At 39.1% G+C, this 72,089-nt stretch overlaps 1 long non-coding RNA gene across 1 annotated transcript; it reads left to right on the top strand.

The window, feature by feature from the left end:
- The first annotated feature begins 34,368 nt into the window (after positions 1-34,368).
- Positions 34,369-44,232, top strand: LOC122456288. Its single transcript, XR_006275109.1, has 3 exons — positions 34,369-34,520; positions 40,612-40,723; positions 42,284-44,232. It is a non-coding gene; the product is annotated as an uncharacterized LOC122456288 (long non-coding RNA).
- Positions 44,233-72,089: the final 27,857 nt, after the last annotated feature.

Below are 72,089 nucleotides of genomic sequence, written 5' to 3'. Positions count from 1 at the left end.
AAAATTCTTAGCTTAAAAAAATAGTCACTGTCCCAGCTCTGCCCCCCAGTAGTTCTTAACATGATTGTGCCTGTTTCAAGGAGTTATGAAGAGAGCGTCTCCCCACCTCCTCTACTGATTTCCATTCCTGATAGCATTAAGGCTCTCTGCTGGTTTAATAAAGCAGTGGGTACAGCTCAACACCTTCACTGGACTCTCACAAAACCTTCCATCATGTTCTTTAATCATTTATTATTAACACAATATAAAATGCTGCTAAAAAATAAAACTCAGTCATCTTTTCAGCATGGCCTGGCATTTTCTTGTTTATCTTACCAAATACTGAACTTTACAGAAAGTTGAGGACTCGTTACAAACCTGATAGTGATTAGCATTTCTGAGTATGATTAAAATACTAGGTTGTTATATGAAAATGCCCATTGATACTGTACTCCAATAAAGAATCTATAGTTATTTCCAGGACATTTATTTAAAAAAAACAAAACACCCCCAAACAAAAAATGTAAAGCTTGTAAATAATTTGTACTCTCTTGAACAGCACCCAAAATATTTGGAGGTGGTGATAAAGAAAACAATTGCTTACACAGTCTGAATTAATGTTGCTCCTCGGTTGATTACCAAGCTAGCCCACTACTGCAAAAAGGATGTGCTAAACAAAAGTGCTGGTAAGAGATGGCTTTTTAGTACCTGGCTTGAGTCACATGACATTGGTGAGGCTTGTAACAGGTCATATGGCAGGAATCAGTATCCAGTGTCTGTCACAACTTTAATTTTTTTCTGTTCCTGACTTGTATGTTTTAAATTTAATCTGTTTATTTGAGGTACATATATGGGATATTTCCGTGCCTCACCATCTTTAATATATTGCTTCTAACAGCACCATCTTATGGGTCGTAGGGAAATACATTTTACAGATGGCGAAGTGAGGCACAAAAAGATAGTGACTTGCCCACAGCTACACAAGAAGTCTGGGGCAGGGAACTGAACCCATGTTTTTCAAGTCTCGGGCTAGCATCCTAACTATTGGAAAATCCTGCCTCTAAATTTATGACCATAGTTCACAACCTGCCAGGCTTAAATATGATATGCAATGTGGAGAAAGATCCTAACTGAAGAACACCAAAAATTATTCATAAAGAAGCTTAAAATGCTATGAAATTCATTCCTTTAATGTAAACAATTCTTACTATAACCTTTGTTTTATGTTTCCGCATTTCTGAGGTAAATAACTTTCAACAATAAATAGAATGGACGTTAAACTTGTGTAGACATTTGTAGGGAAATATGGCATTGAAATGAAGGAGAGTTGAGAATAATGTTTTTTAATGTGGCAGATATTGAGCTGTCATATAATAATCTAAGAATGTAGCTAGGTAAGAATTTTATAAACCCTATATGCAACCTGGTCAGTGACTAGAACATTCTGTCGCACACGTGAAAGACAAGTGGGCGGGGGGAAGCTATTGATTTTGAAGATCCTATTTCATGTCTCCAGGAAAGTTGTAAACCTTGTTTTCCCAGGCCAGGAACTTGGAAATCAAAAAACAATAAACTGTTAAAAAGTCTTTCTCAGAAGAAGGATATAGGGTGTGTGGGGAGTAATTGTCAAAGGGATCAAAAGGGCTAAGCAGCTTTTAATGGAGAATCTCCCTGAAGCAGTGTGTATGAGTTAAGAGAATAGGCTATGCCAGCCAGATCCTAGAGGTCTTGGGGTGGGCGGGTGAGATTTCTGCAGGAAGCTTAGACATACCAGGATACTTAGTGGAAGATTAATAGCTACCTGATAAGATAGATATGCATATAGCTTATTTTCTTTTAAGATCTGTTTTCTCTTAATTGCATATGCTCTAAATAAATAATACTTTGCTTTAAGGAGGCTGTTTGGTTTCTGTTAACACTGTCATTGCTTCGGGGGGGGGGGGGGAAGGGGAGGGAACAACATTGAAGATCCTGGACATAAGTCAGACATGCTGAGATATAGTCCAGTGTGGAATTGAGCTAGGGCTTAGTTTAAAAGTGGGAGAATCATGTGATTCCATCTCAAGAAAGGTGGAGATATGTAGTCTGAGACCTGAGTGAGGGTGCACTCAGAGACCTGGAGAGGTCAGAGGTGCCATTAGCTCAATAACTGTGACACTTAATGTCACATTAATGTATTTAAAAAAAATACAGACATACAGATAAAAGAATCAATATAATATAATTTAACTCTCTCTCTCTCTCCCTCTCTCTCTCTCTCTCTCTCTCTCTCTCAATTATAAACTCATGCCAGAACTCTCCCAGGAAAGTTTTGAGACTAAGGAGAACATTAATTGAATTTGATTAACTCACTTCTTGCAGCACACAGCTGGAAAACATTTCTCTGAAATTCTAGATGAGAAAGGGCAGAAAGTGATGAAAATAATAGCTACAAGGTATTTTTGTTCTGAAGCTTCAAAGTCCACCTATTGAGTTTTTATTACTGTAGTGCATGTTAGAGTTTCGATTTTGTCAGGCTTTTTTTGTCTCCTTATTAAGAAGTAAAGAACATCCCTAATGTAAGAGTCCGAGCCTACAGATTCTTAGGCACACATTTAGCTTAACTCACAAGTGCAATCCAGTTGGGACTTGTATGGGAGCAAATTTACTCATGTGTATGTGTTCACAAGATCAGTTCCTTAATTTACTGTGTGCTGAGATTTGGCACAGTGGAGCTTAAACCCAGGGGAATTATTTTTCTAACATAGATATGTTTGGTTCAAGTGGTGCAAAACAACAACCTTTTTCAGTTTCATCTAGAGGGATTTTTGTTATGTTTAGATTTAAGAAACCCTCAATCTTGTATCTACAAGATTTAATTATTTAAAGATGAATTTTCATTAAATGAGCAACTGAGGTGCTGGCTTTAGCAACCTGCATGAAACTTGGAGGGAGTAACACATCTTGCAGGAGGGGAAGAATTTGGCACCAGGAAGCCTGTCTGTGTGCACATGGCTTGAATGTTAGCTGCTGTTGCTTAATCTCTGTACATATTTTTCTTAATAAAGAGCAAGTTTAGCTTTACACACATGGGGGTTTCTAATGTTATTACCCAACACAGTACATGAACATGGCACTGCCTAAGCTAATATTTAAGGTGATTAAGGGGAGAGGGCACAGTGAGCAGAACTATAATACCACTGCCTACACACTGGGCCCTGATCCAGTGTCCATTCAATTTACTTCAGTTGGTGTTGGATCAGGCCCTGATACACAAGTGAGCCAGTGTTTCCATTAGTATTGCACACCCCAAAGGGGACTTTCTGAGCAAGGTGGGAACATAACCAATGTGCCACCCTCACCTTACACAGCAGCTAGCACTAGCTACTACTACTTCTCTCATAAAGGTTTATAGTATTACTGACTTTGAGATAAAAAGTCATGAGTCAGACACTCTTGAGATCAAAATTCATGGGTTGGACTCTCCAAAAACATGAGATTTTTTTTTTAAAGATTATATTCTGTGTTTTCGTCTGTCTTTTGATTTTTGAACTCCCCTGTCCATCCCGTGTGTGCGCGCGTGCGCATCACAATTAGTGTTGCCCACTCTCCCAAATTTATTGGGTAAGATGATTTTTGGCCCCTCCTCACCACCACATCTTCCCATCCCTGATCAGCAATTATTATGTTCCCACTCAGTCCCTATCAGTTCAGACCCCTGCATAGGTTTCCAGCCCCCCTCAGTTTAGCCCCATTATCAATTCAGTCCCCTCATCAGTCCCCATCCCCTCAGTGTATTCCTCCCCACACCACGCCTCATCAGTTCATCCCTCCAGTCCCCATCAATTTAGCCTCTCATCAGCCCCCTGGCAACCTCATCTCTGATCTTCTGGGGATCTTCACCCTCCTCTTCCCTTTCCCAGGCTGGGTACTGCAGGGGGGAGATGGGGTGGAGCAGAGTTACTCTTCAGTCTATTTCTCACAGAGGGGAGGGGAGAGCTGAGCTGCACTGGTCTGCTGGGCTCTTCACTGCCCCCTCCCCTCCTGAAAGAACAGTGAGCGAAGGGGATGAGGGACTGGAGTTGTGCTTAGCAGCTGGGCTCTGTGTGGGGGCTGAAGCTTCTTGCGTCATTGCAAGATGATCTCCCGCAAACTCTGAATCCTGTCACTCATGGAAGAAACAGCAAGAGTTGGTAGTACTGGGTTTAGCGAGTGCCCTACTCAATGTGCTTATCCCAGCCCCGAGGAGGTATTCTGCTGTCTAGAGACAAATTGTCTCCTTCCAGATTGCTGCAACGTTGAAGGAGCTGTCCACTATGTGTATCTGTAACTCTCAGATCTAAAATATGGCCCTTTAAGGTTTTCTTAGCACTTAACTCCTCTCTGCGCCCTGGGCCTGTAATCCCTTTCTTACATTTGACATACTCCCGTGTTGATATGGACCTAGTACATGCTTCATTAGCATTTTGACCGTTTTTTAAAAATTAAGATTTTAAGCTTTGGCTCTTCTGGTGTTAAATTTTTCTAGTGTTGACAGAATGGAATCCATGTTACTGATCTTTCTTTCTCAAAGTCCGGGCTAATTTGCCTATTGCCTGAATAGAATACAGATACTGTAACCACTCAACTGCTGAGGCTGGCAGTTTATCTCTAGCGTCAGGCCACTGCACTCTTTCCTGCTAGGGTAAGGTGGCAGCAGAGGTGATGACTGGGTAACTTCTTTGAGTAGCCAGACAGTCTTGCTAGTTTCATTTACCTGAATAATTATGAGGTAGCCCAGGAAATAGCTGCTTATTGCTAGCTGTAATGTCATTCTTTCCAAATGTAGAGCAAGTCACCAGTAAACCCTTTCTCTTTGACTAAGTCTCTCTTTGAAATAATTTTCTTAGGTGTATAGGTTATACCGACATAAGCCAACAAACTGTACATGGAGGCAGATTATTATAACAATAATACTCTGTTCTTGAGATATTAGGAAATAAGTCTCAAATGTAAATGTATTAGGCTAATGGTATGTTAAGAGTGGGCATTTATCATCATAATGTATTTGAGTTATCTTCCTGAAAAGCAGGCTATAAAAGGGATTTTACATTAATTCAGCATAGATATATTCCTGGAGAAGAAACAGTGCAAGGTAATATTTACAATGGTATATAATGCAGATTATACTGGACATCAAAAGAGGGTTGGGGATGATCTGTTGCTAAAGAATACAGATCCTGGTAGGTTACTTTCAACTGTGACATTCCATAAGCCCCCAAATGTTTGCTTTCTCTGAAACACTTTAAATACATTATTCTGTATCAAAAGCCTCTGATTGCAATTTTTATCCTCTTTCTACATCTCTCCTCCTTTGTATTTGTTTCTTAGTGGCTATGCCCACAAGGATAGCCAGAGGTAAGAGCAAAGCAAATGCCACGGCCGGCTTCCCTAAAGCCTGCACCAGCTCAGTGATGCACATTTGTTTTAATTTCCTTGCTGTAGTTTTCCATGGTCCCCCTCAAGTTCATATGCTTCACTAAGCAATCCTGAGACTCCCTGTTAATTATTGTACAGTAGTTGCACTTGTTGGCCGTTTCAAAAAGAGGGTGGTTTTCACTGAAGATATAAAGGAATGAGTTTCACTGTTGCAAGACTCATCTTGTATCAGTTCTGGGCATCTATGCTGTGACTTTCATTATTGTAATTCCATTGGTGTAGTTCCACCAGTGCAAAAAACCCCAGTTTCCACTAACCATGGGGATCCAGTTTTGAGCATGTGAGAAAGGTGGTAGTTTTTGCATTGAAATCCATGAAATGTTTTCAGTTTCATATAGCTCTGAGGCAAAACAAGGTGAAACTTTTCTTTTGCAACAGTTTCAGGTTGTGTGTGCATGTGTATTGGGAGGGGAATTTAAGTAGACTGAAAACATGTATGCAATTTTTGTGACACCTCATTAAAGTGAAACCACCAAGTCCCATACAGCTCTACTGATGCTCCCATTGGACTCTTCAGGTGTGATGCCCCAATTCTCAAAATCCACAGGGGGTGTGACATTAACATCTGTAATTAATCAGATTTCACTAATTGCTCTGTCTCCCAAGTGACACAGCTGCCTGGCAACTAAAGAGGTGCCATCTGGCAAATAGGTGAAATTGTCACTTCTTGCCATAGAGTTCTACCTTTGCTCTGGCAACCTGAGCTGTGTAAGTGTGTTTACAACTGTGCCAGGGGGACTGCACTGCAGGGACAGCTTTGTTAATACTTCCCAGCATGCACCTATGGCCGCCTCAGATGCATGCCCATAATTCTCCCTTCACCTTGAAAAATTGGGGATCCCCTCCTTGGCTTCCTATTGAGAAATATAAAAGTCTCCCTTTCAGATGATGATCTTTCTTCCCTGTGGTATCATAGATTTTTAAGGCCAGGAAGGATCATTGTGATAACCTAGTCTGACCTCCTGCATAACACAGGCCATAGGACTTCCCAGAATTTGTTCATGCTTCAAATCTAATCACTGTGCTAGACCTAAAGCATATATTTTAGGAAAACATCTAATCTTGATTTAAAACTTCACAGTGATGCAGAATCTACTCTCTTTGGCAAGTTGTTCCCATGGTTAATTACCCTCATTGTTCTGAGCCTTATTTCTAGTCTGACTTTGTTTAGCTGCAGACTCCAGCCACTGGATCTTCTTATATCTTTGTCTGACAGATTGAAGATCCATCTGTGTCACTACGTCCCATATTCTTCATAGAGAAATGGTTATGATATGATTATGGCATAACTAAGATGTATTTTATGAAAGATGGGTCATGTGAGATCATTGGAAAGGTTATGATTTACTGAATATGATTATCCTGTTTGTATGCATGTATCATTTTTGTATATGGTGTAGGAATATTTTCTATGCATCTATTACAAATGTGTTTACACCTGGGAAATGCCCACTAGACAGAATGTAATCAGTCTGGATGGCCAGTTGGGCAAGGCCATTAGCGAATGCCATAGATCTTTGAAGATGCTAATTTCCCACCTTCCTGGGAAGTCTTTGTGGGGATGCTGCAAACAGCCTCTGAGTTATGGCTGCAGGGGCACGTGACCAAGTCACCTGGTACTGGACTCCATGATGATATTAGTGTCTTTGCACTGACCAGGGGTGGGAATCGCACTGACCAGGGGAGACAAAGGATTCCCACCATATGCAAAAACTATTTAAGGCAGGGGAGTGACATCATCATGGTTAGCTCTCCCTGCCCAAGAAAGAGGATGACTGGAAACACCTGAGAGCAAAAAGACTGAACTAGGGGAGAAGGGCTGCGCCCAGGCAAGAGGGTTGTCTGGCCTGTGAAAGTAATATCTGGAGTTTTAAGCTGCAGCAAATGCAGCTTGCCTTCAAGAACCTCTGCAATCAACCTAAAACAACATTTAGGGTAAGAATTTGCTACTTTTTTAACCAGTTTCTTTAGTATATTAAGCTTAGATTGTGTGTTCATTAATTTGCTATGTACAGTAATCTGCTTTGATCTGTTTGCTATCCCTTATCATTTAAAATCTCTTTTATAGTTAATAAACTTGTTTTTGTTTTGTCTAAACCCAGTGTGTCTGAAAATGATAACTTGGGACAGAAAGCTGTGTATATTCCCCTTCATATTGAGGGAGGGGGTGAATTTCATGAGCTTACGGTATACAGTGCAGTAAAGTGCAGTCTGAAGCCTGGGGAAGGGCTTGACAGGCTGCATAGCAGTACAGTGTAAAGGGAACCCAGGCTGGTGGGTAAGACAGGCTCAGTGGTACCCCAGTTCCAAGTGGCACCCGGGGGAGGGGAAACCCATCACACCATCTATTACCAAATTTCTGTTACCCATGTAAGTATTTATATACTTGATTAAAGCACCCCCTCACTGTCTTTCATAAATTAAATGGATTGACCTCCTTGAGGCTCTCACTGGAAGGGATGCTTTCTAATTGTTTTCTCATTCTTGTGGCTCTTTGCTGCACTTTGTCAACATCCATCCATCTAGACTCATTATTCCAGTAGTGGTCCCACCAATGTCAAACACAGTGCTAATATAATCTCTCTACTTCTACTGAAGATTCCCCTTTTTATGCATCCAAGGATGGCTTTAGCCATCTAAGCCACAGCATTGGCTGGGAGCTCATGTTCTGCTGATTATCCACCATGACCACCCAAGTCTTTTTTTAGAGTTACCTCATGGGAAGAGGTAAGCATAGCCTACATTCTTTGTTCCTTACATTTGGTCTCATTAAAATGCATATTGTGTGCTTGTGTCTACCAAGTGGTGCAGATCTTTGTATCAGTAACATGTCCTCTTTGTTATTTATCACTCCCACAATCTTTGTCATCTGTAAACTGTATCAGTAATGTTTTTATATTTTCTTCCAGGTCATTGATTAAAAATATTAAATAGCACAGGGCCAAGAACTGATTCCTGCAGAACTCCATTAAAACACACCCACTCTGATGATTTCCCATTTACAATTACACTTTGAAACATATCAGTTAGCCAGATATTAGTTACACCTTAGTTACTGTTGAAATGGAAGTATTCCATCATCATGATGATCTGATATGAATACGTTAACTGGATTTTTCCCAAATACAGAACAGAAATATTTATTGAAATTTCTAATTTTCTGCATTATTAATGACAATTCTACCATTTTTATCCAGTAATATACCAATACTATAGTTACAGTGCCTTTTTTTTCCTGATACACTTAAAAACTTCTTATTATCTTTAACTCTGGTGGTCAAACATTTTCCCTGTGTTCTTTTGCTTCCCTTATCAATTTTGCACAGTTTCTAGTTTTTCATTTATATTTATCTCACTGTCCCCTTTTTTCCATGTTACATTTTTTTTTTAAATTGCAGCTTTCAGTTTTTCCCCTAAGCAAGGCTTTTTTTTTTTTTTTAAAAAAAAACCAGTGTAGCCTTCTTTTTCCATTACATTGAGCATCCTGACCTTCTCCTTCTCCCTAACATACTATATTTGTGGAAATCAGCCCAAAGTCATTACACATCCTACTTTTGCACAGGGCTCTGGAAATCCTAAGGCAGTTTTGTAAGCAGCTGAAGAGCAGCATCTCTTTTGATTTGTAGCGGGTGAAGGGAAAAAGGATAAAATAACAACAAAATAATAACATATACTGCACAGCAGGCCAATTTTAAATTCAGCCGATAATTCCATCATGGATTTCTAGTCCTTCTACAACCCAGGCAAGCTTCACTCTCACAGTTATGGCATCACCATATTACCCTTTAAAGGAATTATAATCTTGTAAATTAGAGTTGCCTCTTGGTTGTTCTATATTGAATAGGTGTTGGCCTTAGAGAAATGATTCTTTTACAGTTTTGGAGAAGACAAACTGCCTTTGCTCTAGCTCTTTTTCCTTGCAGTGGTATTTTGAAGATCTATGTGAAATTCAAGGAACCTTTACTTTGGCTTCAGCTATTTCTTTGTATCCTTTGAGCTTTTTTTATTTTGAATTTCAAATTCAAACAAATCCATACTTCAAAGCAAAACTCATTTTGAAACCACTGTTTCTGTTGACTTCACATCAGAACTATGGGAAACTGCAAGTTTCTCCTGATTTCAACATAAATTCATAAATTGATCAAAGATCATTTGAAAAGTTTGTGAATTTTAGGGAATGCTTTGATGAATTTTGGCCTAGGTTCCAGTTTGTAATGAAACCATGTTGTTTGGAGACTAATTGTGAAATGTCATACTAGTGTTTTGTCAAAGAGGAGGATACAGCAAATTGCAGTCCAGCCTTGATCATTGAATTAAGCTTTCTGTTACGTTGTAGTGAGGTACCTTGCTGTAAACTCCAGTCTAATGTGATTCAAGAAGAGAATCCTGTAAGTCATGTGGGCACAGATTTCCAACAGTGCAGTTTTTCATGCAACTAACTTGCCTGCATGCCACATTCCTGTCCACCCCGGGGGGATGTGCTCACACACTGGCTTTTGTGCACATGAAAGTCAGGTATGTGTAAACCGCACTCTTGGAAATCTGGGCTTTAAACATATTTCACCACCATGGCTGGAAAAACAAAGACCAGCTGTAAAACTATTGTTGACCAGAATAAAACAATTAAGAGAAATGGAACAACTTATTGCCTATATTAAATTAACAATAGAATTGATTGCAGACAGGTATGCCACATGGGATGAACTGTTTTTAAAAAATTATAGGTAGAACTTTACAAGAATAATGGTTATAGGTACTGTAACACATATCGTACAATCTCGGCTCAGCTTTATTCCTTGATCTTTTGTGATTCTTACCCTCTCTTTTAATGCTTATGTTTAAAAAAAATTGCACTATCAATAGTTATTTGTCTTTAAAAAAAAGTTAATAACTAAACAAAACAAGAACAAAAACTGGGCCATAATTATTTTCCAGTACTGCTTGTGCATGCCTCTTCCCAGCTGCTAAGTATGAAAATGCAAGAAACAAGAACTCATTGGAGAGGCGATGCTCAGGAACACCAAGAGAGCCAATACTTGAGCATTTTAGGCCCAATCCGTTAAGCACTGTGCATGTGGATTCCCACAGAAGTGGATGGGAGCACAGGGTGTTCCTTGATTTTTTTTTTTAAATAAACACTTTTTAATAAAAGAGATTGGAGAAATTTCACCCAATGTGGCCAAACAATGGGTGGAAAATGTCAAAGGGAATCATTTTAAAGTTTTTGGTCCAAGGTCTTTGTCAATTCGGAAGGGGACAGGAGAGAGTGCAAGTTAATGTTAAGTGAACCCTTCATCTATCTGTAGAAGAAGGTGCAAACTCAGATGGAGAAGAGATGCTCTATCTCTTTCCTCCAGCTCTTTCCTCCTTTCACTATCCTACCATAACTTGACATCTCCCCCTGTTTTTCACACTGGAATGTGCCAGATTATTTTTATTTCCACAGCCCCAAGCTTTTTGTCCACTGCTCACCCGGGGAACAAAGGAACCTCTTTGCCAGTGAGGTGATATTCAGTTGAGAATTTAGGGTTGGGATTAAGTTACCTTTTCTTTCTTTCCTATTTGTATGAGAACACAATAGAGTTGGACTTCAGAGAACACTGACAAAGGCACTAGAGAAACATCCTAAGTTTATAATACAGGGCAATGTATTACTGTTGCAAAACCAAGATATCAGTGTTCTTAACTTCTGACCTCCCCAACCTTCCTCAGAGACACCAAAGAATGAATGGATGTGCCGTAGGATTTATTTTTATACGTTAAGGATTTTAAATAAAAGGGAAGGAATAAAGTTAGCACAGGGTCTCGGGCAGCATGTGAAAGACAAAATGAGAAGGGACTGATTAGTTACTTTGTTCACGCTGTGTAGTCATCAGAATGACAAATGATCAAAGGAGGTAAAAGGCAGTACATATGGTGCTTTAAGACTCATCTGCACACACAGACACTGCTGTTTCCAGTATGAGTTACAGCATCAGAAACTCCACATAATTGCTGGCTGAGTCTGTCATTCTGCCATGAATATGAAGGGGTATTCTTGTGTCTATGTAACAAGGAGGTGGTAGACAGGAAGCTTCAACAGACAAAAAGGCAGAGGAGAAAGCAGTAAAATTTACCCCAGGGAGAAGCTAGAGTCTTGTATATCTAGTTTTCTTCACTGAAGCAACAACATATCTTGTGGGCTGCTGGGAGAACAGAAGATCAAACAATTCTTCCATATCCACCAGATGTGTGAGAGGGGATTGAGACTTCAGCAGTACTGGTGCAGGCTCTTTGCATGCTAGCTTCTCCCTCTTTGCTCCCTTGTAAAAGGAACTAACATTATATAATGTACTGTAGATAGTTCATGGTTATTAACATGTATTAGTCAAAAGAATTTAGAGAGTATTTTGGACAAATAAAGTAAAAGCTGGAAAAATGGTTTTGTGCAATTCTTTCAATGGGGAGTCAGACACCATTTTTTCACTGTTCATGCCCTGCTACTTAAGCAACATAGAGGAGTGATAAGATGCACTGATGTTTAGAGTAGCAGAGCCTAAAACTAAGTGCTTCCTTGCTTTTGTTAGCTTTAAATTGGACTCACGGTATCATAAGGTAAATCATGATACTGAGGTAAATCACTGCAGCTTCAGTGGAGTTAAAAATGAATTACACCCACTGAAGATGTGGCTCTTAAAGCCCTTGCTCTGAGATATGGTGCTGAACCTTATTTTAGCATAGACTTTTTTAAAAAATGTAATCTTGTTCTTATGTCAGTTGCCTCTCCTGCTAGACCACACCCTCTCCATATCCCTCTGTGTTAAACCACGAATACATTGTATGCAAACCAAGTAATTTCCGCTATTATAATTTATGTACAATAGAATTCTTCAAATCCAAAGGTCACCAAACAGACATGTCAAATGACTTCAGCTCATTAATCACGACAGCGTACCAGTGGCTCTCTTCTCTATTAGAATAACATTTCTTTGCACTTTAAGGCAAGCCATCATTATAATACAGAAGAAGGACAACAAAGTGTGAAAGACTTTTTTAATGAGACTTCATAACTACTCATAGTGGGACTCCTCATCCTCCTTGCTCTTGAAAGAGCTGTCTGACAATGCATTAGAAAGATTTTACCTGATGAAGAGACCCAGGGAGAGAGTTTCACAGGGAAAACTGTCAATGAGCTTGCAGAGAGCTACATAAACCTGGCTGCCCTGTTGGCTGAGCTGTCAGTCTTCAAAAGAATACAGGGAGAAAAGTTTTAATTGTGCTCACCACACAGATGACATTTTATGCTGGATCACTGTCATTTGTGGTTCTTAACTCACTTATAGGCAGAAGGCAGGAACCACAGGATCTCAAGTGGACTCTGCACTTAATAAGGACCATCTTTACAGCTTAATACTAATAAATTATTGAGAAAATAAACTCTTCATTAGTCTCTAATGCTAACTTGCATGCATAGTGTTCCTGCTGTTAGACTAATATTATTTCAATCCTTTTACCTTGGATACACCAAACAGAAGGGAGCATTTCAAATACTGCCGGCTTGAGACAACTAATTTAAATCTCTTTTAATAAAAATTTTTAAGGGACATTAATATATTTTAGTATTTTTCTTATTTGAGGGAAATAATGAAACTGCAAAAATGGCTTATAAGCTTTTGTGAATATTCATTTTAATTAAATTTTTCTCTTTTTTTTTCCCCTCAGGAGAGTGGTGACTCTTAGTGGCTCATCACCAATTTTCTTGTTAACGCTGGAAACTTCATTGAATTATTAGTAGGGCTGTGCAAAAGTGAGCCCAAAATGTTCATGGCAGTTTAGTCAAAAGTGCCTCAGTGGTTTTTTTTCCTCATGATTGCATACCGCTGAAATTTTACTTTTTCCACACAAATTTGGGCGAAGATTACTTTTCACTTCCATACACATGAACATGCCAGAAAAAAGCCACCAACCCGCTAAGAACTCACCTTTTGCTTGAAATTTTGAGTGGAAGCTATTTATGTTTTGTGCATGAAAAAGGCACCTCTCTGTTACTCTGGATGCCCTTTATAATAGTAAAAGTAACAACGCAGCCAAAACAAAACCAGCAACAAAGCCCCTGAAAAACTCAGTCTACCCATAGCACACCTTGAATAGGCAGGAATTTCCCCACCAAAACTCCTCTCCCCTATAAACAATTTCCTTAAGGCCCCACACTTTGAGATGGCTCTTGTGTGTTTAAATAAAGCAAGAGAGAGAGGAAAAAGTGAGACACACAGAGATATTAATTTGCTGCTAGCTGCTGCTGTTGCCTTCCCTCTTTTCCCTATCCAGACTACTTCCTGGGAAGCTGATCTTGTAGTGATCTGCTGTAAGGTGAACTGTGAAGTGAGCTGTACCTCACGAAAGCTTATGCTTAAATAAATTTGTTAGTCTCTAAGGTGCCATAAGTACTCCTTTTCTTTTTTGCGAATACAGACTAACACGGCTGCTACTCTGAAACCTGTCTTACCCATGCAGTTCTTCCCAGTGAATGGCAGCAAATCAAATGCCAGCATTCTTTTGCTAGCTTTGTATTAAGCAACTGAGACACTGGGGTATACAATGGAATTTAGGCCAGGCAGGAGATCAGTGTCACTCAGCAGCAAATACCACCAGCAGCAGGTGTGATGTTGCACTCCATATGATTTTATAAAAATATGCTAATGAGTGTGAATATAATGTAACTGGAATATGCTTCATGCAAAAGGTCTCTTGTAAGGTATCATTACAAAGCTTATAATCTACTGAGTGTGGTCATCCAATTTGTATAAATGTATCATTCTTGTGTCTGAAACTAGAAATAAGAAATATAACTCTGAGGTGCTATTGTAATTGTGCAAAGTATGGGCCATTAATGGCGGTTTGGAATCTTGATGGCTCCCATCAACTAGGACAATTGGTTATAAATAGCTCTGTTTACTTGCAAGTCTTCCTATGAGTCAGGCCAGGAAGAATGAAGGCTTGGGGTCTCCCAGGACATGTGACCATGTCACCTGGTACTGGAATCCATCTTAAGCCTGGTACTTTTCCATTTAGAAGGAGCAGTGGAGACCCAGAGAGACAAAAGATTCCCGCCTCGTGCCAAAGCTGTATAAGGGGATGGAGCAGAACAAAGGAGCTGCAGTCATGAGAAATCCCCTAGCTACCACCTGAGCTGGATCAGGGACTGTACCAGGAAAGGATTGGGCCCAAACTAGAAAGGAGTCTAGTCTGTGAAAGAAGCTTATTGGAACGTCTCTGAGGGTGAGATTTATCTATATTCAGTTTCCTACTGTATTAGGCTTAGACTTGCGTGGTTTTGTTTTATTTTGCTTGGTAACTTACTTTTTTCTGTCCATTATTACTTGAAACCACTTAAATTCTACTTTTTATATTTAATCACTTTTACTTGTAAATTAATCCAGAGTAAGTAATTAATACCTTGGGAAGCAAACAGCTGTGCATATTTCTATCAGTGTTAGAGGACGGACAATTTATGAGTGTACCCTTTATAAGCTTTAAACAGGGTAAAACAGATTTATTTGGGGTTTGGATCCTGTTGGGAACTGGGTATCTGGGTGCTAGAGACAGGAGCACTTTCTAAGCTGTTTTCAGTTAAGTCTGCAGCTCTGGGGGGGCGTGGTTCAGACCTGGGTCTATGTTTGCAGCAGACTGGTGTGTCTGGCTCAACAAGGCAGGGTTCTGAAATCCCACGCTGGCACGGAAAATGGGCTCAGAGGTAATCTCAGCACATCAGGTGCCAGTCCCTAGGGGGTTTCTGTGACCCAACCCGTCACAGCAGGATCAAAAGCAAAGGCAGGATTTAAGTTCATAACTGAACACACAAAACAGCATCTGTAGCAGCATCAGCAGGTAAACAGGCCCGATCCTTCACCAGGATCCCACATGGTACTCAGAGCATTATTGATTTGTATCTCCTCTGTGTTACACACAGGCACGAGAATTCAGATGACCATAAAATGGACTCTGTCAAAAGCAGCTGCAGAATTAGAAATGTCTTCTAGCTTTGTTCCCAGCCAGGATTCTGTTCCAGTGTTGTCCATGTGTAGCTAATGCCTTATTGAAAGTGCACTATCTATGGGGATCATGTCAAAGAGTATGTGACTACATAGAAGTAGGCAGGCAGTTTATATACACACTCCCTTCTCCCAGCCACTAGTGTTCGTGCTTGTTGAAGTTTTCCCTGCATGAAAGTTCTTGAAAGTTCAGTTTCAGCATCCAGAATTTTGAATGTTTATCTTAACTTGAAGATGGTCCCAAACTAAAAACAGGGATTTTCAAATCCATGAATATTTTAGGCATGGGTTGGAAATCTGAACTTGAATCTTAATTTTAGAAGTGGTTGTTATCTTTATGGTGGATTCGACTGAAACCTCTTTCTGGATCCAAAACCTTTTCCTCTACTCAGTCAGCTCTAAATCCTACCAGGAACCAAATCTTAATAGAGAAGAGCATTTATTTTCAAATATATTCCACTATACTGCATTAATAATTGCTCCTGGCAGAATCTGTCTTTAGCACCATGGCAGCAGCAACTTGAATGAAAGCAAAAGGACTGGCTGTGAGATAAAGATGTGCCTCTTGTCTTGCCCAAATTTGAGACTGTGTGACAGCATGCAGGGGCAGATTAAGGCAAGAGCCATGAAATTCTGTCCTATCAGCCTGAGGGCCCTGATGCAGCAGTGAAAGCAAGTGTCTATCCAAGGACTGGGAGGCAAACATCAGAGAGGGAGAATGGGAGAGAGTCTGCCTGGGAGCTTTGGGTGGAAAATCAAAGATGTGCTTGATGTTGGGAACAGAAGGAAATCTTTCCGTGGGTAGGACTGATATTATTTTGAGGGATCCTGAAGTTTTGGTGCATCCAGACTTATTTAACCTTTTCCTCAAAAGATGAAAGGAGACAATGTCCTTGGGAGAAGTTTTTCAGTAGATTATAAAACATTCTGAAGGTTAAAGGTATAATGCTCCTTACCGAAAAGCATGACAGTGAAATGGAGTACAGTATCTTACCTTTTGGTAAGCAATATTAGAGTCTGAACCAGAGCCCACTGAATCCACTGGGAAACTTTCCATGGGCTTTGGATCACGCCCTTAGAATAGGTTTCAGAGTAGCAGCCGTGTTAGTCTGTATTCGCAAAAAGAAAAGGAGTACTTGTGGCACCTTAGAGACTAACAAGAAAGTTAGTCAGTTGATCCAATTCTTTGTGCTTTAAGTTTAGAAAAAAATCTGGCTTAATTGCTTTTTTGAGTTTCCTCTTTTCTCTTCAACTCAGCACATGCAGTAAAAATATTTCTGAAAATTAAAACCACTAGAAATTATTTAATTTTGTACCAAAATATGATAACATTTGGGGAAGGGGCTGATCCTACAAGGTGATACCAGCAAGAGGATCCTTGCAGTTCTGCAGAGCACCATTGACTTTAATGGCCTATGTGAATGGTTTATAGAGCTAGGATTTAAGGGAATATATATTTTAGTATGTGAATTTAAGACCCGCTAAGATACTGTATACATATTTTAACTTTTTTTTTCTTATATGCCAAAGCTTTGTCAGAGACAGAGCAAGGACCATCGCCTCTTGGTTATCCGGGAAGCCCATAGCACATAGAAGATGCTACCATAAGTATATTATTAATAATAATTTAAGATACAACCCCAGGTTACAAAAAACAAAACAAAAAAGCTACAAACCCTTAAAACCAGATCGCTCTATTTGAAATTTCGTAATTTCAGTCCCTCATTTGGTTTCATTCTAATCCTAAAATCTAGTCAGAAGCAGCCTTTTATGTGATTTCAACAGTCTGGTCATTTAAAGAGAAGTTTAGAAGTTTAAATTCTTAAATATACAATTTTTACTTTAAACTATTTAAAATCTCTCGTGCATTGCACAATTTATTTTTAGCTGTGAAAATATGAAAGTAGCAGTGCTCGGTAAACATGGTATATTTTAAAAAAACATATTCCTATAAATATTCAGATTTTCACTTAAATTTTTAATTAATTGGCTCTAGTGATGCATACATCCCTTGTTTGATTGATTGTTTTCTACCAGCATTGATGCATTTGAGTTTTACTGGTGTGACTTTTTGAAGAAAGTGAATTTCAAAGTTGCATATATGAGTTTTCACAGAATTTTTAAATTGGTTCATTTTATCACATGTTCAGCTATTCATGTTAAAATGTTTGCAAATGTTTCTAATCAGGGCACAGAAACTGCAACAACTTCCTGGATGCATCACTGCTAACCAACACAGCTTGAATGGCAAATATTGAAAGTTCACATAGAACAGTTCATGATCAGTCTGTACAGTTAATAAAAATTCACACACATAACATTTCAGATAATGAATATATCCATGAAAACTATGATTTGCTGACAGATATCTGTGAGCAGAAAAGGGAACTAGATTGGTTAGGTAAATTGATCATGAATTATTAACTCAGCCCTAGAAAATGCTTAGAAATGTGTGGTTGTGGAGCTGTGGAAACTGATTCACCTCATTTAGTGTAATTTTTTCCCAAGCTTTTAAAATTTTTGTAAATCCCAAACCCTCACAAGTAGAAAACTTGCATCTATCACTGAAACAGTCACCTCACAACTACTACAGATGACATAGGGAGGGAGTTCCATTTTGAGTCTAAATATTCTCAGTTCATTTTATCATTGGTTATCAGCAAGAGCAGCAGCTGGACCATGAATAACTCTTCTCCAATGCTGAGACAGAAATGGAGTATCGAGAGGGCATGGAGTAAGAGCGCCTTTTGTTTCTGTATTCTGTCTCCTCCTGCTGTTCAAAGGATCATATTTTTCCAAGTTGGGCTGTGATAGACGTGGCCTTGTGATCTGAACAGCTGTAGCTCAGGAAATATCTTTCATTTTCTCCCATGCAGCCATATTAATCAAATTGTATTTTTCTGAGACAGTCTTTGTCCAAGGAACAAATATTTTGAGTATAATGCATTTGAATTTTCTGAACAAAGAGATATGGACAAGTGTCAGCCTTAGCAAAAAGAAAGCAAATGTAGGTAAATATAACAGTATTGTAATTAGATATGTAAAGGACTTCTGTATTTCTTACGCACTCAATAAGTTGTGTTAAGGGAAGGCATCGTTTCTTGAAGTTACCCAGACATCTATGTACTACAGTATTGATGCATACTAGATACCATTAGATAGATTTAGATGGACATTAGACATATTGGACAGGTAGAAAAGAGATATTAGATATCTGAAAGACAGAGTTTAATTTGCCTGAGAGCATTAAAAATATATGTTCACCAAAGAACATGATAGACTCCGTAACTGATGTTTTCCACATCACAAATTCTAGTGAGTCTGTACTGTATAGAAGTTTACTGAAAATATACTGTATGTAAAAGCTGCCAGTGATTTTATAATATAACTCACTGTTAACAGAGGTAATTACACTGAAAAGTCTTTTCTATTACTGGCAGCTCTTGTCCTGTTTTGATTTATTACATCCACGCTCACCTGAGTTAGAAAGCGTAGAGATTAGCCAGAATTAAAATACTCATTAGCTTTGAGTACTTGGGATGAGATTTCAAGTGCTGGCGAAATTCTGCTCACATCTACGCTCGTACAAATCCATAGGAACACCACTGAAGGCACCGGTGTAAGTAAGAGCAGACTTTGGCTCTGGCACGTCAAACTGACTCACTCTTCAAATGTAATTAATAAAAGAGCAAACTGTTTACATGTCCTACCTAGAAACTCAATGACAAGGAAAACTTCCTACTAGCACAGGGGGATGATGATTTCTTTACAACTGGTAATGGCTTCACATAATGGAAAAAATAGGCAATTAAGTTTGATTTTACCAAGAAGATATTTAAAGTTGATAGGGTAAAAGAAGTTGCCAGAAATTGTAACAACTATTTTACACTTATGGAAGAAGAGGATGTTCTTTGTCCCATCACCACAAGAGAGAGGGCTACTTGAGGAAGGTCTTTTTTCCTTCTTTCTGGGAGAGGTACTGAGCTGGAAACAGAGTTCTCTGAACTGAGTTTACTGACTGGGACTTAGCTTATTCTGCTTGGCCTAGTCTCAGTCCAGGTGGAGCAGCTGAGTCCCACTCAGGTGCTCAATAGAGATTTTGCTGGATGGGTGGGGCGGGGGGGATGGGGAGAAGAAGAGAGGGAGTTGCCACTGATGGGGTAGGAAGAGAATGGTCAGTGGCTGCTTAGGGGCACAGGTGGAAAGAAACAGTAGCTGGAGGGGAACAAGGGGAGACACAAAGAGGGAGCTGAGGTAGAGAGGGTCTGGTGGTGATTATTTTTCTTGCAGTTTTATTTGCTATTTTGCAGTGCCCTTGTTCCTGCCATCCTTGGCCATCATGGGATCTGCATATAAGGCAGGTCCACCTATGTCAAAACCTACATATAACTTGCATATATGATCGCAGCTTGCCAGAAAATGCAGCATTTTACATTTTGTACATATGGATGACACAGAGGACAGGCCATTCCCTGTATGTCATCTTCAAGGGAAGCGCCCAATATTTCTTTATGGGGAGAGACTTTCTGTTTCTCAGGTGTCTCACTTTCTTGTACAGGCCTCGGTATCTTCCCCCTGCCACAATAAAGTGTCTCTCCCCTCATCTGTAGTTTATATAATACTAATTTGTGCTTCTAGGCCTTCTGTACTTTTTACTCTGACTTTTGGTCTTTTACAAAGGAAATAGCTGAGTGAAATTCAATAAACTGTAGTACAGCAGTTCTGATGTGGTCTCCATTATTGATCTCTCCCCAACCACTGCAGCTAGGCATTTTTAGCCCCATACAGCACACCATCCCTGTCTCTTCCCTATCCCCAGCTGAGTTCTCTCTTTCTACCTCTAAACCCTCTCTGAGCTTGGATCTCTCTCTTCAGCTTTCTCTCCTTCCAGCTTGGGGTCTCTTCTTCCCAGCCTGGATCTTCACCCCAACTCTGCATCTGCCTCTGACCTAGGGTTACCACCGTTGAAGTGCAAAAAACCCAGCACCCCCTCCCCCATAAAGGAAGCATGCCGCAAACCCAAACCCCGCAACCACAAGGCAACTCTGCAACCGCTTCCCCCTTCAACAGCCACTTGTATTATCTGGAGAGAGAACACACATAGATAAGATTGATAACATTGCATGTCTCCTCACTCTCCCGTGACTCAAACCCACACACACACACACACAGAGTGTGCTTGCATGTTGGTGGGCTGACGGCTGTTGTATTTTCAACAGTTTTGATCTGTTATTGCTTAAACTATGGAAGTGGGAACCTGGCATCTTTAGCTGGACACAGAAACTTTTAACATTTGATATCCCAGTGCATTGTGATAATAATGCAAATATTTAGACCCATGTAAAAAATCCTCAGCAGATTAAATAATTTTTATGGCAACTGGCAAATCCATACAAAAACCAGCCAGACCGGTCAAATACTGTCCAGGTGGTAACCCTACTCTGACCCTGGGGTCTCCCAAAATATCTCTCTTCCACTCCCAGGTTTATTCCCAGTGAATCTCCCATTGGAGCAGGGGGAAAGAAATTAAGGGTAAGAGGATGCTGATTTGGTAGGAGGAAAAGGAGAGGAAAGTCTGTCACTGACTCTCTCCAGAGATGCTGGGAGGCCAGTAAGCTGGAAGTTGGGCAGGCTTGGGGCTGGCCCGGGCAGGCTGGCTGTGAGGGGAGAAGCCATACAGTGGGATTTATGCTACACAATTCCAGGGTGCCTGTCCTGCTGTTAAGGTATTCCGCGCTTCACAGGATGTGAGGCCTGCAGTCTAGAGAAGTTTGTACTTTAAGTCAGTAAGTTTAGCTTCCTACAAACGAACTAACACTTTAAATATTGATCTGTTTTCATATAGATAAAGCAGCCAGAAGCTTCCATTCCCATATGATTGAAAACAGGTTGAGCTCTAACTTCAATCTTTATTTCAATTAAAAATAAAACTGCAGGTAATATCTGTAGTTTCTGAAAATGACTTCTCTTATTAAACTAACAAAAAGTAAATTCCCATTGGAATATTGATCGAGTACTAGGCTGTATTTCCAAAATATGAAAATATGAATGTTTATTGCAGTGGTCTGCCTGCTAAACCAACTATGCTGTTTATTGCAGGTGATGTATAGAGTCTGTAGGATTTCTCTGAGCTTCCTCTTATCTGCTACTCGGATGTTGGGACCATGTTAAATGACATTATTTGAGGAGGAGCTATTTGCCAAAGTGGCAATGTTTGCTGATTAGCAGACATGGTAATGTCATGCCAGCTATCTATTGTAACAACCAGGTAAGGTACTAACAAGCTTCAACAGGACTTTATTTTCAAAGTGGAAACTTCTTTACCAAGCTGCTGCTGCACCCTCTGTAGCTTTCTCCCAGCCTCTCAACTCCTCCCCCCTCCTTCCTGTTTCCTGTCCTTTCAGACTCCCAACAGCCAGTGCTCCCAATTCTAATAATTACAAGCAACATCTAAACACCACACTATCCTAATTCCTGTTAGTTATTTTTATCCCACTTCTACCTCTTTCTCTTTCTCAAATGTCCCTAGATCATGATAGGCCTATGCCGTAATTATTAACTTGTTCTTAATTCTGGAATGTCTAAATCAAGATTATTATAATTTACTCCCAGTGGCACTATAATGTGCTATACTAACATCAAAGCAAGGCACAGTCTCTGCCCCAAAGAGCTTACAATCTAAAAGGCAAAAACAGACAAAGACCAGAGAAAAGGGGTTCAAGGTGGTGATTAGCTATGTCCTGATGATACACATTAAGAGCCAGATTCTTTTCCCCTTTTTCTTTTCCACTGTTCCAGTGCCACACAGGTGCGATAAACCATTCACACAACTATCTATAATATTATGCCGTACATTTTGTGTTTTTACTATCGACTAACATTATTTATTTTGTTAATACAGGAAATTAGGTTACTGATGAGAAAAGTGTGAGCATTTTTATTTTCTTGTTTATGCTTTCAGATAGGTACAAGGTCAACATAAAAGGAAAATCTAGAGAGAAAATCAAAGACTAGAAAGGATCAGATATTGGAACATGTTTTATTTGTGCTAATTTTACAGAAATTACCAGGTTTTGTTTAATTAAAAGGCGTATAGACTGGGGAAGAACAGACGGTTTTGAAGAATGCAAATCAAAAGTTTTTAGCTAGAAACAAGAACATCTATCTCAGATGCAAAAGAAAGGTTACAAAGGAGATACAAAACGTATGAGGCAAAGAGACTACTCATGAGAGTGAAGTTACTCAGTGCCAGTGGCCTCAGCTGTGCAATGAGCTCCAAATAATGTCAGCCCCATTGATTTAAAAAGTGAATTGCAGGATTGGAGCCTAAGTTTATGCAGGATCAAGCCGTATGCTATTTTAATCCACAGTACTGCAGCCTGCTTTGTCTAATCTTGGGAAGATACATCCCCTCTCTATGGTTCTATTTCTGTGTTCTCCATTTGTTTTGTCTGTTTAGCTTTTAAATTGTTCAGGGCAGGGAATCTCTCGCTCTCTCATGATATGTTTGTATAGCCCCTAGCACAAGGGGGCCCTGATATTTTTTTGGGCTCTCTAAGCATATCTGTAGTACAAATGAGAAATAATAATAATAGTTGTCAAATGCTCACTTAAAACAATAGACCCTACATTGACAATTTCTCTTTTCATTTGTCATATTCAGTCATACAATATCAAGATTCAATTTCTTATAATAGTGAAAAGCTGTGTTGATTGCTAGGCTACAAATCCCCCTAGCAAAAGTCCCAACATTATTCATTTGCAGTTTAGGGCTTAAAATCACAATAAGAGGAAGCATCTTTTGTTGTTTGTTGTTGTTTTTGTTCTTACCATTTGAATTTCTTCTAGCCTGCAGCATTATAAAGTTTAAAAAATGCCAGACCTTGAACAGCTTTGCTTTGCTAAGGCATGCACTTCCTTTGCCAGCTGGTGTTAGCTAGAGTAAGGAAAACTTAAAGTTCATATAAAACTTGGCAAATAATTTATAATCCTGATGCTGCATGGATGATATTTGATTGGCCAGCATTAGGAAGACTAAGTTACATAAATCAAGACTTTTAAAATCAATAAAAGTATACCCCCTTATTCTGAATTGTGATGAATTCGCCACATATGTAAGGACTTGGGCCCTGATTCTGCAAGGTGTTCCACACAGATCCCTGAGACTGCATGGAAAGCAATAGGGCTCTGCCTGGGCACAGAGGTCCACCTGCTTGAACAGGATTTGGGAGTTAGACACACCTGAACCACATTTTTAAAAGCATCTATGATGGGGCTTACTGGCCATTCAGGAGAAGACATCATGTAGAAGTGGGAGACCTGCCCAAAATTGTTCACTGATGTATTGTGATGCATTCATGATCAGCCAGGGTTAGGAGGTGGGTTGGCTTGTTACTCCGCCAATTTAACCCAACAAGAGGTATGTAAGCTGATGATCTTCCCTGGCAGAAGGCCATGAAGTCACAGACAAACTGGAGAAGTTACAGTAAGGACTCTTGCCCAAATAGCTGGGGAAAAGGATTGATCTATACTATGGATGGATTTCCTCTTCCTTTCTGCAATTATGAAGATTGTAAAAAAGCACATGGCCTAAGAATCTAGATGGAGTGGTCTGGACTGTGCCAAAGCCCTAATAAACTCAGTTTCCCAGGAGGGAGGGAAACTGGCGTCAATTAGAACAACTCGAGCCTGATTGTCCACTGCCTTACGTGTGTTCATTTATACCTGTGTGTGTGGGTGTAATCATTTACCTTTTTGCTTTGCATACCGTAAATGACATCCCAAGGAGCAAGGCAATGGAGATTAAGGCCCAGAGCATCTGTTTTTCCATGTAGAATCCTGGCCTCTGTTACAGCCTCCTTGCCCACATCCAGGACTCCAATAGTTGCAGATGTATTTGTCTGGACCAGTGATTCCCAAACTTGTACCGCCGCTTGTGCAGGGAAAGCCCCTGATGGGCCGGGCCGGTTTGTTTACCTGCCGCGTTCGGCCAATCGTGGCTCCCAGTGGCCGCGGTTCGCTGCTCCAGGCCAATGGGAGCTGCTGAAAGCAGCAGCCAGTACATCCCTTAGCTCGCACCGCTTCCAGCGGCTCCCATTGGCCTGGAGCAGCGAACCGCGGCCACTGGGAGCCACGATCGGCCGAACCTGCGGATGCGGCAGGTAAACAAACCGGTCCGGCCCGTCAGAGACTTTCCCTGCACAAGCGGTGGAACAAGTTTGGGAGCCACTGGTCTGGACAAACAAAAGTCTATACTGTTCACAAAAGCTCTAGGAGGTAGTGGTGCATGTAAACATGTACTATGGGTAGATATTTGAGTGTGGGTAATTGCACCTTCAGATGAATATGCTGAATTCACAAATATGGCAGGCACTCATTAGGGAGACATCTGAAAATTTGGCCTATGCATGCAAAATGGAAAGAGAGATTTTGCTGAACTGGAGGTGCACTATAAAAGCTGCCATTATTATAAAAAGATTTTTGCATTACAAACCTGGGTTATTTAATATATTAGCCATTTTAAATATCATAGGGCTGAAATGTAGCACCCAAAATCCTCACTGGTGAGGCAGTTTATTATATTAAAACACAATCATTAGACTATTTTCAGCTATTTTGCAGTTGGAGAATTGCAGAATATTTTGCCCCAATTGTTAATATTAAAAATAACATTTTGCATTTAGTTTAGTTCTTATAGCAGGCTATGCCCTTTTGGTATTTTGAAAACATAAAAAAAAATAACCACTTCAAAGCAATGAAGATATTTTAGTTTGAATGTGGATTGTTGTCTCAATGTTATAATAATTGCTTCATGAAATTGCACAGCCTGATTTTAAAAATGAGAGGGAGGGAGGGGCTGCAGATCACATCTGTTTTATATGCACACTTGCATATATCTGAGTATGTGAGTGTTTGTTCATATACAGGCATATGTGTTCATCCCACTTGGGCACACATCAGATTTGCATGTTTTTTGGTGGTAGGTGTCTGCATAAATGGTGCACAGACCTCTGGCCTCTGCTTTGTAAAATAAGGTGCACAGTTACTCCTGATGACATTCTGTGTAAAAAAATTTTAAAAAATTCTGCACCAAAAAAATTAAAATTCTGCACACAATATTTTAAAATTCTCCAATTGTATTTGACAAATAAATGTGGTGGCTCCAGCATGGCACTGGGGAGCACAGGCCACTGGCTTCACAGAGGTGGGAGATCACTGTGCAGCTATCTCCACCCCAGACACGGACTCAGCAGTGGGGCTGCGCCCAACCCTGACATAGTGCAAGGACGGGGCCTGCCCCAGAAATACCCCAGGGCTCTGCTCCTCCATGCCAGGTATACCAGGTAGGCTCAGCAAGGCAGGATTTAAGCGTGGACGGGCTTAGTGTGGGGGGGATCCACGTATAGGTTGAGAGAGTTCTGGGTGGGGCAATCTGGGTGTGGCTCAGTGGGGGATCCAGGTTCAGAGATGCACAGGGGCTTGTTGTGGGGTTCTGGGTACAGTGATAATGGGACTTTGCAGGGCGTCCAGGTGAAGGTGGTTGGGGCTTAGCGTAGGGGGGATAGAGTGAGGCAGGGGAATCTGTGGGTGTGTGGGCTCAGTGGAGGAGTCCAGATGCTGGGGGAGTGGGGCTCAGTGGGGTGGGGATTCAGGTGCAACTGGTTGGGGCTTGGTGGGGTGGGAATCTGGGTGTGGGTGGCTTGTCGGGGTGGTCCAGGTGCAGGGGCTTGTTAGCTTGTCGGGGTTCTGAATGTGTGTGGGAGGTGAGGCTCAGCAGGAGTGTCTGCGTATGAGGGGGTCTGGATGCACGGGGGTGGGGCAGATGGGGGAGCAGCTCCCTGTATAGGTATCCTTCCCTCTGCAGCTGAGGAGCGATGGGTGAAGGAAGCATAGTTGGGGGGCGGAGTTTGCAGAGCTTCTTGCAGCTGGGGGAGAAATCTGGGGGTGGGTCTGACCTGGCCCCACATGCCGTGCAGGGGAAGAGGAAGTCCCGTTCTCAGCCCAGTTGGGACTAGCAGCTGAGCCCAGCACAGGGTAGGAGCCACCAGCCAGGTCTTCCCCAGTTCCACCTTCTGCCCCACAGTGATTTCTCTCTCTGCTGGCTGCCCTGGCCACCTGAAACATACTGCTGGAGAGGGTTGCATGACCACTCTTGTGGCTTCCCTTTGATTCCCCATCAGAAAGTCATTTTGCAGTCTCCATGACCATTAGTCTCTCAGACTACAAACATGGCCCCAGTTAATGACAGTTGTGACTGTAATTTTTGCGATCTGGATATTTTCCCACCAGAAACTGTAATGAAACTACTACCTTCTTTCATATAGGTCACCTAGTAGACGATCTTCCCAGCTGCTCCTGGTCTGGGTCAGGATTGAATCGGGTGACCTAGAGGTGAAAAGCTTGAATCAGATTTCCAGTCCCTGGGGTCATCCAGACTGCCTGCAAATGTGTAATTTATCTCTTAGATGCAAACCTGCTTTTGTTTGGAGGAGAGAGGAAGTGATATTTACAGTGTTTAGCAACTCTGATAACAAAATTTAATATTAATTTCTTTTAAAGGGAATATCCATATTTGAATATAAAAATCTTAGCTTTGGATGTGCATTGGAATATAGTTCATTGCAACTATATTTTTAGATATACAGAGGATGATATAAAGGGAAATGTATTGTGTTATGGACTTTGAGCTCAATCATGATCTTGCTGAAGTCAATGCCAACAGTGCTATTGGCTTCAGTGGAACCTGGATTGGGCCCTTTAGGACAAAAAGACCTATTGAATCATCTTAGTCCATCTCCTTTCCAAGCTAGGACTGTTACCTATTGTACACTTACAAACGTTATACGAAGTTTAGTCTTAAATTTGCCAGTGATGAAATTTGCCCAATTTCTCGAGACTATTGGACAGTCTAACTGATCTCAGTTTTCCTATGTTTTTCCTGGTAGACATCTTAACTATTCGACCTTTGGCTCCTAATTATTCCACTTTGAACTATTCTATGTAATTCCATATCCCTCTCGTGGTTTACACCTTTTTGTAGATTTTTATCATAGGCCAGCGAAAAATTATGGCTCCCTCAACCCTGATCATCTTCCTCCCACCTGGAGCAAGGGGGAAACAGGAAGGGTATTATGTCTTGTCTGAGCACAGTGCCTCCCAGGGCTACCCCTGAGATGATGTCATGCCCTTCACCATTTGCACAGGGATATGCCTAGCCCATAGATGTGAGAATTGAAAGCAGCAGATGCCATGCATTAGAGTATCTTCCTTTATCTCACAAATCAATTGCTCAGGTTACATAGTTTGACTGAGAATTTGTCAGGATTTTGCATAACTGAGAGAAATCTCCTTCTTTATAGAGTTGTAGGGGTTTTTTTCCCTTTCATTTTGTCTCATGATTTCAATTTGATTTTGATAATATGCATGAAGTGTTTTTTTTATCTATAGGAACAAAAGGTGAAATAGAAATATGATTCTGTTTTCTGCCTTTTATCCCATAAACTTTGCAAAATTATGAGCAGGCATGTTGTGAAGTCCTTTATTTATTTTTAACAAAAAGTATATTAAGCAACTATAACTATCAAAGATCAATAAATAAGCAAGATGTAAGAAATTTAAAAGTATTAAATAAACATTCCCAAATAGAATTGGGATGTTTAAACATATAGTTATACGTTTTTTCAGTAGTCCTCTGGTTAAAACATACAATATTAAACAGTTTGCCATAGGAAATTATCTGTGTTAAAATAATTGATGAAACAAAATCACTTCCACTATTTATGTCTTACTCATACATCTGACTCTTAAGAGAAACCTTGGTTTTAAGTGCATCTCAGATTAATTTCAGAATTTTTTATTTCAAGTTGAAAGGTTGAAGTTACATCTGAATGCTTTATACTTCAGTTGGAGCTAACCTGTGCTACTCTTAGTTCTGTGGAATTGTATCTTAACCCGAAATAATTCCACTGAAGTTAGTGAAGCCACTTATGAAGTAAGGTACCACTCACTGTGTGAAATCCTACCCCATTGATATCAATGGGAGTATTCTATTGACTTCAGTGGGACCAGAATTTCACCCAATGTGAATAAGTATCACAGTGGAATCCTTGGACTTATTTTCTGTCCAAAACAAAGTTACTGTGTGTTAAATTTAGTTGTCTTATTTTTAAACTGACACCCCACAGAAAGTTACAGCGAGCATGAGGGAGACACAAATACAGTCAATATATTGTAGTAATCAGACCACTCCCACCAAGGTCAGAATTATTAGAGTTCAGTGTTGGAGAAGTGAAACTCTAATTCTCTGTATAGTGTAACACTGGCCAATTTTCTCTCAAGAGGCTCATCATATGCATTTTAATTTTCATGTCCACAGTAAGGAAACTTGAAATAATAACCAGGGAAGAACCTGAAAGAATAAACTAAAGAGAAAAGATAATTAATCCATGAAACAGAAGAAAAGAGAGCCAAAATATTTGTATTATGTATATTTATTATATTTGCTTAATCAGTGGAAGATGAAGGAAAAGAATAGATGTACTCATGTAGGGCTGAATTGTGAACCTGTTACTCCCTTTAAATGAGTAGCTATATACAGGAACAAACCCAGTGACTTCAGTAGGTCTACTTGAGTAAATAACTGCTCACAATGGGATAAAATGTTTACAGCCCATATGATTTCAATGTTTTCATACCCTTACCCAGTAAGGGCTCCAGGGTTGTGGGACACCTATGAGGTGCTGAGCATACTCAATTCCCACTGTGGTCAGTAGGAGCTGAGAGTACTCAGCAGCTTGCTGGATCAGACTCTAATGTGGAGTGTATCTGAGATCATTTTATGAAACATTACATTACTCAAATATAAATTATATTAATTCCACTGGAAGCCCACCATTAACAAAGTGTTGATTGAAATGCTTAAAGAATGAGGACCATATCCTAATAGAGGGCTGGTATTTGTCCTAGGATGACAGTATGAATTTGTCCATGACAAATATGAATCCTAATTTCCTGATCCATTCCATTTCCACAGGGGGTATATTTCTCTTCCAAGATCTGGCCTATACATCACTTGTTGCAAAAATGAGTTGTGATAGTTAACTGCCAGAAGCAGAAGAAATATGCCCATCCTGGGAGACTTTTGAAGACAATGGTAAGAGATAATATTTTTAGTTTTAGTTTTGATCATGGACCAGAAATTCCAAAGAAAGGATCAGAACCCTCTTGTCCTGTTTTTATTCTTTTAAATTGATGTCCCTTTGTTTTTTGAAAGGATCTATTATTTTTCTGATCCTTGTGGATTATTTACATTTTAATAGTCAGAGCAAGTTTGCCTAGGTTCAACATTTATCTCAGTTCCTGTTTTAAACCCTTGTGCATTACCGGTGCTTGGGACCACATGGCTGTTTGAAATTCTATTAATTTTTTTTTCATGGAATACAGAGATGTAGGAATATGGGGCCAGCCAATGTCACCTTTTTGATCAAGCTTCAAACATCCATAAGGCAGAAAAGGGGTTACGGGACTGCGGTTCTTTACTGGAAGTTCTTTATTTAAAGGAGTTGGGGAGATTTATTTCCTCCTAATCACAGTCACAACAAGAAAATGAAACTTATAATTTTCTTTACTTCTCTCTCACTGTGGGGCCTTTAGATTAGCTTTCTTTTTTCTAAATTATACCACATTTCATTTTCTATGACATCTGTGATGGAGGATTCTGGACTGAAAGCACTTTCAGTGGGAAAATGCAGGGTCCCATGGAGTTAATTAGCTCAATTTAAAACATTTCCCTTAATACTTTATATTATGTCGCTTCAGGACAATTTTCACATCATACCACTCATTGCTGAGAAAGGTAAAGCGAAGCAAATTCAGGTGCCTCAGCAACTGCTTAATTTTCTGCAAGCCACTCTCACTGATCAGTCCAGGTAATCCCTGAAGTGAATCTAAAAAAGAATCCCCCCCCCCAAAGCTCGCCTCTGCTCTTCTTGGCACTAGAGTCTTCCCTTCCCTTTTAAGACCTGGGAAACTTTCATGACAGTTCAAGGAACAATGTTATAGACCAGGGGTGGCCAAACTGTGGCTTGCGAGCTGCATGCAGTTCTTTTACAGTTAGCTTGGGGAGCCCACCACACCCCCGCCCTTCTCTGCCTACCAGACTTGTGGGAGAGGAGGAGAACTCGGGACCTTTGCCTTGCATAGGGGTGGTGGGGTAAGGGGCTTCTGCCGGTGGGGAGGTGGATCTGAGGACTTCAGCCCCATGAGGCACACCTACCAGAGCTCAGCAAGAGTGGGGCTGAAGCCGCAAGCCCCGGCAGGTGCCCCCTGCGGGGCAGCAGCCCTGAGTCCTGGCGGGTGCACCCCAGCTCTCAAACTTTTGAAGATTGTCATACGCAGCTTGGAGGGTCAGTAAGTTTAGTTATAGACACTGTTCGCATTCAGATCCTGTTCCTAGCTGAATGAGTTTGACCCTGAGCTGCAACACTGATATTCCATATTATGTTGCAAACCATTATACATTACTTTGCCTTGAAAAGTACAATATTTTAGATCAGTGACTGAACAGGGGAAAAATAGTAATGGTACAAAAAAGAGAGCTGATTAAAAAATTGTCCCTATCATCCATCTTTTCTCTTTCTCTGCTATATTTCTCTCTTTTTCCTTTTTTTTCTACTGGCAATGGCAAAAAGTTTGAGTGCAGCATACTCATGTATATTTGTCCAGTTCAAACCGAACTGCTATTGAAAAGCTTTCACACCTTTCCCTAAACTGTAAGGTTTATAGAAAAATTCCTTCATTTCCACTAGTTGGATACTATTTTTAAATGAAACTACCTTTTAAATGGATGTGCAACTGAAATTTTAGAGCCATCTCTCTTAACAGCAAAACTAAATATGACCTGAATAGCAGGTCATATTTAAATACTTTTTCCAAAGAAAAACACCACTGAGGAATTTTAGATAGAGTAGCTGAGGATGTGTCAAATAAAGGGGCATAATCACCAAATTATATGTCTGCTGTTATCCAGCATATTGTCATATTCTACATTGCAGTGTCCAGAGCTGCACTTTTCACATAATCAATATTGATGCAAGAGGTGTTATTCTTGGCTTACTATATTTGTAAAAATAATCAAATTCCATCAATAATGGGGAAAAAAGTCTAGTTCTATCAATATCAGAAGAAAGAACTGCAAAGAGGCAATCAAGAGAAAACGCCACAGCCCAAATCACCCTGCACTCTTTAGGGAGGTGTTTAAAATCAAACTTTCTTTCCTAAATTTTTCCACTGTTACTACAATCAGTGTACTAGAATTACTAGTGACTGTGTCTTCTGGCTATGTGCTGAGCAGGGCTAGATAACAGAGGTTAAAACACTAGTAGATGACCAACACTGCACTCTTACTATTATTAATGCTGGTGGAGCTAACTTGTAGTAGCAAATGTTGGGGGAAGAAACCATAGTGTAGACAAGTCCCGTGGCTTTGTAAAAGCATTGACTGCAGAGGCAGGTTGTAGTCTCCTAGTAAGAAGTGTACATAACCTGTTAGTAGTGTCAATTGGCCAAGAGTTGAAAAATAACCTGACTTTTGATGCCTCAAGAGTATGGACTTTTGAGTGGTGCATGGTAGACACATCCAGATTGGTACAGGAGAAGAAAAGTTTTTTTTCAATGAACAAACAAAGGAAGATTTATTACAAGGATATACAATAAATTGAACTAAAGGCTTTCCTGTCATTTGACCCAAAAGATGACGTCAAAATAGGAAATTGAACGGCAAGGATAGTATGTTAGTCAAGCTAATCTTGTTGCTGCTTCTGTATATGGCTAATGTAGCTAAGTAGAAATATATCATTTTATGCTCAAAGAAACCACTTACACTTACGAAAGAGAAATGTTTAAAAACAGATATCAAAGTGTCATAATAATCATTATTCTGTCTGCTTAGGAAGAACAGTAAGTATTGGGAGGGAACTACTTTATGGTATTGACAAGACTATGCTGAAATGGTGAAAGAGTAGATGAGATTTCTCTGTATGACCATGTCCGCTGCATTAATGAGAGATGGTGGAATTATCTGTGCTAAGGTGAAACTCATGTCTGGACACTGGGCTTTCTCTGGCCATGGCTGTGGCTCTCCAGTCGACTAGACTGTAGAATGACAATGGATGTTTCGGTAGATCCATCTCTTTATGCTTACATTCTCCCACAAATAACGAATTTTAAATGGAAAAGGAAGGCAATTTAAATAACTGCAAGATGTCATGTCAATGAACACAAACCACAGAAAAGAGCACCATCTGAGCAAAATGTGAAATTATGTAATAAAGACAAGTGCAAACTACTTTCACTTAGGAAGGAAAAATCAAATGCACAACTATAAAATGGGGGAAAAACTGGTAGGGTGTAAAGTATCAGAGGGGTAGCCCATGTTAGTTTGTATCCACAAAAACAATGAGGAGTCCGGTGGCACCTTAAGACTAACAGACACTCCATGCATCTGAAGAAGTGGGTTTTTTTACCCACGAAAGCTTATGCCTGAATAAATCTGTTAGTCTTTAAGGTGACACCGAACTCCTCGTTGTTTTTGGTAAAGTGTGGGAACTGCAGAAAAGGTCGGGGGTTTATAGTGGATTACAAATCAAATATGAGTCAACAATGTAATGCAGTGGCAATAATATCATTCTGGGATGTAATAACAGGAGTGTCATATGTGAGACACAGGAGGTAATTGTTCCACTCTACTCAGCATTGGTGAGGACTCGGATGGAGAATTGTGTCCAGTTTTGGGCACCCTTTAGGAAAGATGTGGACAAACTGGAGAGAATCCAGGGGAGAGATAAAAGGTTTAGAAAACCTGACCTATGAGGAAAGGTTTAAAAAACTGAGAAAGTTTAGTCAGGAGAAAAGAAGACTGAGAGGGGACTTGGTAGTAGGCTCCAAATACATTAAGGGCTGTTATAAAGAGGATTACGATCAACTGTTCTCAATATCCACTGAAGGAAGGACAAGAAGTAATGGATTTAATCTGCAGCAAAACAGATTTAGGTTAGATGTTAGGAAAAGCTTTCTAACTATAAGGATAGTTAGGCTCTGGAATAGGCTTCCAAGGGAGGTTGTGAAATCCCCATAGAATCATAGAAGAGGCCTCAGGAGGTCATCTAGTCCAACCCATCACTGAAGGTTTTTAAGAACAGGTTGCACAAACACGTGTCAGGAATGGTTTAAGTGTACTAGGTCCTGCCTCAGCACAGGGGTCTGGATTTGATGACTTCTCAATATTCCTTCCAACCCTACATTTCTGTGATTCTGTGAACACACTATGGTCCATTCATCTACTGAATGGCAAGGAATGTGAAGCACAGCAGTGTGCTAGAGTAGAGAGCAGAAGTATTAATAAATAATTTTTGCAACATAAAGAGTAACCACAATCTCAGAAATAAGTGAGCAACATATTGTCTTGTGATGTCCTGTTTGTGTGCAGTTTTCAAGCCTCTGTTAATAGGCCTTATAAAAGGGCTTGGCTGATGGGGTAAATACTGGGAGCAGATGGGGACATGGCTGGAGTGCAGTGCACTCCAGCTATTCTGGGGTGCATCTGTGGAGCCATTACAGGCAATATAAATTAGAGCACTCCTGGGTCCAGTCTGACTTATGTTAGGGACTACTTCAGTACCCAGCCAGTGCCAGAATCCAGAGCACAAATATGGTGCACAGCCAAGTTTGCTTTCCCTGTAATGCCCCCGCTATTGGACTCACCTTCTTAGAGGCTGTGACGGGGCAGAATGGCCCGCACTAGTACTGCGGGGTTAACCCTTCCTTCCTGGCAGAGGAAGCCCTGCTGGGCATGCTCCAACTGGAGACTTGGTATGAAAGCCTGCAAAGCTGCTCAGTCTGGGCTGACCACCAGAGGAGAAGGAGGCACACTGCCAGCTCCTGAGGAGGGACAGCCAAGCCGGGATGAACCCGGCGTCCCAAACAGAGGACTCGATAGGAGGGGATGGACTGGAGGACCCCCAAACCCCCCCCGGAGTGGAGAACACGACATTGAGGGTAGGAAGTGACCCAGGGGAACTTTAGAGTCAAGCAGCATTAAAGCTGCACTGATGCTCGGCGTGTTGTGGGCGGATCCCCGCCAAGCTAAGCACGAGGGGGAACCGTGCTGATAGGAGAGCCCTGGGTTGGGACCCGCTGGAGAGGGCGGGCCTGAGTCCCCCTACCACTCAGGCCATTGAGATACACTTCCATGCCTGAGAGGGGGAAGGCTATGGACTCTGGCCGTTGGGCCACACTGCCCTGATACGCGGGGCGAGTTGTATGAACTCTGGCCGTTGGGCCACACTGCCCTGATATGCGGGGCGAGTTGTATGGACTCTGGCCGTTGGGCCACGCTGCCCTGCTACGTGGGGCGTGACACATGAACTTGGACCGCTAGGTCCCGCTAGTCCGACCAAGGGGCGAGCACGGGGAAACCAGCCATTGGGCCACATTGGGATGCCCTGAAAGGAACGGGCGTGGGAACTTAAGAGTGGCAAGGCCCTGACACCCCATTCACCTCTGCCACAAAGAGGCGCTGCGGTGCCGGACCCGTCACAGAGGCCCAGCTTACAACTGGAGGTCCTCCTCTCCATATTTGGTAAAACAAACAAACAAACAAAAAACCTTTTTTGATCCCAGGTCCAATCTACCAATGAGTTCAGAGTTCAATATGAATTTTTTGTCTGTGGATTTTAGAGGTGTGTTCAGGGAGGTGTCAGGACAAGTCAAGTTTATTAGAAAAACTCATTTGTAACCTTAACTTTTGGCAGCTACTGTTGCTCCATAATATGACATTCATTTATTTAATCTTCTAGCTTCCTATAAGAACTTTGTTAAGTTATTTAACATTTCAAATTTGCTGTCATGAGATATTTGGGGGTGGCGATGAGTGTAAAGTGTGTATGATATCAATAATTTCATACAAACTGAAATAATATCAATAATAATTTGTTATACTGCCAAAATATTCAGACAATAGCTTAATTAAAATAGTACAATAATTATATGAAATAAGATTCAGATTCTCTGTTACCTTTCACCTATGCTTCACACATTCCAGGGTATTTCTCATCTACAACCTCTGTAAAGAAAGAATTTTTTTTTTAATCTTCCTTATATGAGAACACAAGGTACTATTCTGGGTTTTTGTTTCAGCCATGGGACCAGTTCTTGGTTAAAGTGTTAAGTTAACTGTGTTATGAACTGCCTTTCCTCCACTCTAATTTTTTTCCCCACATACATGTCAGTTGGTGAAACCAAGTATAAAAACACATATAACACCAAACTTGGCAGTGCTTTTTCCAAAGAGGGACTTATAGTAGCAGAGATGGCATTTGTATGGTGTGTAGCTGGTTGCACATCCAAACTCATGATTATTTGCCAACTAACCCAAATGAAACAGTCTCTGACTAACTTATGAATGGGCACGATGCCATCTGAACACATGGACATGAGATCAAGCTGCCAAGAGACCACATCAGAGCATCAGATGTGTTTGCTGAGTGTTAGGTATCCAGCCTGGAATTCCAAACAGCTGTCCAAATTGAGGTTATGCATCAGTGGTTAGGGGAATGTGAAAATGCTAATCTAGCACTTGGCAGGGTTTACTTAGAAAAACATTAAAATTGTCTCTACCACTACACAGAGATTTTGTCCCTGTTGTATGAAACAGGATGTTGTTTGGGAGTGGATAGAGATTCCCAACAGCACCCTTTATTATCTATCTGACAGGAGCTAGCCAAAATAACAGCAATCTTTCTGCTGAGATGCCAAAAAACATATTGGCTGTTGTCTAAGTGTTAGTGGCTACAGCCATTTCACATGTGCCTCATTTCACTCCTGTAAAGCTATCACCAATACCAAGCCCTGGAAGACTGGCACAAGGGGAAGCTTTGTATTATATATTCAGTAACAAGCCCTGCAGTTATAGCATCAAGACAAGTACAATACTTCCTTTTCAGTAGGCCTGGGAATGTTCAGGTGGGAAGATACCCTATGTTCAATAGAGGAGATAAAAAAAAAGTCTGAAAATAATTTATTTCTATCAACGTTATGTGAAACATCTTTATTTTTAAAAAGTCTGAAATTTATCTGAGAGCTGCAGCAAAGACACAGTTTCTTGTCAGAGTTGTGACATGAACCATGGTGAACAAATCCTCAGGGCACAATCTCAGGGTCACTTCTGTACTCCCAGTGTCTGGCAACGTATCCTTAATCTGAATGTACCCAGTGGGGTCCCAGTGAAAACCAAACTTTGGTTCTTAACTCCATATTCAGCCATTTAAAATTAAAGGGACTAATTTTTAGAGGTGTGGAGCACCTGCATCTCCTATCAACCCATTCTACAAGTGCTCATTTATTAAAATCATGCCTCTTTTATGTAGAACCCTAATTTCAGGCTCCCAGATTTGAAAATGTTGGCCTAAGTCAAGATATAGTATAAATTATATAGGAAAATCTGAAAAGTTTCTTCTTTCTCCTTTTTGTATGAAAACTCTCTATGTAATACTCAAAATAATGATGAAGTAAAAATGGCACCTTCTGTGTCAGTTGAATACTCGCTGTATGCAGTCAGAATCTTATCTACTTGATTCAATGACAAAAATGTTTTATTCCTTTGAACTCATGTTAGCTAAGCAGAGCCAATATCACCATTGAAGCTGGATGCTATTCTGGCCCATGCTAACTACATTCAAACAGCAGAATCTTTTTTGATAATGCACAACCCAGAATCAGCACAGCTTGGCCTTCAGATCCCAAACTTTACCTGCAAGGCTGTCCATTGAAAATAAAACCAGTTCTTTATGTATAGCCTCAGCAAAATTCATATAGGCGTTATTGAGTAACAAAAGTGGGATCCTAAGATGCCATTTCTGCAGCCACTTTTTAGATGCTGCACTTACAAATTCTACCACTCATACCCACAGGTTGAATGTTCAGTTGCAGTAATTACATGAGCGGTTTGGCATATAATTGTGTACGACAGCTTTCCTTGCATTTGTCCATATAAAAAAAATGTAAGCAATAATTTTTAAGCTCTTTAATAAAATCACCACGATCTACTCTGCATATTTGTAATGGGCAGGATATTTCTCTGTTTTGTCATTGTGATGCACAACCCAAACACAGGTTGGCTCAGTCATGCTGTCTGTTTCAATAAGTAATGAATTATTAATTCTAATACAGGTTGCTTTGATGGTAAGTGTCGTTATGCTGAGAGATCCATTTGTGCAATTTGTCTAATTTACTTGAACAATATACTATAAATGTGACCTTATATAGTTGTATTAAGAAAACTAATGCTTTTAAGTAAAAGTTAATTTATTGAAATTAGACAGACTGTAACAGCTGTGAATTAACTAAAGTTAAACACTCACTTGATGGATGAAATAAAAGTTAAACTGGAAATGAATGGGATAATTAACCAGAATTGGCTTCTACTATAGCACCTTCCTTACAAGGATTTCAGTGTTTTTACAAACATTAATGACTTAAGTTTCACGATACCCCTGTGAGATAACAAAGAATTAGTTATCCACATTTCAGCTGCAAGACAGAGAGATTTAAGTGACTTTCCCAAATTCACATAGGAAGTCTATTGCAGAACTGGGTACAGAATCCAGATCTACTGGTACCCAGTCATGTGTCATACCCTACACCTGACCTTTTTCTTGAGTTGTTTGAGCAAACATTTGTTCCATATGGAGTTTGCTTTGTGAATAGTGCAGATAGTTACATGCTCTTGTGGAATACATTTGAACACTGCATATTTCATGCATGGCCAGAATCTGATACTCTTACTCATGCTGAATATTATCTTACTCCATCATTAAAATCTAATGGAATATTGATGCTTTATTTTTTTACCCAGATAGAAATGCTATTTGTTGCCCAAATTATATGATTGTCTTTTGGGCAGAATCTTTTAGCATATTGTAGAAGACACTTTCATGCCTGGCTGAGCAACTAAGTAAAAAAGCTACCCAGGCTCCCAAACCACTCTGTCCTGTTTATAAAGATGCTTCTCACTGGGTAGGATTAGAGACTTATGGGAAATTAGTCTCTTTTACTTCCATTCTCCCTTTATTTATATCAGGAGGGAAAGCAAACCTGCTTGTCTTCTATTAATAGAGCTGATCAAATAATTAAAAAGCATATTTGTAAGTAAACTTATGAATAAATGACTTGGATTCAATTTGCTGCTATTTGTGTAGCGATATTTGTGAATATTCGGCTATATTCCCAGTATTCATCAAACTGTTCGTGAATTCCTTAAACTTAATAAACTTGTATTGGAAGTATACTGTTCATTATTCTCGTGTTGAAAAAGCCTAGATTCATGTTATGTTTGCTTTCACAAATAGTATTTGGCCAACTCCATTAATAAACATTAAATAGATTCCTGCAATTCTCCCATCAAAGACACTATTTCAGATGACTTTTTTTAAATGTCCCCCTTACCATTTTTTCCTCAATAAAATCCTGCCTAGCTTGTGCCGTATTTGACTGGTCTCTTGTTGACTGGCAGTGCAAAGTTCCTCTGTCATGTCATTTTTTTATCTTCAAGTTTGTATGTACGGTTAGTTATTCGTACCATGTGAAAAGCGCAAAAACAAGCAAACTGAGATTTTCATGTACATTTTCTTTAGTGAGATGTGGGTCCCTTCAGCAGCATCATGGAGTGTTCTGGAGTCACTTGCAGAGGCTAGAAGGGGACAGGAGTTAATCTGATAATGATAGGCATCTTAGCATCTTCTTTCCATTGGAACTTCAGCAGTCTGCTTTCAATCTGTTCAGCCAGACTGTATATTTTTTCTTTTCTTTTCTTGGACTTGGATATTTTTTTCTTTTTCTCCTGGGTAGAGTAGAAAGTGACTTGCAAACTTTATCGAGACAAACTGTATCTATTAGATGCTTTTCTCTTTACGATTTTCTTTTTGTAATCTTTGTCATTAACAGCAATAGAGTATTAGTGATGACTGAAATAGGAAAATTATAAACACATAATTTTAAAAGTTAGAAATACACATACTGTGCTAGCACTCAGCAGTTGTTAGAGAGTTCAGTGGAATGCAGTAATAACTTTTTACCAAGAGTGAATTGAATGACTTACACATATGACTTACACATGTACGTTGCTATTGTTCACAAAGGGTAATAATTTATAGGCATGGGTCTCTAGATTTTTGGATCATTTAAAAATAATTAAAATATCAGACAAGACAGTTAACTGTAAAATGTATAAGATTAACATTTATTCAGTAGTTTTCAGTGAAGTAGTTTTTATCATAATGTTGATCCATGTGATTTATTTTGGTATTTAATATATCGCATATTGTGGTTTGTGGGGGTCTTGCGTAGCAATGGATTTTATTGGCTCATATGGGCTGTTCACTGCCAGTAACTCAGCCTACTCTCTTACCAATCAATCTTTAAAATATTAAATGACAATAAAACATCCCAGATTGCTACTTTGAAAGCAAATGTGATATCACAGACACTAGCCTGGTATTACTGAAGGAGTCAGACAAATAGGGGCGGATTCTAAGAGGGGAAGGTCTTCTGTTTATAGCACTCTCACATGTCTTCATAATAATCAAGGATTTAAAAGAAAATAAAGAAGAAATCCCATCACTGTAACTGTGCTTCCAAAAAGTTATATTTTGTAAATTTGACTTCATGTTAGTGACTATTCTGAATTTATTCTGAACAAAGAGAGATAACAGAGCAGGACCAGGACAGTCCTTTCAAATTCGTAGATGCACATGTTTAAGGAACTCAGCATTTTAATTATGCTTTTAAAAAGTTTACTGACAATCAACAGAACTAATCTGTTTAGAATTCAAATCTGAATATGTTTAAATAGCCATTTAGTCCTAAGGGAAACTGAATCATCTGTTAAACTGAACCATGCAGATTTGTGTTCTTTGATGGTCATTTATCATTACAGATAAAATTTGCTGTATTAACTGAGCAAAACTAAATCAGCAATATACCCATTTCATTCTTGACTATGATTTTGCCTGTAAGGAACAAACCATGTGTATATATATATAAATTACAAATTGAAACCAAGTGCACTTCTCACTCTATCCTTCAATATAAGCTTCTTGAACCAAGGGCACAGACTGCTTGACCAGTGAGCCGTGTGATAAAGCACAAACAGTGCAGGAAATGAAAACCCTAGGAGCAGCAGATGATGTGGGCAGGAGGCACAGGTATTTCACTCAGCTCTATCTGGTTCACTCCCCAGGCACACAAAGAAAACTTAAACATTATTTACTCAACCATGTGCCGGTTAAAACCAATATCTCTAGACCATCTGTTCAGGAAGATGACCTCATGGAACTTTCTGCCCTAACATTACGTCAGCATAATTCTGGCTAATCAATCTCTGCGTGATCACATTGTTTTAAAGTATTCCTTAGTGATAGGAAGGATTAAAGTAAGTACTGGAAGCTCATATTAGTTGGATTTTCAGCATATGTTTTAGGAAAGAGTCCTGTCTGTAGCTGATATAAGTCAGTGTAGCTCTACAGAAATCACATGAGCTATTCTTACACCAGCTGAGCATCTGTCCCATATATATATATATATATAATAATATATCAGTACCATAATCATACCATAATATCACTTTAAGATGTCCTTTCCCAGGACTCTCCAAGTGACTTTACAAGGGGATGGACTTTGATGATCTACCCAGTCTTTTTCCATCTATAGCTACTATGATACTGTTATGTGGTCATTTTAAAATACAGTGGTGGTAATTCCAGTTGCTATAATTGGAAAATAATGTAGTGCTGCCCATTTAACATGGACTTTTTTTTCAATACTAAGTCTGCTTATATGTCAAATATCTAATACCTCAAGCAGAGACGTCCCTCGGGTACAGCGAATTGGGGCAACTGTCCCGAGCCCGCACTTTGGGGGGCCCTGCAGGAGGTGGGCGGGGAAGTGAGGCAGGCAGGCAAGCAGGGTAAGGAGGTGAACGGGGGTGGTGGCAGGGGTAGGGGGCGAGGAGGAGCCCCCCTAAAGAACCTCTCCCTTTCCCCAGTGCCTTCTGCCTTCTGGTGGGCCCAACCGATCAGCATCTCCTCCGCCCTCTCAGCGCCTGCCGCGTATCAGATGTTTCACCTGCGGCGTCAGGAGGGACTGGGGAGGGAGGGGAGAGGAGTGAGGGCCACAGTTGCCAACTTTCATGTGGTAAATAAACACCCAGACTTTCACAATAAACCAAAAATCAAGCTAATCCCATTTCAAAAGAAGGCCTAAACAAGCTAATCCCCAAGAACCCCAACACTCTATATGACTAGATTCCCCCCGGTGTGCAGTCTGGGACTGTAGTGGGCCCGCTGTGCACCCCTGACTCTCTCCCCCCTTGCCACTGCTTGCCGGGAGCTGATCAAAAAAAAAGAAGCAACAAGCTAAAATCCAAAAACTAGCCAACAAGCAACTCACAAGCCAATAAAAAAGAGCCCAATTTCTGTGTTTTTTTTTCCACAGATTTGGCATGTCTGGCAAGGGCACAGTGCGCTCGTAGGAGGGGGCAGAACTGGGCGGGGAAGAGGCAGGACAGGGGCAGGAAGTGGTGGGGCGGGAAGGAGCAGGGTGGGAGGTAGGGCCGTGGGGGCAGGGCCTGGGCGGAGCTCGCAGGAGCACCCCCCAGGCAGATTAGAAACTTGGCACCTATGTCCCGGGCCCCGCACACCTCTAGGGACAGTCCTGGTCATAACTAGAGTCTTGCAAATAAATAAATTACTGAAATTCTTTTTCAGTGGAAAGCAAAGAGGTGAAACCCTCAGTGTCTCCACTCGGGCCTTGCTTAATGGGATTACGTGGAAAGATTGAGCAATGGCCATTCAAATTCAATGTGCATGAATGCTTGGTTTCTAACTGATTAACGATGACGTATAAGCCTGGAATACTCTGGGAGATCACTAACAGTTGAGTCATAGTTCCACTATGTCTATGGAGCTATTCTTTGGGACGAGCACATACAGTACAGTATAGTACCGCATTTTAATCCATATTTACACCAAAACAGCTTGCTTGCCCACTTCACCTTATATTTCATTTGAGTTTGGCACGTAATCCCTTGGCTCAAAGCCAGTTCTCAGTTAAATCCCCTGCAGCCCAGTTTACCTGCGGGCTGACTTTGGCCCAGTGTTTAATTTCCCGTTTGGTAAAAGTATCTGGCCAGTCATTCTAGCACTGAATTTGGTCTCTCACCTGACACTTTCACTTATCCCTGTCACTTCCATTTATTCATTTGCACCTTTGTGGCGTTCTGATCTGGTTCCTGTGGGTTGCCAGGCAACCATAACTGTATTTTGCTGGGTTCTGCGGTACACCCTGCGGTACAACTGCTGTGCAGAGTTAGGTAATAACTGATGTTCAACTGTATCTTTTATTTTTATCAATGCCCACAAATTGGATGTTTCTAAGGAAATAGTGTTTGAATTTTGAAGGATGCAAACTTTCCAGATACATAATCAATATCGAGGGAGGGTGGATCAGGAATAAAGCAGGGTGGAAAACAGTGAAATAAAGATGTTTTACTGTGTGTCTTGCACCCCTGAGAACACCTTTGGGATGTGACATGGCTCTTCTGAGGCATCACTCTAATGATGTGGTATCATGTTCCACAGTTTAGACATGTCTGGTCAGGCTGTTAGCAAGCATCAGTGGTATGCAGAAATAGTGGTTGGCTGATTAACTTTATTTTATTTAACCTTACATCTAGACACAAAGAGGGTATTTTTTTTTGCGTGTATTCTTTATAGCTTGGTGATATGGGAGCTGGGGGCTACTGCTGGTGTATCCATTAGAGTTATATACTACTTTAGTTGAATCTAGACAGATGGCAGAGAAAACATATATGAGAGTCTGGAAAAATCACACTAAAAATATAGAGAAGGAAAGAAAATTTACAATTGCAGTGAATGGATATATGTGTAGAACCTAGCAGGATAAATCTCACACAAGGGAATTCATTTACATACTATTAAAGTTGACATGTTAATATCAAAGCATTAAAATATGTAAATAGCATAAGCCTGCACCAAATCCTAATTACTGCTTTACATTATCAACTCCTTTACTCTTTATGATATTTTATGACTGTTCAGCTGTGTCAGCGAACAATTATGAGACCCTCCTACAATTTGATAATTTCTTTTTCTTTCTTTTTCTTTTTCTTTCCTTCCATTCCTCTAGTTTGGAAATAATGAGAAGATGCACATTGGTGAATGCCCTTTTTGCATGAACAACATATGCTCTGGGTTCCTGGTGTTTCTCTTGTCTTTCTTTTATCCTGCTTATCACAAAGGCAGATTTATATGCAGGCTAATGAGAACTGACATTTCCTATACTATCTGCTACAGTTACAGCACAGATTTAATGTTTCACAGGTGTTATATCATTACAAAATAAGCTAGAGGCATATAAGCATTGAGGAAAAACTTAACTATTATTATGATAGAAAAAGATGCTTCATTTTATGAAAGATTGTACCTTTTGAGTCATAATGTCTTTATGGCAGGGAAGAAATTTATCATAAAATCTGTACTGCCAATCTGGAATAAGACTTTGTTTTTTCCCCCCTCCCAATAATTTAAAGCATTTATTGAAATCAAAAAGTGGTGATGTGACGTTTCTTGATTTTAGTAAAAATGTCTGAAATTTGATCATGTTTTATTCATTTCAAATAGTTGCTTTAAATTAAAAGGAAATATCTTTGGGATGTGACACTGCTTTTTGTGGTGAGTCTCATGATTTATGACAAGAAACGTAAAGTTGCTTACAGCTGCTCAAGACATATCCGATCATGTCATGTCAATAAGTGTTTACAAACAGGCAGAAAGAGCAGTTCTGTTGGAAAATCCAAAATGTAGTGCCAGATCCTTACACAGTGAAAACCACCATTAAAGTCAAAATTTTATCTGCATTAGGATTTGGTGCTTAGTCCTTAGTCTGAGTAATGTGCCCAACTGTACCTGTCAAATGTTTACCTTTTAAAAAAACTTACGCCACAGGGATCATAATTACTAAGTGTTCATAAGGGCCCAGATCCTGTTAAATGCTAAGCACCCTCAACACCCATGGAAGTAAGTGGAAGGGGGCTCAACCCTTTCAGGATCAGGACCATACTGCATGAACCTATAGTCTGACTAAAGAACTGATATGGATAGCAGAATAAAGGAACTGAGAAATAAATAGAAACAGTTTCCACTAAAGTGAAAGTTTGGAGCCAAAAGGCACATACAGAACCATTTTAAGCCAAGGGCAGATGACACGTGATTCAAAATTTAATGAGCCTTAAATGCCATAGAATGTGACAGATGTACAGTTACAGCATAAAGGCTCTGCACAGTTGCATACCTTTCCATAACTTATTTAAAAGGCCGGTTTATAACGCACAGGATCATAAATTCAATCTGAAGATGCAGGGATGGAGCCCAGAACCATTTCAGGTGGTCACAGTAATCCATTCCAACTCAGATTTTATTTTAACTGTGGGAGTTCCTAAGCTTCATTACCTGATGCCACAGACCCTTCTTGTAGAAGCTTCACTTCACATCCTCTGACTGCTCACCTATATGACACAGCCTGAAGCTCTAAAAGATGCCTTGCAGTAGGTTGCATCCCCTGTTGGTTAGAGTCTCCATGGCATGTCTGGGAATGTGAAATTTATCACTATGTTCCAGAGTCTTTGTTGCTCTTCCTGTTTGCTCCTCCTAAATTTATGCCTTTGATCTTTACAGGGGTGCTGAGCATCCAGAGCTCTCACTGGTCACTTATTTTGGTGTTTAAGTATGGTTTTAGGCCTTATCTCTTGATGAGTTAGGTTTAATAATATTGGCCTTAATGCACGCTACTCTTTTTGGCAACCTGCCGCTAGTAATGCCCTGAAATGATCCATCCTTTAAATATCTAAATCCACTAATGGGAATTATAATGTACATCTGTGATGCTATATAAAATAACAACAATGGGCTGGGTGCTGCCTTTTAAAGGCATGGGTGGGCTCAGAGGTTCCTAACTGCACCAGAGTCCACTAGAACAATTCTGGTTTATGAGGTAGGAAGACTCATGGGGCTGGAGGGCAGCAAATTCAGCAGCATACCTACTCATGTTCTAAAAAGGAGCAGTGTGTGCTTCCTCCAGTGCCAGATGGCAATATGTGCATGGGGAAGCTAGGGACCTGATTATGCCCTCATTCCAGCTGGCATACCCCTTTAGATTCATGTCAGCTGGGTTCCAGGCCTAGTGCTAGGTCTATCCTTTGCTTTCTCCCTATGTGTGAGCATTAGGGAGAAAATATTTGTGATGCCATCTTCCCCTTCCCCAAATGAATGCTCATGTGAGGTGCAGAGCAGGATTTTGCCCTTCATAAATAACCCATTTAAAATACAAATCGTTTTCCCCGTGTTTTAATTATTGATATTTTCCAAATGGTAATTCAGAAATAAAGGATAAGTGCATAAGTTTTAGGTTCATTATTAGCAATGTAATAGCACCCAAAAGTAGGGAAAATGCTTTAAAAATATGTAATAAGACAGGATGGTGACCCAAGGACTCCTGGATGCCAACTGCCAGAGAGCACAAGGATCCCTTGGATTCAACAAAAGAATGTCATGTAAGATCTCTACTGAAAGCCTGTGTCACACTGGTCAGCATAATCATTGCAAGATGTATGCATGAAAAATATGTGAAGAGTTATGTATACATACTGAAAACTTTGTTTTCTGTGAGTTAAGACAGCTCACCAAAGGGTAATCCACATACTCCTTGCAGGCAGCAGGGGAAGAGAGACTTATCTCACTCTGCCTGGTCATATGCAAATTGAGTCTTCTGTCATTCACAATGAACACACATTTTCAGTCTGAGAAAAATGCTGATCAATAGATTATGGGAGCTGGCATTAAAAACAAAAACAGCCTGTTTTAGGGGTAAGACCATGAATTTTTGAAACTATATCTGGGGCACAAATGAACCCCTATATTTTTCTCTAATCTGTGAGGACAAGTTGCCAGCAGGCTTGATCTTAGAAGAAGAGGTCTCAGCCAAACTGGTTGAAAATGCTGGGGCAAGAACTTGGGGTATGCTATCTTGTAGGAGATAGGGGAATGCCTTGTTAACTTTAGTCTCTAGAAAGTGTGTTATTGTTTTGTTTTATATGTAACCACTTGTTTCCAATATTCTTACTCACTATCACTTGAATCTCTGTTCTTTGGTACGAAAATCTATTCTTGTTTTCACTATACATATCATATATTGCTGTATGTTAAGCAAAGTGGGGATGCTGAATTGAATATCACAAGCTGCTGTGTACTATTCCTTTGGGAATAGCGGATCTAACACACAGGCATAAAACTCTGCATGTGTGTGTGTGCGTGCATGCATGCACATGTTTTGAAGGGAAAGATGGAAGGGCAGTGTGGTGGGGAGAGGCAGGAAGATAGACTACATCATACTCCAAGATCATAACCTCCCGCAACAGCTATGTATGACTGGAACAATGGAACCATATACTCAGGAGTGAGACCTGTCAATGCAGGACCAAATGGCCCAACCCAAAATATATTAGAACTGTCTCAAATATCCATGCCTTGAGAGTCAAAAGCAAAACTCAAAACAGCCTACTGAATGAAGGGTTGGATGGAAAGACAAATCTCCTTTATTGTGCCTATTTTTAAGATGGGGGGGCACTCAGATACTCCAGAGATGAGCAGGATTTAAATGTCTAGAGGAATAAATTTCCCCTCCACTGGTATTTTCACTTTTTGCTTCCAACCCTCTTTGATCAGTATTAGTTTTTGTTTCTGATGCACAGACCTTTTCCCCCCTAAATCATATTCTTAATATAAAATTATTTTTCCAGCTGTGTACCTTCCCATAAGCAGGGAATGAGCGACAGGTAATGGATCACTTGATGATTACCTGTTCTATTCATTCCTTCTGGGGCACCTGGCATTGGCCACTGTTGGAAGATAGGATACTGGGCTAGATTGACCTTTGGTCTGACCTAGTTTATATGTTCATATTTTATATTTTTAGCAGTAGCAATAGTCAACAGGAAGACCTAAGACTTCTGCATTAAATAAATACAAATAAGACATGGATGCAAAATTTAAAAAGCTGGGAAATTGAAAGAAATGTCTCTCATTCCACCCTTAGGTCATGCTGTTTTTAAAACAGTAAGGGACTAGAAGAAGTGCCAAGAGCCAGATGATGTACAAGCTTCCTATATACAAACAATCCTCAGTTTTTCTATGCCTGTAAGCTTCCCTGAGTCAGAGACTGCCAATTGTTCCACACTAAGTAGTGTATTTGTGAGATGGAAATTTCTCAGGACTAGGCTGGAACTACCACACTCCTGTATGGTGTTTGTAACTCAGCGGGATATGAACTCTGTTCTATGCAGAGGAAAGGCTAATGTCCTAACTTTACATTTTATAGCACTTAATGTGTTCAAAGCACTGTGCAGGCATTAATTTATTAATCCTCAGAATGCCCCTGGGAGATAAGTAAGTAAATATTATCATCTCCAACTGACATGTGGGAAACTGAGACAGAAAGGTGAAGTGAGTTGCTCAAAGCCACACAGTGAGTCTGCAGCAGGGCAAGGATTAGAAGGATTACAAGGACCTCCTGACTCTCGGGCCTCATCCCAGTTCTGCAAAGCATTTAAGCATGTGCTGAAGTCCACTGCTAGTCAGCAGAACATTTTAAGCATGTGCTTAGGTGCTTGAGTGCCACTGACTTAATTTCTTCTTATAAGCAATTGATTTAAAAAATAAAACCATGATGATAATCCTCGGAATTTTTTGAGTACCAGATACATTTGAAACAAGTAACCTGGTATGCTGTTTTGTTTTTGACTCCTTGCTAGGTTATTTGCTGTGATCCACCTGTCGGCCAGTTATGGACTCCATCTCCATGTTACTCAGAGAATCCCATGGTGGGACCTTGTGAATTCACCTTACAATATTGATATCTTGCATGGATTGCAACACAAATTATGAAAGCAATTCAACAGAAGGAGATGCTATTCTTTAGCAGCAAGTTTACAGTCTTGTCTTTGGTTTAGTGCCTCCAGTGTTGGCCCTTCAGGGTGAGACAGGAGGCGGGGAAAGGAAACAAAAATAATTGTCTTATCACTATATAAACAAATCCCAAATAAATATTTCTGTGCTTGGCCAGACTGCCATTCACTCGTGGGGGCGGTTGGCTGATCTACTGATTAGGTATTATTTAGCTTTCCCAATTTAACATTTTGTGGTTTGGCAGAGTTCATTTGTCTTTAGATTGGCCACAGTATTACAGTTAATTTGAGAGTGAGGACCCCGGCGTACAGGGGAGAGATGCTCAGAATTAAGGAAGGCCTTTTGAATTTGCAATAGTTTTATCAACACAATCAGCAATATCACTACAGTGTAGCAAAATAGGCAGAGATAGTACAAGCATCCAGAATTTACATACACCATTCTTTGTGGGGAGCCCCATAGTAGCTCAGATGATGCACAAGTGGTCCTTGGCCTGACACGTTCCAGGAAATCTGCTTGGAGTGCCTGGGCTGAGTGCCACTTTTTATCAGAAGTCAGCTGATTACTACTATGCCTACTACCTATTCAGCAGGGGTTTCAGTCTCTTTTCCTTACCTGTATTTCCTCACCCAACTAATGTTGGGGTACCCTTCTCCCATAGGTTTTTAGGCCCTTTACATCAAGCTTATTAACATATACGTCAGTTAGTTACCATGGCATTCTTCTTGGTTGGACATCTGCTGATGTTGCTAACTTAAAATATCTAAAACTCGTATAAACTGGCATCTTGAGTTTTACTATCAGCAGTTTAGCAACACCTGCTGATAACAGCACTCTATCTTATGACATCTTCTGATACAGGGTCCCTTATGGTTAGTTTCTTATGGCAAGTCTTTAGGCCTTAGGCCTTAATTAGTTTGGCTAACCTATTGTTTTACAGGTGTTTGAGTTACTGCCTTAATCCATACCTATTTCTTATTTAGAATATGCCCATATACCTATAGCAAAATAACTGGCTACGATGGCAGTACAAGAATTCAGGAAACCAGATGAGGTAATTGACTTTCTCAAAAGCAAGCAAATTAAGCTGATGGATACTTGTATTTCTAGCATTTTAGGGATTAAGTGATCTCCGAGTCTGACACTATTCATTATTAGTGGGCAGCTTTTCTATGGCTGTGTGATTTCAACAAGTGGACTGTAATGAGATTGCTTAATTATATTGAGGTATATCTGGAGATTTTCCATACAATTCCCCATTGGTTTTCTGTGATACTACCACAGGCCTGAGAGCACTGACAATGACAAAGATATGAGGGATTTTAATGTTTGTATGTCTTAGATCTACTTTGTGGTGTTTATCTTTTGATTTAGAAGTCCTGGATGCAGAACAACTCTTTGTCTCTTGTTATATTTATCACTGTGCTTTGGAAATCTGCCATAACTCCAGACATTTGCAGTGTGACATAGTTTTGGCTGCTTCCAAATGGCTACTGATTTTGGTTCATGACCAAATGTTCACAAAACCTTCCTCAATAATAAAATAGATCAGAGAACATGAACGATGATGCAAATGACATACATGTGGGGAAAGGGGTAATTAAAGCATTAGGTAGGCTGAGTCTGGGTTTATGGAATCTTTTCTCCACACAGCTATGGGGACATATGTATTTTTTTTTATTCTCTGTCTATTCAAGGGATGCTACAGTATTTTGTTGCTACAGTAGACATTGGAGGACTCAACCAAAATGTATATAGGTATGTACTAGTGCCTAGCCGGTGGTAGACTAATGAGTAGTTCTAAAATATATGGTTAGTTACGTATAGTGTGCCAGATTCTCAGCTGATGTAAATTGGTATGGTTCCATTGACTTCAGTAGTATAGGTAATGGCCTAGTAAATATTTTAGCTTTACTCTCAATTTGATCCAATTTCAATATGTGATAACTTGTATATCAGAGTCTTAAATATGAATGGACTATTTTTATTTTCCTTCCTTCCTTCCTAACTTTAGATTCCATTTAAAAAACTCATCTATATACTGCAGATGTTATTAAAAATGTAGTGTTTCAGAGTAGCAGCTGTTCATGAAGTTGATAGATTTCCACTCTATACGGCTAAATTCAGTGCCTTGCATAATGACAGGTTTCAGAGTAGAGCTGTAGCTCACAAAAGCTTATGCTCAAATAAATTTGTTAGTCTCTAAGGTGCCACAAGTACTCCTTTTCTTTTTATTAAAAATGTAGTATTTTCCAACAACTACCACACAGTGGCATCTGAATTTACTGCAACTTGAACAGAAGATGTCTGGGATAATTATTGTAATGGTTGGAAAATACTAGTCCAAATCCTCAAATGATGTAAAGTGAGATAACTCTGATTTCTATGGAGCTATGCCAAGTCACATCAGCTGAAGGTCTGGATCATTGACTTTTGGCTCCTATGATAGCTGTTGTAATTCATTTATGATATATCCTTTAATGTCCCTTCCCTTATTATTATTTAAGAGAGGGTTATGCAGATTCCATCATTCTTACAACATAATGACAGGAGACTGTAGAAAATTTTGCATCATTTTTTGAACCAAATTGTTTCTTGTGCTTTTTGGGATGTCAAATCTTACTTTTATTAAATTAGTAGCTATCATTATTACTGTTGTTATTATTTTGTGGGTGGACTTATGAAATTATCTTCTAGTTGAAAGTTTCATGATTTTTTAATTTTGCAAATTCAAAATTCAATGTGGTTATACCACGACAGTTCTATATGGCAATTTTACTCATGGAGAGAACACTGGAGGAATGCAAATCCAGTATATCACCCAACAAAACAGAGATATCTAAGCTTTTGTGAGAAATTGCAGGCATGTATTTTTTAAATCAGATCCTGTGTCATTTTTCAGTACAGAAAGACATTTTATGTGACCTACCAATGACCAAAAACCAGAATGTGCTAATACTCCTTAATTATAATCAAGCAAATAGTACTGCTAAATGTAGGATTCACATAAGCAACAAATTAATCAGACTGTGTAGTATAACGTTAAAAATATTTTAGGTACATTTCTTCTATAAAGATTTTTGTATTTATTTGATCAAATATTTTACAATATGAGTAATTTTTGTTTAAATTCTTGAAGAGTAACTTTAGAATGTAATATTTAATTTGCTTACCTTTTTATATAGTAAACTGTAACATAAGGGATTCATAGACTACTCTGCAGACTCGTGGTTAATGTATATATTTAATTAACATTTCCACTGAAAAACAGAATGCATAAATATTTAACATAATGAGAAATGTTTATCAAAAGTGCAAGTTACATAAAAATGCGTAAATTAAGCAATTCATTTTATTGCAGCATTTTGCTAAAGCACTTTTTTAGAGATGGAAATTTTGTAATTAAGAGGTAAATGTTAATACTAATGAAAATTAATATTTGGTATATTTTGGAAGTGTCCTTATTCAGTACTAATACTATAAAAGTAGACTTATGGGCTTCCATTTTGATCGTTTCCCAGTTACTTCCATATTAAGTTTGCCATATTCCAAATGAAAAAAAGATGCCTTTTTTTCTAGCTTTGTGCACTCCAGCTGGAATTCAAGCTGGCTTCCTCTGGCTTGTGCATATCCACCAGTAACGGAGATTTAGCTGTCAGAACTTATTTACTAATTCTGTGGATGGTGCATGATCCAGAAATGACTCCATTTCCCTGTTCCATAGCTGCATTGGTTCTGCAATCATAAGAGTAAAAAAAGTAGGATTGTTAGAATGTCTGAAGAATAAGAGAAAGTAATAATGAAAATATTGTGTTCCTTTCCTGAGAATATTCTAGCCAATGAATTTACTGGCAGCACATAAAAACAAGAAATTTCAAGTGAACATTGTAGCATATTCATGGAAAGTGAATTTGAAATGCTAAAACAAATATTGAAGCTGGAAACCTGAGTCTAAGAGTTGCATCCACCCAGTCAGGGAATAGAAATAGGAAATAGAAAGCTTTCGTGAGATAAAGCTTATGCTCAAATAAATTTGTTAGTCTCTAAGGTGCCACAAGTACTCCTTTTCTTTTTGCGAATACAGACTAACACGGCTCCTACTCTGAAATCTGTGATATGTGATCCTTGTGTCCAATCAAATCTAATCAACAGAGCTTGAATATAAAATATTCAAACTCTCAAACAATCTACAGACCAAGAATTATTTGCAAAAACTATTCAAAATATTTCAAATAAGTAATAAATTAGAGGGGGAAATTGCAATCTACTCACAAAAATTTGTGAAAAGAAAAAGAGCTAAATAAATTATTCATGAATAGTTTTTTTTTACCTGTTCCTGATCCTACAAACTCTTACACAAATGCCTTTAACATCAATACTATAAGTGGTCCCATTGATTTCATAGGAAACAAGTTATGCATGTGATGAAGTGTTTATAGAACTGGGGTCTTAAATCTGTGGCTCCTGAGTCTCCATATTATAGGCTAACTTTTATTAAAATAAGATTCCACTTGTCTTCTCACAGGAAATGTTTGTGTTTGTTTTCTTGGAATTGTATTCCTCCTGGCAGAATATCAGATCAGCTTTTTCCTCTTAACTAGGCAGGAATACAAGGCTGCAGGTATGGTACCTTTCCATGCAGACGTATGGGTCTGTCAATGAGACAGATTTGAACAGGATCTGTTTTCTTCTGTTCCTCAAGCTAAGTGAAGTAGTTCAAAATGGGGGTGTAAACACAGCCTTTTATGATTTCTGTAAAAATGTACTAAAACTTTTAACTTGTTTCCTTAATTTCCATCAGTGCTCAAGTGCAGGATTTTCAGATGTACAGATGTCACATCAATGATGTTATCATTCCATTGATTGTGGATACAAAATTAAAAGAGTCTATTAAACTTGGTTTTATGTTCAACCTATTCTGTAGCCTATGTTTTGTAATGGCCATTCGGACAAGTAGTACTGTACCAAGGATAGATACTACCATGTCTTTTATTTATTGCTGCAAAAATTGCAAATATACATCTTTTAAAAACTTGGGGTGCGGGAGCTGACTTTTCCGATCTTTCATTTATGAATGACTAACTAGATCTGTGAGAGCTGAGCAATGCTGAAAATTAAGCCTGAGATTTTCATTTATAGGACTGGTTTAACTGGGATTATTGGCTGCAGTATCCTTGGAAAGGCAACATCATTTTTCAGTTATGTCCTATATTACTGATATTTACCGGCAGAAGTGCTTCCGCTAGAAGTAGCGGCATCAGCATTTAAATAAATGTAATCAGACATTAACACTGCCATTGTTAAGGGTGTTGAAAAGTCTGTTTTGTCATCAGCCTAGAACGGCAGTTTTCATGAAAACTCAATGTGCTCTTTTTACTAGTGGATAAAAATGTCTATGATGAAAGGTCTATAGCTGTCCAGGAAAACCATTTATTTTATTGGGAGGTAAGTTGTGACCAACTCAGGCAAAATTTGCTGTTTCCTCTGAGTTTTGTATTGTCCAGTAAATATTTAGATAATATATTTTGTGTTGCTGGTCACACCATAATAGACCAAATAACCCTGTTTAGTACAGGCTGTGCTAAGTACTTTGCTTTCTTAAAAATGAATCTGGAAAACTGCCCAGACTGTACATCTGTTAGGCCTCTCTGACTTCAAAGAATTAAACTTCACTCTTTAACAACACCAACTTCTCCTTTCCTCCTCCTCTACTTTAAAAAAAAATCAGGCTGCTGCTACTAATATTCAAAACCAAATACTTAGGTGCTAGTAATGCGTGTATGCTTCCACTGAATAGCCTATCTAAAAATATAATCAATCTTTTTGTGAGAGAACATTACAGTTAAGATATATACTAATAAAAGAAAAAGAAAGGGAAATCAGAAGTAAGGTTACCTTACTCACCTTGCCTGGGTCCTTTTTACTCTTCTTTCCTACCACCTTCTGTCCCCTTCTTTCTAGTCAAACCATCACTGGGTAACTAGCAGGCGAGTCACTATTTACTTCACAAATGTAGGCCATCCTGAATGAAGCTATGGAATCTATCTGGTTATCTTTCTACAAGCTTGTGCTGAAGTCAACTTGCATACTGCCTTTGCATTCTCTCTTCCTGAGGTTGGTATTAGCAACAGGGATGGAGCTGAGGATCCTAGCCCTTTAGTAATTTTATGCAAGTCCCTTTTTCACACAGCCCACCTCCAATTATTAAGCAAAGCAGTCTGCAAAGAAAGATTGGCAGGAATGGGATAAAACAAGCTAACTGAAAAATAATGTAACATAAACCAAGTCAGAAAACACTAAAATTCTTGATAGAAAAATGCTTTACTTTGATTTACTACAGAAGCCTGAACAGATGTGGTAGCCCTAATGGCCTTCTGTGGAACATAAAAACTAAAACGTCTTTTGGTCTGACAGTTTTTAAACTAATCTGAGTTGTGATTAGAGATATCCAGAAATAGATGAAAGAAGAACTCTAACCAGAGCCTATGTAGAGAACGCTTAAAAAAAAAAGGCATATGCACAGGTGACATCGTTTAAAGGTCTTACAGATCTGGTTCTTTATTCTTATTTGTAGTGCAGTAGTGCTTGCATCCCCCAATCAAGGAATAGGTGCTAGGTTCTGTACAAATGTAAAGTAAACAGATGGTCCCCATCAGAGGAACCTAGGTCATAGTATGCACAATAAGTGGATAGTAGAGACAAACAGTGAAGGGGTGGAGTTAAGGAAGAGAAAGGACAAGATCAGAATTGGAATCTTAAAACAAATGTGCAGAGGCTCATTGCAATGTGTAAAGTTTGACTGATGTTCTACATGCCACTAGTGGTGGGGGTTGGCACAGAATTAAATTGGTGTAGTAGAAAGACTCAGCGAACAGCACTCTAAAGAATATCTGATGACCTCATTAATGCCTAAAGTATAATAGAATGGGACCTGATCCTGTTTACTGATGTATTGTGGCCTTTGACACCCCATTACTACTTCTTTTTTTTAACTAGTGCCTTTGAAGAGCTACCTTTTAAAACTAGAACCGTCTAAAAAATAGATCAGGCAACTCTCATCTGACTCCATGGGCTCCTGGTGTTTCTCATTGCTCCCTAGCCACTAGCATTTGTAAACTTAACCTGTGTAAATTTAAAAGACTGTGTAAATAACTAGTTGGAGTGCAGCTCACACTCTTTGAGTTGCCCTCTAGCACTGATCTGCCAGAGCCCTAATTCACTAAAGGATTTAGGCATGTGCTTAACTGTAAACTTGTCCTGAAGGCCCATTGACTTCAGCGGGATTTAAGCATGAGCTTAAAGTTCAGCATGTGCTGACTCAGGATTCTATTATTTTCTTTTTAAATTAAGATTTGATATTACAAGGTGACTCAGTGTAGAATGGTAAAGAACAGGTGGGCACATAAGCTTCAAGATGAAACTCTTAAACCTGTAAAAGGTGTTGTGCAGGCAATAAAGTATATCTTGTAATAGAAGGTGCCCTGTCCCCCATAAGTGAAGCTGTAGAAGCTACAGTACAGAATGTCAATCCTTTCCTAAAACTAGCTGATTATTTTCCTTTTATTAGCTTTAAGTAGTACACTGAATAACTCTGTCCTCATCCTATGCCAGTCAACATAAGCAACCAGGTTTTCTCAGAGGATTTTTATAATGTTCTTGCTTGATATTACTTTAAAGGTAGAAATCCTATTTCCTATGTGTGCTGTTTGTAAGTAAATAGGATAAAATTTGCTTCAGTCATAATACAAAATAATGGCAATTCTGTGTAACTGTTCACTATGATTTGTTAATGGGTAGAGTGGGTCAGAATTTTATCAATATGTTTTTTAATGGAAAATTTAAATCTTGCTGAAATAGTTTGATTGTCCATGGAGGGAAATCTAAATATTTCATTTCAGGTCAGGTCAATCCAGACTGAAACATTTCAGTTTGTTAAATTGAATTGAAACATTTCTGGGGGGTCAATTTGACATTAATGCCTCATGATTCAGGGTCCCTGGCTGGACTACATCTCCCATGATGCCCTATGAACTCCCCTCTGGTTGAACTGATATGGTGACTAATATGAGTTACATGACCACAGTGCATTATGAGAAATGTGGACTGGCCAGGAAGCCAAACTCATTGATGAGAATGGGAGTATGAGGTACTTGGACTACAACTTCCATGAGGTACTGTAGCAGTTCAGAGTGACACAAATTAATATCAAACCAAGCCAAAACAAAGTGTTTTGATTCAGTTCAGAAAATCAATTTGTCACATTTCAATTTGAGAATGTTGAAATGTTTTGACTGGAAAATGTCAAGATGAAATGTTTTGATTTTTACCCCTAAATTTTACTTTCCAGGCCATAAAAAAGTCAATATTTTGACTTTTCATCTCAATTTTGGACGAAAACAAATGTTGTAATATTGGAATTTCCTGTGGGATAGAAATTCTGATTTTCAATCAGTCTATTAATGAAGTTGCTTTTTTAAGTAAACAAAAACTGTGAAAATTGGCAATACGTTCTTTACTGGGAATTTCTGAGAGCTAGTGTGATACAGCATCTCAAGAAGAGCAAGAGGCTGAGTTATCTGCTGTCCTCTGTATTCTAGCTCATAGTTTTGGAAAGAACAGCTCATCTCAGAAGCCCAACAGTCAGCCTGTAGAATTTCCAGTGAGAAAATGACTAATTGTTAAGACATGCATTTTTGCAGGCAGCATTTGTTAACTTTGATTTGGTAGGTAAAGTTCAATGCTGTTTAGCTCAGACAGAAAATAATAAGAGAAAGAAATCATAGGAAAAAAAAAGAGAGAGAGAGAGAGTGAGAAAAAAGGCATGGCTGGAGTCCTGACATTTACACCGTGACTGAATCTCAGAGCAGCAGTGCCAATGTCACTTCTGGCAGCTGAGGCTTGGTGCTTTGGTGAATAGAGGATATCTTTGCTGAACCACACAAAGAGCTCTGTTAATTTATTTCTTTATCTCCAAACCAAATACTTTCTTTACAAATGGTGTCCCAAGAATGTATTTGTTCATAAAATACACTCCAGACATCTATAGCTAGTTTGCTGAAGGGCTAAAATAGTATAATACAAAAATAAAATAGAGCCTTTTTCTATTTTCTTTTTATTTCACGGTCTGTGAGATCACTGAAGTTGTTCTCTTCCCCTCTCCCCCCAATAAAAATGTAGACAACACTCTACAGGAAACTTTTATATTAAGCCAAAGGGCTTATTGTTAAGACTACATAATCCTACAATTGGTATTCTACCTGTTACAGGTTTAATTCACTATGAATTAAGCTAACCAAATTAAAGCCATTTTGATCCTGCACAAGAGAGTTCACACAAGGTATTAATGTAGTTTAATTAATTCACTTTAAATTCAAACTTTTTGTTAATTTGGATTTACTTTTCTGAGTGTCCCCATGTAGAAAACCCATAGTGTAACCTCCCATATTGGGAAAGCTAACATATATTATTTTCTGATCCTGTATATTGCAAACTGTTAATGTATTGATTATAATCACTGTGCAATATCTAATGGTATTTTCTGATATATTTCAATGTAAATTGGATATTAACACGTCACTTCCATACTACAGTTAAATGGTGATCATACAGCTGGTGAGTTAGTGCAGTAAGATGGGGTAGAGGAAAGATAGCTAATTTGGAGGAGTCAGAGTGGCTTGAAATTTCAAACAAAATAGGAGACATTATGTCTAGGAAAACTAACTTTGTCCAGACAGTGGTTTGATACTTCCATTACAGATCTGTCATTAATTTCAGTGATAGTTCTGCATGTTGAGGACTTGGAGAATTGAGCCCTGGATCTCAAAACTGTGTTTAAACTAAACTAATGTAAACCCTGATATTAACATGTTTTTAGATGGCCAATGGAGATGGGTGCCAGACTATGTTTAAACAGGCTAGAATGGAATTCTGAAACATAGCTTTAATATAGTTTGACCTGATCCACAATCACAAGGCAAACGGTGTTATAAAGATGTTTTTCAGAAATTAGATAGTTTCCAAAAGTGGTTCCAAGTCCAGTGTGGGTGGCGTGCGAGAGAAAGAGAGTTTGAGAGAGGGGGGAAAATACTTTTGCAGAGCGCAGATTGTTTTCCTCTGGATGATCAGCAAGCTGTACTGCTTGGTCCATGTGCCCGCTTCTTCCCTTCCCCTTTCAGGAGCCGTGTGACCCCCCAAGGGGGTAGATATACCTTCTCCATTGTGTACCCTAATAAGGCTAACACAGAATCTGGCCTATAATGAAAAAGGCCAGCTTTATTGCATTCTGACTACACAAAACAAAGTAAATATTTAGAATGGATATGCAAAACTCAGTAGGACCCTATTCCTTTCAATGGGGTTTATTCGTATCTTGCAGAGAGATAACAGAATCCAGAGTCTTGAGTTTATAATCATTTATAGTGATTGTTCATACCATTTGTGTGTAACTACACAAAGGCAAGCTTATAGAAGACCGCTTATATATTTAACAATTTTAATATGTCCACAATTTATTTTATTACTGGAATTATAAATGTTATTTATTCTAATTTTGTGCAGTTACACCACAGGAGAACTTGGTTGAGTGTTTTTTGTTTTGTTTTGTTTTATCTTCCTCTGAGTTATACATGCATATACATTATGTATTATTACATAGAAAGTATTTACATATATGTGTGTATATACATACACACACTTAAAAACAATTTATATGTGTATTCATTCATACAGAGATAAATCCTTCAAAGGATTTGAAATAAGTAGGCCAAATTCTTACTCAGGCAAAACTTCCATTGACCTAGGATTTGACCCTTATATATTGGTATTTTATTGAAATAGTGGAAAAGTAGATATTTTGAAATTCTTACTTTGATAATCTCAAATTCACCAATTATGGTGATAACAGTAACATTTCCTGGATGTTCCTATAAAGTTTTAGTTATGCACAAATGCAGTCCAGATCCATAATTCAGTACCTAATTTCCAGATTTTGTTGTGAATAGAGTACTGGGGAAGTATACTCTTTTTTACAGATTCATAGAGCCCTTTTTGATAGTGTGACTATATGGATTTGAGAGATGTGTATCTCTAGAAAGGAATGCTACCCTTTGATATGGGGGACTGCTCCAGTGCTTTAAATAAACAGTCAATAGAAGATGCTTTTCACTTGTTTTGTAGTGTATATTACTACAGCACAGCCATAACTGCAGTAACTTATGCTTAGTCAAGATAAAATGTTTTCACAAGTATTTTTACAGTTGTTTTTATATTGCCTATTTGCTTTCTATTGCTATATCATATTATACTGTACTGTACTGTGCTTTAGCTATTTCTGTGACACTTTCAAAAACAAAGCATCCAATCTTGCATTCCCTTTTGACGTAAATAGGATTTTGGGGTGTGAAGGGGAATGTACCTTTGTTCCCTAGAAAATAAAACATTTATTTTCACTTGTGACTTAGGGCAAAAGGCAGACCTAAGGCTACAGAGGCAAAAAGCTGGTGCTTTGGAATCAGAGAGAGACTGGCTGGGATGTTTGGGGCAAAATCAGGAAACTGAATTTGGTGGAACTTTAGATCTAGTGCCAACCATTGTATTTGAACTCATCTCTGATGATCTTATTATCTTGGGATGAATGAAAAATGGCATCATATAAACAGCTGTCAAGCATAGTAATGAGAGAGAGAGTTTTCCATGAGTTTGCTGCTGTTTTATGGCATCATAAACCTTGGCTTTGTCAAAATTCAAGATGCAGCACTTAAAGGTTAAATAGAGTTACAGGAAAAACAACTTTGTTTTACTTCTTTTTACTCTTGAATTTTACTAAATCAAGTGAATAAGTATTTCACATGCCTTCATGCTTCCTCATAGCTCGTAACAAGCTTCAGGGTGAAAACTCAAGGGCCTCTGACTAATGCTCAAGGAGACCTGCTAGTACAGTGCTGAGCAATAATATACTTGCTCACAATGATACTTTCTCTATAGTGGGATGTTGGGTTTTTTGGCCTTTGGAAGATTTGAACAACCAACATTTCAGCACAAATATCCTTCAGTGCAGTGTAGAACATCTGATGTGACTGTCTCTCTAAATTCACTCTTGAACTCAACGAAATATTCATTACATTCAAGACATGTGGCACTAGCCTCCCAACTGATCATAACATCAAATAGTCTCTGTCATGATTCCATTTGTTGTCTCCTCTTGTTCTCATCTTAATTTTAGACTGTAAGATCATCAGGACAGGGAATTCATAGTTATCTAGACCATAAAAAACAGTGCAAATATATGATAATATCAGCCTGGTCCAAACTCTATTGAAGTCAGTGGGAGCCAGGCCTTTATACCAGTAATTACATATAACTACATAAAAAGAATGTTAAGGATGCAATGTAAAACACTCCAAATTTAAGCAATTCCAGATTTGTAGTTGCCTGTGCGACCTTAATGAAGCCTCTTAGTGAGAACACATTATCTTACAGTCTTTAATTACAGTGATCACGTACTATTTTCTCCAAAGGAACCCTGACTCATTCAGTAGCATCTCTGTTTCCCACTTCTCTGTATTCTAATCAGGCTACTTCCTCTTCCTTATCAATGGGTGCCAGCTGGGAGTGTATTTGAGAGCACAGGACAGGGAGTCTCCCTACTTTCAGGTCAGATGCCCACCACCGTAGCTGCTCCTGTCTGCTGAGAGGAGTAAAGTCATAGTAGCAAAAGGCCAGCTCAGCCTTGCAGTTCTGGATTGGAGCATGGCCAATTAAGGCAGAATCTTTGGACAATTTAGTTGTCAACCTTTTACAAGCCTGTACTGAGTATGTGAAAACTGTGATTTTCAAAGGTTTGTAATTTGGCGAAATTTGGTTTGATTTTCATGGGGAAAGCAAAAGGCACATTCCTAACATCAGAGATTTAAAATTTCAAGTCCCTGCTCCAAAGTAAAGAGACTCTAGAGCATCTCAATTAAGGTTGTAAGAATGTTTAACATGGGCAAATCCAATGTATTTTTTCATAGCTTTTAAAGTCAGAAGAGACCTCTGTGGTCATTTGGTCTGATCTCCTGCATATCACAGGCCATAGAAATATCCCCTCCTTCCCCTCCCACCACCAAAAAACAATTCCTTTTTGAGTAGAGCATATGTCTTAGCAAAATATCCAATCTTGATTTTAAAACTTCCAGTGATGGAGAATTCACCACAAACCTTAAGCATTGGAACAATTTACCAGTTATCCTCCCTGTTAAAAATTCACGCTGTATTTTCAGTCTGCATTTGTCTAGCTTCAACTTCCAGCTATTGGATCTTGTTATACTTTTGTCTACTAAAGAATCCATCAAACATTTGTTCCTCACATAGGTACTTACAGACTCTGATGAAGTCATCCCTTAACCTCTTTGTTAAACTAAAGAGATTGAGCACCTTCAGTCAATCACTATAAAGAGCGTTTTCCACTCCCTTAATTATTATTGTGGTTCTTCTCTGAAGACACTCCAATTTATCAGCATTCTTCTTGGATTGTGGACACCAGAACTGGACACAGTATTCCAGCAGTAGTTACATCAGTGCAAAATACAGAGGTAATGTAGTATAAGATCAAGGCCTCATTGTGCTAGGTATGGGAAATTGTGCAAGGTAGGAACATTTCAGCCTGAACAGTTAAACTTTGGCAAAGTTATAAACAACCACAGGATCTTATAATGGAAAGTGTTAGGCAACCTTAACTATATGTGTTACTATACTATTATACTATATATTATTAATAGAATCTTTATTTTCTGGAGAAAACTTTGCCTAACATGCTTTAAGGACTCGTTCATACAAGGTACTGAACAACTTTTGGATGTCTTAAGTACCAAAAGTTTTGCTGCAAGATAATGGGAGTTGAGGGCACTCAGAATCTTTAGGAGTAGCTCAGCACTTTGCAGGATCAGTCTCTATAGGCATTACTACAATCAAAGCCACTGATCCTGCATTGTGATCTGCTGTACCTGCAGGGGCCCCATCAGTTTCACTGAGGCTCTATGCACAGCCAGCAGTACACTCACCTGAATCACAGTGCATGATTGGGGCTTAAGATGATAACACCGATTCTGACCAGCAGAGGGAGGAACAGGGAAGTATATTGACCTATCAGCATTTACAGGAATTTTAAATATGGAAAGTTGCTGATACAGCCATGGTTATTGGGTTTTTATAGCTTGAAAATTTATAACTTCGGAAAATAATACACTATTTAGATGAATGGGGAGCCCCAACTGATAATTGGCTCACCCTACAGCATGCAAAGCTATATACCAGACACTTAAATGACAGTGTTTGAGGAGGGACTTACAACAGCTGTGACCTTCTTCTAGTCAGCTCCAAATGGGTCATTGATTTACATTCATTGTTGTGTTGTTTGTTTTGTGTGTTAAATAATTTATAGGTTATTTATAATGTGGTGCACTATAATGAAGCTGTAGCTTTTTGATCTCTAATCTTTTGTGGAAGCACAAGGCCTTTGGGGTAATAAATCACTATTATTCCCACCAATTCTTTACTGTGCAGATGTTTTACAACTAACCAAGGGGACAGGGTATTCAGTAAACTAAAAGGCATAGCACTTAAAACATAAAATAATTATAAGGTGTAAGTTGGAAAAAAAATTATACCTTTACCGGTTAGGTAAAGAATCACTAATAAAACTAAAACAGACATGCATTATACAGCATGAGGTTCATAATGAATAATTGCTGGGTTATTAGTGCTTAGCAAATTAAGGGCACTTCCATTTATTACTGTGCTCCACTAAGGATGAGCATTAATTTTTTTTCAAAGCAAATTCACTGGAAACAGACAGTTTAAAATTTATGCTTGTAATGATTGCTACATGGTCCATTAAGACCACCTCTAAGTGAGCTTAATTTGTAGCAGATAAATGTACATGTCTACATATTTTTCAACATAGTTTATGGTTCATCCTGCACAGCTGTGCCCAACTGATTAAATCCTCAAAAATTTAAATAGGAAACCCATTACATAGACAGTATTATATCCATTTATCATACACACATTTTCAGTTTAACTCTCTAATCCTTGTGTTGGGATATTTTCAGGGATTCATTAAATATGTTTAGTGATGCAATTTGCTCTTGTTGTTTTAGTTTGCCCTTTGTTTTGTTTCTACCTTCCTTCTTTTCTGTTCTCTTATCCACTAATTAAGTAGTGCAACAAAAATAACCTCCTCTGTAACAAGTACTTTGGTAATAGCCTCTGAGATGGAGGCAGCTTGCAAGTCATTTGGAAATTCTGGTTCCTAGTTCAGATCATTAAAATATCCTCATGCAATTATCTTTTCAGGACACTATTGTCGTCAAAGATGCAACTAAGGAGTCAAATGAATATTATTTTTATCTTATCTTCTTTTCTCCCTTTTATGTAATGTTTTAACATATAGATGGACTAACTTGGTTATGAAAAAAGAAAAGCAGCCGTGTTAGTCTGTATTCGCAAAAAGAAAATGAGTACTTGTGGCACCTTAGAGACTAACAAATTTATTTGAGCATAAGCTTTCGTGAGCTACAGCTCACTTCATCGGAGCTTGTGCTCAAATAAATTTGTTAGTCTCTAAGGTGCCACAAGCTCATTTTCTTTTTGCGAATACCGACTAACACAGCTGCTATTCTGAAACCTTAGTTACAAAAGTTTAAGCATTTCTTGGAGAAGGAACCCTTTGACTGTATTTTACTGTTTGCTGCCAATACAATATGTTGAGTCATTCAGACTGACAGGGTGAGGAAGTGCCTACTTCTGAAGTCAACCATTGTCTCTTCCTTGAGAATAATCTTGTCCAAAAGTGTTTGATTTAATTTGTTCAATTTAATCTCTTTGGCCCTGTTTTCAGGCCAAAATTATTATTTGTACCGTAATTCTTATGTTTATTATTTGGTGGTAGAAACATGGAAGAAACTTAAATAATTAGCAGAATCCTCCATTGGGTGGTGGGGAGATTACTTTATGCATATGTCCAGCAAAGACTCAAACCAAGACCCTCATCATCTGTCTGTAGGCACTAACTCTGCCACAGCCTCCTTGGGTATGTCTACACTGCAGCTGGGAGTAAGTCTCCCAGTCCAGGAGTGTGCACATTGTACTTCAGGTGGCAGCTCAGGATCGCAAACCCCCTGTGTCTGAGCCAAGCCTGCGTTTCCACTGCAGCTGCAACATTCAGCCTGATATTTTTAGCATGCTACCTTGAGCTCAAATAGCCTGAGTCTATCTAACTGGGCTGGGAGCCTCACTCTCAGCTGCAGTGTAGACATAGCCCTTTTGGATAAGCTACTAGGAACTATGCCAATTATGGCCTAGCATGAACCTCTGCACTATGCAGAACCTCATAAAACTCAGTGGGGTGTGCAAAAGCTGACACAGCTGATAGCTGATTGCAAGATAGAGGTCTGTGCTGACAGAGCTGATTGCAATATAGAGGCCTGCTTTTGTACCTGCTAGAGGACTCTCTGCATATGTTTGGTTAACAGAGACATAACTTTAAAAGCAAATAATTCAGTAATAATCATGTATATTTATAGTTTCCTACTTTAATGCCACAGACCAGTTCTATGTATTGTTTTACAGGGTGGACAAATCTATACCAAAAATGTGCACCAAAAAATCCTTTAAGTTTGTGTTTCCCACATGGAAAAAGCTGGAGTTTAAAGTAATAGTTTTGATAGCTGGTTCTGTTTTCTAAATGTGCCAGTATGATTTAATCATATGGGAATTTTTTGAAACCAATATTGGTATTTCAGGAAGAAATGAAAGATGCTCAGCTTTTCTCATTTGGTGTAAATAGTGAGATTCTATTAATGTAAAGTTCCCACTAGTATGCCTTTGGAAGCCAGTGCATTTTATAAACTATCTTTAAGTCAGAGTTTTATTTTTGAAAGTCAGTAATACCACACCATTCTCTGAAGAAACACAGAAGTTGATGGATGGGCAATTTATTTTTAAAACCCTGCAAATGATTACTAGAAGCTAGCAAATAGGTACATCTGTAAGCGACGTCTCAATATATTTAGAACTTTGGGTGGTGATTTATTAACATTAGGGTCTCGTTTAAACAGCATCACTCACATTTTGACTAACGAATGCTACAATGTGGCTGTGGCAAAGATATAATTATATTCAATATCACCATTATAATTGCACTATATTCTGACAATTTGAATATGTCACATAGGATAATCTTTCAGTTTTACAATACTGTATATGGGCCATTGAGAGATATTTGGGACCTTGGTACATCATGTTCGCTGAGATGCGCCCTCCTCTCATTTCGTTTTATTTACGGATGTTACACTTTAGTTTACAGATGTTTTTGGAGGTCCCCTGAGCTCAGAGCCCCAGTACAATTGTCTTCCCTTTCCCCACTGTCATCATCCCTGACTGTATACAAAAATACTGGATGGGTCACTTAGCAATATTACATACTTAAATTAACCAATTATTCTTTATTTTGTATTATTATCGTATTACATAATAGCAAGAGGCACTAAATAAAAATACCAGGTCCCTGCCCCACAAGGTCTACAGTCAGTTACCTTTAAGATAGTGCTGTGCAACCTCACAGTCTTCTTATTGATGAATTAGCACAAACAGGCAGAGTCTCTTGAATGATGAAACTGGCATGAGCTCAGTAAACAACACAATAAATGTTTATTACTGGAAGAGGGGATAGAGGGTACTCCCCCATCCCACTGCTGGTGCTGCTAACTCAACACTTTCAGTTTCTTCCCCAGCTAGAAAGCATCCTCCTATCTGGAATTTCCTCTCAAGGTTATTTCCTGAGCCAGGGGTCTGAGAGCAGTCATGGCTTTAGGGCCTGTCTGTAGATGTGGCACAAACAGCCAGCCAGCCAGCACAATAACATAGTGATGCTCTTCCCCCTTTTGAAAGAGAGACATCTTTACATTTATACCGCAAACAAAATAATACCTTTATACCACAAACAGAACTGACTGTGCAAACACAATCTTTGTGCTAAGTGGACAGCCCAGTATATTGACTGCTACCCTTGAGAGGAAATGTCACTTGTCATCACCACAGGTGCTCTGGGTATGAGAATTATCAACTTCCTGGCAGCATAGTTAATGCAGGTTGGAGTCCATTGCTCCACAGCTGTACTCCATCCTGGCCAGTAGAGTCTGGTTGATGCATGGCTGTGAGGTTCTCTATGCTGAGATATTTCCCATGTGATCATAAGAAGCATTTGCTTTAATACAAGGGCAAAGATGGACTTTTCTGTTCTTGCCTTTTAAATCCTGACTATTTGACCAGATAGCTAACATTTGCCATGAGACAGGATCTCTGTCTTGCTCAGATTTTTCACCATCTCCTGACATGCTAGCCCACCCCTCTTAGGAATCACATTGGTGAAGTGACAGAATGAAGTGGCCTCTACTGCTGCATCTATCTTGATTCTAGCTGGAGTTTCCATAAAACTTCTTGTCAAAATCTGATTGGCAATATATGGGCACCTGTCTCGGACCCATTTAATAGGTTGGCAATTACTTGGTTTCTCACTTTTCTCATTGACTATTCCTTCCTCTCCAAAACGAAGGAGAAACTAATAATTTAGTGCCATGCTTTAAAATCTGAGGATCTACTGCTAAATTAGCTATACAGACCTGTCTACCTCCTTTTTTGTGGTTCCAAGAGAGCATGCAAGCAGCAAATCATACCTTCTCGATGTCCTATGTCCATAATGATCTCTAGTCATTATTTCCTATATCTGTTAACTGAGTTGGGATTTCCCCTTCCACTCTGGAGGGAATTATTACATCTTCTACCACAGTTACCCAACATACACCAGTGGCATCATTCCAGCAAATTCCAGGAATGCATTTTCCAATTATAGTGCATGTTTTATCCCCCATATTAACGTTAACTCCATACTTCATGAGAAAATCAGTTCCAACCAATGCCCCTTGATGAGAGTCCCCTGACACAATAAAATTCCATACCAATTTAAGCTTGCCAGTTTTTATAGTGGTTTCTCAATTACCTATTACCTTCAGTTATTCGCCATTTGCCACTGTGATCACACAGAGCAGGGAGTTAGTTTCTGAGGACTCTCCTGAGAGGTCTTCTATCTATAACCTTTCAGGTAATAAAGAAACTTGTGCACCAGAATCCATTAGTATCTTGGGCAGACAGATACTGCTCTCCACAGTTGAACTCAGATACCTCTGTGGCCTAGAATTTGCTGATAGTCAGCTTGTGTGCTAGACCCTGCACTAGTCTGTCCAATATCTGTTTTAGTCAGTGGGAAATCCCCTTTAAAATGTCCAGACTTTCCACATTTTCAGCAGACCCAGCCCTCTGCAATATTTGCTAATTAACTCCAGTGCTCCATCGGGGCCAAACATTACCTTGTTCCTCTGGATCAAAAACCTGCATGTCTCAATCTCAGTACCTTTTGTCACTGTGCAATTACTGCCGTCTTTCTATCTGGAGCTGTCTTACTTCACTAATCAGTGTTTTTATGGCTTCCTGCAAACTTTTAATTGTATTATTGATCCCTTCATCCCCACTACTGCATCCTTGTGCTCAGTAGCCCTGAATTCTCTGTGCTGCTCCCTTGCACTTGTGTATCAGATTCAGTTTACTGCCTAGAATGATGGTTTTATTGAGTGACTGTAGTTTTGCACTCTGGGCTTGTATCTGAACATCCGCTCAGCCTGCATTAGCAATGAAATAGTCTCATGCTAGGCCGTCCTGTACTACTGCATCCCATCCCAGTTTGGCTTTTGCTAGTAGTCAACTGAGCTGATTCCTATAGTCTTGAGCGTTTCTTTAACCTGGCATTTCTAGTCTGCAAATGCTGCCCAAGCCCTGTCTTCGTATGAGGGAGGCTCTCACTCTGCTCCAGTGCCTCTGTTAGGGCTTTGTTATCCACCCAGCACCAAAAAATCTACTTGTTTTCCCTCAAACACAGCCAGTACAGTAAATATGTTGAAGACTATGACAAAACTCCTGGCAATAGTGTGGAATTGGGACCTAAGTAATAGAGGACAAATGTGGCCCTAAGTAGAAAGGTGTACATTTTTAAAGCAATACAGGAGATTTAATGTTTAATGTTTAGTTCTAATATCATCCATTAGAACTAAATCCCTTCTTACACTGCTTTGAAAATCTCAGCCAAATCCTTCTACTGAAATTGTTTTTTTTAACATATACCTCACAAAGGTGTATTGTAACATACAGGCTCAAGTTCTGCATTGAGCTATCAGTGGCCTATTAATATGAGAGGGAAGCAGGATTTTGCCCTTCAATGTCCGTAAGGTGTGTCAAGAGCCAGGAATAACAGACAAAGTTAGTGCAAAGTCTTACTAACTATTGTTAATTATGTAAGTGAAAGGCACTCTCATGGGACACCATCATAGATGATTTTTTTTAAAAAAAAGTCTCATGGAGAAACAAAATATTTATTCTGAAACAATAAAAATAAATATAGAAGCAAAGCCTTCAAATGCTACACTGTACATGAGAAAGTGGTTTAACAGATTTAATGAAACAAGTGGTCAAATAGCATAGAAAGAGCATTCAGGAACATCCTTTCAAATGCCACATAAAAAATAGTTGAACTGAACAGTTCATGAACAATTTATAAGCTGGGTCAGAGTTTAAAGGCCTTTTAAAAACTCTGATCCAATTTATAGGTTGTTCATGAGTTTATACTTCAAGTTCTATGTTCCAGTTCATCTGTAGAGATCTGTTTAATTGTTTGTTTGTTTTTTCAGTGATTACTGCTGGTAGGATCAGCTGTGACTGAAAAAATTCTGGCTCCAGCGTTTTGACAGTTGGTAGCTTCTTCGAAGTGTGAAAACAAGTTTCTGGCATAACAAGTATGAAAATAATACTTGCCTTGGATATTATTTGTACAAATTTTAAAAAAATATTTCAATGGTTAGATATGGGCAATGAATTTGTTCTACATAGACATTACTTTATAATGATATCCCATTGTTTCAGCAAAACAGTGTGTAACTGCACAGTTACCTCACTGGGAACAATGACAAATGCATCATTGCGGATGGTATTGTTACTACAGTATCTCATGGTAGCAAAGGGCCTTATCTTCACATCAACAAATCTATTTCAGTGCAAGTGCTCAAAGACCTGCTTGTGATATCAGAATGCTAGCCAGCCACTTCATCTGTATTTAAGTAATGCTTGTACTTGTTGTGAAACTGTTTCTTTGTATGTTAAGTGGATAAACATTTTAAAGGAAGTGTGTACTTAAAAAGGAAGAACAATGTAAATATATGAACATGAGGAGGGATGTGTTGGAATCTGTTGTTGTTATCAGGATAAAATTACTTCAGAGATGTGTTTTATTTTACTATTGGCAGCAAAATTATTAGTTACAGAACAAACTTATAGTGCCATTGATGGACATTTTAATAAGAAGCCTATTTAAAAATGTTGCCGGTATATGCCATATTTTCAGGGGAGCTTTCATCCCACACATTTATTATTAATCATGACAATTATATGTAAACAAGTTCTATGTTGTTTAGGAATTTGTCAGCTCCTCAGCTTGACATAATTTTCTTGCCACAAATGGAAGTGTGAAGAAGAGTTGTTTACCTACCTACCTATTAGAACATAGAGGAGTGTACAACGGTTTCTGAAACTAGTCCAAACACACTACAGAATTAAGGGGAAACTGTTGCTGTAACACTGGAAGGAAACAAGACTCCTGACTTGTCATGGATTTTGGAAGATTAATATATTTGGTCCAAGTCTTGCTTATCTTGGTCCTGATTCAGCAAAGTAAGCACATGAGAAGGTCAGTGGATTTACTCATGTGCATAAGTACCTTCCTGAATTCTGGCCTTTATTCCTATTGATGTGAGTCTAACTTGCATGAATAAGGTGATCAAGATTTATCTCAATGTATACACTATCCTTTTAACACCTTAACTCGCATTCAAAAGCCAACTGCAAGTGAAATCATAGTCCAAGCAGATATTTAGGAAAAGATTCTTACACACAAAGTAGTAGATATTATTAATTCTTGCTATTCAGCAGCACCATGAGGCCCCAAATGAGATTAGGCTCCATTGTGCTAGGTGTTGTACAAATACATAAGAGCGGACAAGTTTTCCCTGAAAAGTGTGTTACGGAAAAATGTCACTGCAGCGTCCTGCTACTCCACCTCATCTAACAGAAGCTCAGTAAGCCAAACAAACACAGTGAACAAAGCCAAGTGTAGAGATAAAGTGAAATAAGTTAATAAACCCACCTTCTCTATGAGAATGAAGATGGGACAGGGACAAAAGCAGAGAACGATAGTTCTCAACAAATTATTTTAAGTGAATTATTTTAATCAAACTTGTTTTTGTTTTCTCACTTGAGTTGACTTATAATCAAATCTGAAAATATTTTCACAGTGTAACAAGGAAAAGAATCTTCAAACCATAGAAATGTACAAGTGATATAGCACTATATTTCCTTGAAACTAACTGCTGTAGGGAGCAGTGTGTGATGTTCTAAATAAGACTCACCAGGATTTTAGTCTGCTATCTCACACCTCATAGTGTTTGAGAATATTTGAGTTTTTATCTTATTGCATTAAGATAGATCTGTCAGAGTTATGAACTGGATGTTTTTTCTATGTTACTCCTTCTGTGTTCCAGTTTCTACAGTATTTCCATTCCTTTCTCATAATATTTTGAAATATATGAATTGTAATTATTACATTACATGCAAAAATATTCTAAGAGCTGTTTGAATATGGAGAAAACCAGGAAATGTGAAATGTATGCAAATAGCTCTATGATGACTTATTAAATTGATTTCATGCTAATCCTAAAGAATCATTAAATATTCTACAGTAAAAAGAAGCTCCTCTAAAGTGTAATACTCTCCAGAACACATATTATTCTCTTTTATACTTGGAACAATCACCATTGTTCCAGGCACCAATCTCCCCTGACTTTTTTTTTTTCCTTACAAATTTCTCCTTAAAACCTATGTTTTTCTGTTGCTTCTCAGTAGTAATTAACTCTCCATTGACACGGGACACTAGAACTAGTCAGGAATTTTTCAGTTAAATGGGTCCGAAAATGTTGATTCATTGAAACCAAACTTTTTGCAGGCAAGGGTCAGTTTCAACAACAACAAAACAAATGAATGGTTTCTCAGGTACAGGATGATATTTAGAGAGAGTGAGACCCCCCCCTCCACTTCCCAAATGAAAAATAGCCAATAACACTAGCAATGTGAGAGACCCAGGTTCAGATCTGTACTTGGGGAGGGGACAAGGATGTAGTTGTGGCTGCATTCTGTGTTGTCTTCAGAATGTTTAGGTTTTCTCTTCTCCCTCCTCTCTGACTTTGTCTGAAACGTGCATTGGAATTAGGCTGCTTAGTGCAAGCAGCCACAAATTGCTGCCAGGCAAATGCCTCTTTGTGGCTGGCAGCTCTGAATAACTTGACTGGTCTAATGAGGTAATGCAAACTAGCTGGCATGGGCTTTTCTACCGGTGCAGACA

Source organism: Dermochelys coriacea, chromosome 12 (assembly GCF_009764565.3).
Source record: "Dermochelys coriacea isolate rDerCor1 chromosome 12, rDerCor1.pri.v4, whole genome shotgun sequence".
NCBI lineage: Eukaryota > Metazoa > Chordata > Testudines > Dermochelyidae > Dermochelys > Dermochelys coriacea.
Note: the sequence above shows the minus strand (reverse complement) of the source record. Positions and strands in the feature narration are given on the sequence as shown.